This window comes from Salvia splendens, chromosome 11 (assembly GCF_004379255.2).
Source record: "Salvia splendens isolate huo1 chromosome 11, SspV2, whole genome shotgun sequence".
Lineage (NCBI taxonomy): Eukaryota > Viridiplantae > Streptophyta > Magnoliopsida > Lamiales > Lamiaceae > Salvia > Salvia splendens.
In genome coordinates, this window is record NC_056042.1 from 7,543,937 (window position 1) to 7,616,025 (window position 72,089).

Here is a 72,089-nt window from a genome sequence, read left to right on the forward strand (position 1 = left end):
ATAAATTGGAGAAGTACGTATTTTATGTATACATAAAATGAACGCTAAAATTAAACGTTGTTTGTAATGTGTACGTACTATACCCTAGCCCCTATGCGTATTAACCCTTAGGGAAAAACAAGAAACGTGTACCAAAGATCAAAAGTATTTGCCGATAACTAATCCCAAGACAAACGAGACCTACTAGTTGTTCTATCTTAATTGGCACAACATAGACATTGGACATAAGATTTTATGCATTATACAGACAATATAATCCATTACGCATATTCAGTTAGTGCATTATTTGTACGACCATTATTCAGCATACAATGTGCATTGGAGACTTACGTGATGAATTTATAGGTCAAACACGAACTACTCTAACACGTTGTTAGTAATGTGTACGTACTATACACTAGCCCCGGGCTTATTAAACCCTTAGGGAAAACAAGTAAGGTGCGACAAATATCAAAACAAGGACACAAAAATAAATGCATTACATAGGTATTATGCATTGCTGGTCAAGAAGTATGCATTATATAGGCAGAAATATTCATTATACGTGATCAATTTGTGCATTACATGCATCGTTTTAACCTACTGCTGTAGCTATACCGCGAGCAAAACCTGGAAGAAGTCGTCAAATTCGTCGCTGATTAATTACTCTATCCTGAACATTGCTGTTCTTAAAAAATCACATCGAGCAATCAAATAATCACAGCAAGCGATCATATAATACCATGAAAACGAACTACACGAAATACTTGGTGATTAACTATCTCATAATCAGCCTGCTGCAACTAGAACCCTGACATCCGAACCAAAAAATAAAAAAACCAAATCAGATTTACCTTCTTCCATTATTATTGCTCGAAATCGATTGCTACGACACCAATTAGACAAGCTTGAAAGACCACGTATTGATACACGCCAAAATTGAGAAATGTGAAACTTGAAACCTTGCTGCTAGAAATCAAAATACAAAAAAAGTGCGCCTGACTTCAAGCCCTGCTTCTTCACCGTGAGATATGAAAAAAAGAACGTGAATATCTTCAAGGAGGGAATCATGGATTTTCCATAACCGCAACATAATATTTTACCAAATTTGCCCTTTTTAGATATTAAATTGATTATAATTAAATGTGATCTGCGAATTTTAGCATCCATCGGATTGATGTAATTGACGGTATAGATTAAGAAGGAAAAAGGAGGAAATATAGAAAAAGGAAATGAATACATCCCTATATATATATATATATATATATATATATATTTTAAATAAAGCCCAATCCAGCTCAGATATATAATAAATCGTACTAATAGGAAATAAAATTTGTGTAATATTATTATATAAATTTTCATTAATTTGTGGAAAAAAATGAACTAGTTATTTAACTATCGTGTATGGTTTTATCGATTCCAAATAAGAAAAGGTAAAATAATAAGATTATGTTATGCTTTATCAACCCCAAACTCCCAAGTAAGAAATGTTACCAGAATAAGATAGTTAACAGTATGATGATGTGCAACACTACTGGGCCCGCAACTGCTTTTGGTGGGCCCATTAACTCAGTTTTCTACGATGGTGGGCCCACGGACCGGTCAAGGGAAAGATAAAAGCTGTTTTGGATCCGAAGCTGACATCACATCTCTCGCAACACTTAATTAGTAATATTAAATTGGATGGCATTTTTTTTTTCTATATTATTGGTCATAATGTAGCATTAAGTACTTTAGTTTGAACAATAGCATGTATAGTGGTGGAGAGCTACGAAAAATTCAGACAAAATGAAACTAAATTCAGAACGTTATATTAATCAAATTCAGACAAAATGAAACCAAATTTAGAACCCTACAAATAATATACCTTGAAATTCCAGCATTTAATTTAAAATCATGTACTCATACTTAGCCATTCAATTTACTAGGATAACACAGTTTATGTAACCCTATTATATTAATCCGCAATTATTCCATAGATATTTAATCAAGTCATATCTGGCAAACTCCAAGTGAAAGATTTCAGACACTTTTGTATAAGAGCTAAAAACAGCATATTACCAGAAAAAGGTAAGAAAAATATCATGTTCCCAATTAACTCATGGAGTACACAAACGTAAATAATTAAATAAAACACAAAATTCCTTTCAGATTCAACCTAACGTAGGAGCTTCCATAGCGGTGAGCAGAGTCCGTCCGTCCGTCCGTGCCACTGGCAAGGATATCCTTGTCTGCCGCTGCGCTCTTGCCGCTGGCACGGACGTGCACGTCCGTGACAGCGAGCAGGGCGACGTGCCACATTTCTATTGGCCGTTGACATTTTCTTTTTCTTTTTCTTTTTTTAAAAAAAATCGAAAATAATACCAAAAATAAAAAAAAAATATTTTCGGATTCCAAAAAATATACAGATTTTATTACCATTTTTTTGAATTTTTTAAAAAAAATTTAATCCTAAAATCATCTATAAATACACACATTCATCATCCATTTGGGCGAAATTCGGCCAAGTGGGTTTTTTTAATTTTATGAATTTAATTATGTAATTTTTAATTTTTAGGATTTAAATTATCTAATTTTTTAAATTTTAAGACTTTAATTATGAAAATTTTAATTTTTAGGATTTTAATTATGTAACTTTTAATTTTTTAGTAATTAGTAATAGTATTTTGGGTATTTTTAATGCATTTTAATATTGTGGAAATGTTTTTATTTAAATTGAATAATGAAATGGTGGAACTCTTGTGCTCGTCCTTGTGGAAGAGCACGGATGTGAGTGTTATGCTTTTGCCTAAGAGCAGGGAGTAAAAGTGGGTCCGGGCCCACATCCGTGCTCATTGGCAAGAGCAGGATACGGATGCTCTAATACTTTGCCTCAGAAAAAGAATTAGGTATATAATTATTGCAATATTTTATTTCCTATTAGTACGATTTGTTCCCATTTTTAATTATTACAAATTCGAGTAATATTTTTAAAATGTGATCAACATTCTCTATTAATCCGTCAAAAAATTGCTTAATTCCTTTTCTTTTGATCTCTTCCTAAAGCTGAAAGACTTATTTTGTTGTCGCATTGATCATTTCCTCAAAATCTCATTTTAATCACTTTTCTTTCACCTCCTTCAATCCTTTTCTTAATTCTTGTCAGTGCCGGCTCTGGGCATAGGCAACCAAGGCCCAGGCCAGGGGCCCAGGATGGACTGGGGCCCAAAATTTTTTCCAGCCCTGCCTCTCGTACTCACCTAGAGCCCAAAATTGAATTTAACTAGTTGGCCCAAATGTTCCAAGGTCAGCTCAATATAGAATTAACCACCAATATTTAACTAAAATAAGCCTTTTGTTTGAATTATAACATCCGGCCCACTTGTCCAATATTCCCAATAAATTCTCCTTTGCCCAATTCCTCACTATCGGTATGACGGTATCTCTATCTCAACATCCAAACTCTTACTCTCAAAAATTGAAAATCCCTTCTCTCCTCGATTCCGAAGGTGAGCTCGACGGAATAGGGACGCCTCAGTAGGGACTCCTTTGCCCAGTTCCAAGGTTTGGACTTGATGTTGCCAACCAGCAGGGACACCTCAGCAGGTGTCAAACTCTTATTAACTTTTTACTCGAATTTTTAGCAAATTCTCTTCTAGATTTCTGGACTTTGCATATCTAATTTCCAATACATAATTTAGGTGTTGGAATGTTGCCAAAGAAACATTTGTCTGGAGCTCAAAAAAGAAAAAAAAGAAAACAAGATGAATTGTTTGTTGAATCGCAGAGAGGTGCTTTAGACAAGTTCTTTTCAGTTTCTAGCAATGTTAATGTTAATGAAGATCAAGGGCAGAAATCTGGTCATGAACAGGAACACGATCATAATTTAGCTGCAGAAGTTGAGGTAAATGAAGATGCTACAGCTCCAGGGGAACAAAGTTTAATAGCAGAAGTTGAGATCAATGAGGAAAACAGTAATGAGGAAAATTTGCATACGGAAAATCCAAATGGTACGGCTTCAGGGGAACCTTCTTTACATACTGAAAATTCAGATGGCCTTTTATCTATCTTTGATCCTAGTACATGGGAGAATCTTGACAATGTCAAAAGGGATTTGTTAATTGAAAAGGGACCGGTGAGAGAATTGAATCTGGAATTCCCTAAAGATGCTATTGGTAGACATTTTTCATATGCTTTCTACTCTAGGAAGTTACCTAACAATGAGGTTGTCGATAGAAAGTGGTTGCTTTACTCTAAGAATGTGGACAAGGTATATTGTTTTTGCTGCAAGTTGTTCAAATCAAATTATAGCAAGTCTTTATTGGCATCTGATGGACTGAGGGATTGGAAGCGTCTTAGTCAGAGGCTGAAAGAACATGAGAGCAGTGTTGAGCATCTAAAAAGTATGAGTACATGGAATGAACTTAGGTATAGAGACGAAGGCTTTAGTCGTAGCATTAAGATTGCAACAGAAATTGTAGAAGAGATGGATGTGGAGCCAATATTTCCGACAAAACGAAAAGGTAAAAGAAAGAAACATTTTGATGAACAGAATGATCAAAATGAAGAGACACTAGCAGCTATAGAGTCATTCAGAATTAATTATTTTCTTACCATGATTGATATGGCGATTGCTTCATTGACTAGTCGATTCGAGCAGATGAAGACATTTGAAAACCTGTTTGGTTTCTTATTAAACTCAGAAAACCTGAAGTCTTTGGATGATAATGATCTACGGAAGTGTTGTACTACTTTTGCAGAAGCTTTTTCTCATGATAACTCTTTTGATGTTGATCTCAATGACTTTATCAGTGAATTACAAGTGCTGCAAGTAATTTTACCAGATGATTTGATGTCAGCACCTGAGATTTTTCAGTTCATTACTGTTGAAGATTGTTATCCAAATGTTTCTATTGCATATCGAATTTTATTGACCATACCTGTGACTGTAGCCTCAGCTGAAAGGAGTTTCTCAAAGCTGAAATTGCTCAAAAATTATTTGAGGTCAACTATGTCGCAAGATAGATTGAATGGCTTAGCTACATGTTCTATTGAGAACGGTATATTGGAGAATGTTGATCTCAACATCGTCCTTGCTGATTTTGCTTCAAGAAATGCTCGACGGAGTTTTTTGTTATGAGACATTGAGTATTAATGTAATCAAAAATATTGAGAGTTTTTTGTTATAAGACATTGATAATTAGATGTAATCATAAATTTTATAATTCAGTATGGGGCCTTGACATCCAGCTTGGCCAAGGGCCCTTCAAAACACAGAGCCGGCCCTGATTCTTGTTAAAAACACATATTAACTGTAAATACAAGCATGGCTGCAAACAGATTTGCAACGATGCTACACAGACACACCAACAAAATCACACTGATTCTCATTTACGCAGTGCTGGAATGGATTCTGATCTTCCTCCTCCTCCTCAACTCCCTCTTCTCCTACTTCATCATCAAATTCGCCGACTTTTTCGGCCTGAACCCTCCGTGCTTCTGGTGCGCGAGAATCGATCCCGCAAAAGGGGGCAAAAACATGGGAAAATTCGAAGAAAGGACGCCATGCAAAAATGTATCCGCCATTTGGACCATGAAAAACAAAGTTTCCAGACATGGTATAGACGCGAGAAGCTCTCGCGCGTTTTAAAGTGAAACACGCATGAAGCTCTTGCGTGTTTTAACTAAACACGCGAGACGCTCTCGCGTGTTTGGGTTGACACGCGACACGCTCTCGCGTGTTTCAGCTAGACACACACGCGACACGCTCTCGCGTGTTTCAGCTAGACACAACTTCTGGTCCAAACGGCAGAGACCTCACTTTCCACTCGCGAATTCACTTCCAGCTCGCTCAATCTCTCACTCTCAGCGACGGCCAACGTTTCTAGCCGGCGAAAATCGAAGTGAATCCGTGATTTTGTTGCTCTAATTCCTATTTTAAGTGGTGTTAGGTAATTATTGACTATTAATTTCAATTATCATTGCTATATGTTAGTTAGGTATAGATTTAGGGTTTATGGCATTGAACTTGGTATTGAATTTTCGATTTTAATGTTGTTCAATATTTATCTAAGTATGTTGAATTTGTAGTATATGATGTTATGTCGCACTTATTTTGCAGGTTTAATGGTGTTTGTGAGTTTATATTGGGATGGGAAAATTATTCAGCTCCCAGGTTTGGGTGTTGCTTATGATCCCCCTCGTGCAAATTCATTTATTATATTGAATGAAAAGATATCATATTATCAGCTTGTATCAATGATATGTGAAAAAATTGGAATTGAGTTGGATGCACATACGATTGATTTAACATGGAGGCATCCTGTGGTTTTTAGTGGGTGGTGAATTATATAGCTACACCAGTGGATGCTAATTTGTTGGAGTATATGTTTGGCGAAAATCCACGTCAAATTGAACTTTTTATTGAATATACTCCTGTTACCACTGCGTTGCAATTTGAACCACCTATCACTCATCATGATGTTGGAACGTCTAGGAATGTTGGAACGTCTAGGAGAGATGGTTATCCTAGTTTTGATGTCGGGACATCTAGGAGGGATGATGAATATCATAGCTTTGAATTCAACACATCTGGGAGAGAGGTTGATGAACCACTAGATGTACCAAATTTGACATGTGATGGTTATTATGGTTCTGATAATGGTGATGGTGCAGATGGTTCTGATAATTGTGATGGTGCAGATAATGTTGGTGGTGCAGATGACTCTGATTGTGATGGTTCCGATAATGTTGGGGGCTCTGTTTATCATATAGGAGCCAGTCCACCTACAATAACAAAAGTTATCAATTAAATATGTTGTCATTAAATACACAAATGAGAGGAAACAACAAACTTACATTAAGGCACATGGAGTGTTGTTTGTATGTATACGTGCCGCTACAAAATCCGGTCTCAAAGTGGGCATTCTCTCCCACACCCAAAGCTGTAGGAGCACCGTCGGACCTCCAATGTCTGACCTTTTGCCCATAGACGCCTCACACAGATTATGGTATAATGTAGCAAGTGCAGCACTCGCCCAACTAATCATAGAGGCAGCCTCTACATCTCGAAGTTGGGTCAACCACATGAGAGGTATCTTACACCCTGAGCCGTCGGGTAAGATCAACCCTCCCAATAGCACAAGCACAATCATACGTGCCCGTTGAATGTAGGCTTCGTCTTCGAGACCATCTCCTAACGGTTCAATCGCCATCCTATGTATTAGCGCGGATGCCAAGATACCGTTTTCCTTCATCTCGCTTTGAAGGGGATAGAAGCCCAAGAGCTCTTCACATAAACCCCTCCACCCAGATTCACAAAACCCATTTCCGGTGAAGGGTACTCCATCAACACGTAATGCCCATAATACTTGTACGTCTTGTAATGTAATGGTAGTTTCCCCTACGGGAAGATGGAATGTATGTGTCTCTGGCCTCCAGCGCTCAACCAAAGCTGTGATCAACGCATGATCTACATCCAGAGCCTTACCACAGAAAAGTACTCCACCTAAACCAAATCTACAGACATAATCAATCACGCGTCTGTGATGATTATCGATTTCCCAGAAATGTCCTTCAAAGCGCCGAATATTGAAAGAGGCTGTTTCCTGGCCTGCCCACGCCTTGCGCGATATATGACTGTGCTGATAATGCAAAACAGAAGGATCTTCTGGTCCATATCGGGACATCCTAATATAATCAAAATTTAACCATGTTCAATAATTCAAAACCAAATTCAATAATTCAAAACCTAAATATCAACCACATTCAACAAATCAACACCAAATTCAACAAATTAACACCATATTCAACCATATTCAATATTTCAACAATAATTCAACCAAATTCAATAATTCATAACCAAATCAATAATTCAAAACCAAAGTCAATAATTCAACAAAATATCAATCACATTCACCAAATTAAGATCAAATGCAACAAAATAACACCAAATTCAACATAAAATAAACATATTGAATAATTCAACACCAAATTCAACTAAATTGAACCAAAATACTTTCTAACCCATAAACCCTAACTATTATACCCACCTAAAAAATACCAATAAAATTCGAAAATAAGGGTTCAAACTTACCTAACAACACTTCAAATTGGAATGGGAGAGCTAAATATGGGATTAGCCCGCTGCTTTCACCGATTTTCGCTGGTTTCGCCGCTGCTCTTCGCGTGTTTGGGGTCTGTTCTGCCTTCTGGACGTATTTTGAACCAAGGGAGACACGCGAGAGCGTGTTGCGTGTTTGCTTTAAACACGCGAGAGCGTGTCGCGTGTTTTCTTTAAACACGCGAGAAGAAGACGCGTTTTTCCTTTAATACACGCGAGAGGAATATGCGTGTTTCACTTTAAAACACGCGAGAGCTTATCGCGTCTATACCATGGCTGGAAAGTTTTATTTTCAGGGTCCATATGGCGGATACATTTTGTCATGAACTCCTTTCTTGGAATTTTGCCGCAAAAACATTCACAGGGATCCTCTCTGCGAATCCCACTGCAAGGAGGTTTCGAGACTGTGTTACTGCTCCAACCACCGGAAGTTGGTGGATTCCGAGGGTATGTGTAAGGATTGTTTTTCCTCGTCGAAGAATTTTGCTCTGTCTCCATGGATGAAAGGGTTTGGAGTAAGTTTGAAGTGTTGTTGTTGTGGGGTATGTGTAGATGATGATGGTGGGGAACATTCTTCTTATATTCTGCTCAAGACTTCATCTTGGGATGCTTTGGAATGTGCCCAGAAAGAGAATTTGATTGTTGATTGTGATCAAGTTGAGGAAGGATTTGATGATTTTGCGGAGAAGATTCTTGATTCTTCTGCTGATTTTGGTGGCGTTGGAATGGTTGAGATTGATGGCAATTCGGTGGAAGCAGGGGAAGATGAAGTTGAGAGAGGAAGGGAAACTGTTTTGGAAGAGAAGTCGGTTTTGATCATGAAGGATAAGTCTGTGCAGGTGTGTGTTGAAGAAGATGAAGTTCCGCCTCAGCATTTGGAGTTTTTCCTAGATTACAGTGGTCACACTTTGGTTCCGATTGAGTTGGTCGATTTGATGATGGATGAGCATCTTGGCGAGGGGAATGATAGGATTGAAGATGATGGTGAAGGCAATGAGAGAGAGCCATTGGTTTTGGGGAGAGAGGAGAAAAGGGCAGGTGCATTTCTTGATGTTGATATCAATGAGGAACCTACATACGCGATGCTTGAGGTCATGGAAATGGAAGAAGATGAAAACTCTCTTGTGTTTCATGCGAAAGGCCCTCATTTTGAGACCACGTTTCCACTGGCACGGTGGCCTTCTGTGGAGGCAAACGGAGATCTAGAAATGGCTGGAGCATCGGTGGAGGAACAATCAGATGATCGTGCAGGTATATTGCAATTTCTTTGTTTTGTTTCTGAGATTGCTTTGCTGAGAATTGTGTGATGTCTTGAATGTTTGAATGTGCAATTGAAACAATGCTGTTTTGTTTAGATAATAATGTAGCATGTGAGGAGGTTACTCCGGGAAACAATGAAAATGAAGCAGATGTCTCAATTGGAACTGAAATTCCTGATTTAGATGTAGCAGATGAGATTATACAATTTCAAGATTCTGCTCGTTCGTATGAGTGCAGTCACAAAGATCCATCAACGAGTTGTGCTGATCTTTATGCACCATATGATGATCATGGTAATTTTGGAGTTCTTGCTTGTATGAGTTATATGTTAGTTGCTTGGATTTTTAATTTTTGTTTTTGAATTGAGCTCGAAAATTTTGTTCTATTAGGTCCTAGTGAAGTTGAGGAGCAGATGGTGGAGCTAGAATCGTTATCGTATGAGGATAAGGAGCATGTGAAGGCGAACGAGCCTTCGTTTCAGTCTGAAGTGAATGAGACTGGGGAGGAAGAGGATAAGTTTCCTGATACGCCGACGTCTGTGGATAGCCACAACCAGTTACACAAGAAGTTGTCACAACTCGAGAAGAGGGATTTGGGGACTGAAGAGTCATTGGATGGGAGTGTGACGAGTGAGTTGGAAGGTGGTGATGGAGTTGTCACTGTTGAGCGGTTACAGGCAGCACTGAGATCACAATGCAAGGCGTTGCAAGCATTGTACATGGAGTTGGAAGAGGAGCGTAGTGCCTCTGCTGTGGCGGCCAATCAGACAATGGCAATGATAAACAGGCTGCAGGAAGAGAAGGCTGCGATGCAGATGGAGGCTCTGCAGTATCAGAGGATGATGGAGGAGCAGTCGGAATATGATCAAGAAGCTCTGCAGCTCATGAATGAGCTAATGGTGAAGAGAGAGAGGGAGAAGCAGGAGGTGGAGAAGGAGTTGGAAGGGTATAGGAAGAAGCTATTCGAGTATGAGACTAGGGAGAAGGTGAGGACGTTGAGAAAGAGCAAAGACGGGAGCACAAGGAGTGGATTCTCATCGGCTTCTTGTAGCAATGCTGACGATAGCGATGGATTGTCCATTGATCTGAATCAAGATGCCAAGGAAGAAGAGGGGTTTTACAGCCATCAAGAAAAATACAAAAACCAGAGCACGCCTGTCGATGCAGTCGTCAACTTGGAGCAATCGTTAGCCGATTTTGAGGAAGAGAGGATGTCCCTACTCGAGCAGCTCGAGGTTCTAGAAGAGAAGCTCTTGACATTGGACGATGATGATGACGACAAGGAGAAAAATTCCAAGGAAGAAAATGGTCATCATCATCTTAATGGTGAAACAAATGGACATGCAAATGGCTTTGCTAAAGAAACAACGAAAGGGAAGCATCATCATCAACACTGGCGAATCGCGGGCCACAAGGGCAAATCACTGCTCCCCCTCTTCGATGCAATCTGTGATGAAAACGGAGATGCAATGCTGAATGGAAATGGAGTGCACGATTCTTCTCACGATGAATCAGAGTTCGAGAGACAGCAAGCTCTCGAGGAAGATAGGTTGTTTCTCAAGCACTGCGTTAGCTCTCTGAAGAAAGGTGACAAGGGCATGGATCTCCTTCATGAAATCCTGCAGCATCTGCGTGATCTCCGCAACGTGGAGGTTCGAACCAGAGGATGGACGACGGTACTATAAATGAAACAAGTCATCATCAATTATCCATCCATATCCACAAAATATCCTTGGTATAACTTTAAATCTTACATATTTTCCATTGTCTTGCAGTATGCTACAAAACTGTAAAGATCATATTTTTCTTACACCATTTTCCTCACTGTCTAAGGTAATCCAAAGCTACAAACGTTTGATGCAAAAGAAACAGCTAATGAGGAGAGGGAATTGAAGACTCTTGTTTTGTGGTAAAATTTGCAGACAAGAATTAGAAATCTGCTGGAGTTTTGGTCCTTTGTTTCCTTACTATTGTGTCATGGTAGACCCAATATTTTTAGTGGGAAAAAGGGGGTGATGAATGTATTTGTGTGTAGTCTAGTGATCACAAATAGCTGTTGTCACTTTGGTTATGTTTTTGTGAGTTAACATTTCATTAGGCATTTAGGAGTAGGCTTAGTTCCATTTTTCATGTTTGGAGAGAGAGGGGAAAAAGGGGTAAGCAACTTCCTATTTCCAAGTCTCATTATATTTGCATGATTCAAATTAATCAGAGTTTGTTTATTTATTTGGAAGGTCTAGTAGTAAACTACCTGTACCCATCTGTAATTATATAAAAATGAGTGTGTTTGTCTACTGTTATTTTTAGTTTAGTTTAAGCTTTCTATTGTCTGCAAGTTGAGCAGGACAGTGTTTTTTAATTACTACTAAAATCAAATTAATATTGGTAGCAAATGGATGCCTTTGCCAAAAAATTGTGCTTTAAGCACAAACTTTGCTTTTTAGTGGGACCATGCTTTGAAAACACACACGAGAGCCGCTTAAGGTCATGATTACATGCAACTTAATCCTTCCTAATCACCATGGTAATGACACACTTACTATTATTTAATCCATAATCTTGGTTGGCATTGTTATAATAATTCACATAATTTAGAGCATATTATAAAAATTTATACCAAGTTATGAACAAAATTCAGTCAAATAACCAAGCAATGAAATTTAACATTTTCCCATGTACTATCATTTTAATTTTTAGCAAATAGTATACTCTCAATTGATATAATCCTACATCCTTAATTAATTAACTGTAATTTTCAAGCTAGCTATGTACTACTCCCCGTTCTTGAAAATTTGTCACATTTCATTTTCTGCATTCATTTTTAAAAATAATAATAAATAGTTAAAATGAAGAGAGAATAATGTAGATAAGAAGAGTTTTCTCTATATGATTCTTTCTCTTACTTTACTTTATCTCTACTTCAACTAGTTATTAGTATCATTTATTTAAAACGATCGCAGAAAAAGAAATGTGACAAATTTTCAGGGACGGAGGGAGTAATAAATAAGTACTAATTAATTATTAATGCTAAATTACTGTGTAGTACTATTTGCTTAAATCGCACTTCCCCTGCTACGCAACATAGGAGATTAATTTAAATAGAGATGTACTTAAATAACTAGAGCATGTTTTGCTCATGATTATCAAATATTCTCTAAATCTGTAGCTGACATTAATCATGAACACAACTTACGATAGATACTGTTTATTCCATTATTCTTCTATTGCAAAACAAATTAATGTAAGATTCTTACGCCGCTGCTTGCATCAAAGTTGGATCCTTATAATAGTCTACGAATAAAAGTCCCGTTTTTTTATTTTGATCCAACTACGAATAGGAGTCTCAGTTCATAATTATTATAAATAGTAAAGAGACCTCACATTCCACTCACACATCATTTAAAACTAATATATACAAGTGAGACCTCTATTCCACTAACTTTCTTCCACCCACTTTTTTAACATTTCTTAAAACCCGTGAGGAAACAAATGAGACTCCTATTCGCGGACGGATGAATAATAGTATTTTTATTCTGTAGTCCACAGTCTATCCATCTTTACAAGTGTATTCTTATTATAAAAAGTTATGAAGAGGACTGGTTGTAAACTACTCCTTCCGTTTGCGAATAGGAGTCTTATTTTTTTCATTTTCATCCGTCCGTGAATAAGATTCTCAGTTTACTTTTTTACTATAAATGGTAATATGATCTCACATTTCACTAACTAATTTTACTCACATTTCATTTAAAATTAATATATACAAGTAAGACTTATATTCCACTTATTTTTTTCCACTCACTTGCTTATTTTACTTAACATATTCTAAAACGCGTGCCGCCAAGAAATGAGACTCCTAATGGCGGACGAAGGTAGTAACATTAAAGAATTACATGTTTTCTCCCATTTAGAGTTTTACTACTTTTTTTCTCCATATAACAAATCCCATTTATGAAAATATCTCAATTTAAACTTTGCCATTTATATTTACCTAGCAAATTCTATTAAATAACTCAAGAATAAGCGATTTTAAAAATATCTCAAAAATTTGTGATTATCTTCAACGCTAATCATGTTAGAGGGAAAAAACGAATACGAAGTTATGTACATATAAGTCTCGTTTTGAATGATGGAATAAAATTACCCACATAATACGAATAAATAATTGAAACAAAACAATCAAGATGAGTATCTGTATCGACAAGAGGGAGAGAAGGAGATCAAAAGTAAGATTGCGTGAATATTATGGAACATGATTTAGTAGGAATCTTAACTATGAAATTGTAGGTTCGGATAAGATTTGTACATATACCACACTTAGAGTTGTCAACCAGCCCGACCCACGCCCGACCCACCAGTGAAACAAAGCGGACCTGGGCTGGGCTCATTAGTTGAGATGGGCTCCAATTGGGCCATTTTGTAAACCCAGGGCAGGCCCAAGACCGGCCTAGGCCTAGGAACAGCCCGGGACAAGCAAAGGCCCATCAGAGGCCCGCCTTCTATAAATATAAATAGGTGATTAATCACTAATAATAGCATATTTCTCTATTTTTGCATATATCTTATGCACGAGACATGTTAATTTTGTCTATATCATTCCAATTTTTTGGATATCTCCGAATGGACACAAACATTAATAGTTTAATATCAACATAAGTTTCCAACTAAATCATGAATGCAACATTAATCAATCTTGACTACATCTAATTTTTTTTCTTATATTTTTTTTTATCCAAGATGTAAAAAAGATACTCCCTGCGTCCGCCATTAGGAGTCTCATTCTTTGGCGGCACGGATTTTAAGAAATGTTAAGAAAAGTGAGTGGAAAATAGTTAGTGGAATAGGGGTCTCACTTGTATATATTAATTTTAAATGAAATGTGAGAGAAATGAGTTAGTGGAATGTGAGACCCTATTACCATTTATGGTAAAAGTGAACCGGGTCTCCTATTCGCGGAGGACTAAAATGAAAAAACGGGACTCCTATTCGCAGACGGAAGGAGTAGTTCTGAAGTTAAACTCTATGAATATTATTGTATTCAAACCTTAATATTTGATAAATAATTATATAGTAAGTCTTTAAATTTGTTAGTTAGTTCATATACTTGTAGTTTTAAAAATACAACATCAACTCATATGTCATCATCTACTAACAATACTAACAATATTGATTATTCTTTTAGTTATACACTTACTTTTAAATACTTGCTCTGTCCCCAAAGAATATGCACTTTGGGTTCGGCACGGGTTTTAATGTAAAATTAGTAAAGTAAGAGAGAGGTAGGGAGAAAAAGTAATTAAAGTATTGTTAATGGAGAATGGTCCCATCTCAATAGACATAAAAGACTTTCCAAAATTAAAAGTGCATATTCTTGTGGGACGGAGGGAGTAGAATAAAGAACATGAAAAATATTATTAATACAAGTTTAAACACATTATTTAAATTTAGATTTAGTTAATGAGATATAAATACAAATTATATATTTTATTTTCGCATATAATACATTTAGCATATCTTTAAAATACATAAATAAAAAATTTGTACAAAGCCCGGCCCGGGGTCACATGGCAAGTGGTCCTGGGCCGGACCGCGCTTAGCAAAATTAGAAAAAGCCTGGCCCAGCCCAGCCCACCTCAGACATGGGGTTGGGCCGGGTCGGCCCACTTGACAACTCTAAGTCCATCGCGGCCCGGTCCACTTGACAACTCTAAGTCCATACTGAAATCCAGGGAATCGTATAACAAAAATAACGAAAAAGAGAAAGTAAAAGACAAAGATGAAAAAAAAAATTATTATGCATAAAAACAATGAAGTGCAACCCAGTTGGTAAGATGCTTCTTCTCCCTCCAATGAGTTAAAAGGCTTAAATCATTATAGGAATAAATGAAAACCATGCATTATTGTGTCTCCTAAAAAAAAGAAAGAACAAAAAAATCATCTGGTGAAAATACTTACATTGTTCAAATAAGTAGGTTTACTTGATTTGATGCCTTGCATATTAGAGCTATATGATTAAAAGAATTTATTTCTATACAAATTGCTTAAAAGATGAGCTCAAGAAACTATTTGTAGTAATACATAATTTAAGCCATAGTAAATGAGGATGAATTGTATTTATAAGAATTAAGAACTTATACTTATCTTTTGAGAATTGGGTTTTAGTCGAGTCTAGATTTGGGGCTTAAAAGTGGGTAGAGTTGTTAATTAAATTGCAGAGGCCCAACCATATATATTGCAATTTTTCCATCTTGCAGGCCCACGACACCATGTTTGTCCTAAAAGTCTCATGTTTTAAATTAGAAGTTATAACGAAAGGAAGGTGTAAAACATGGAATGGGATAGAGATGGACATGGAGAGGGAACATTGGCTTAGCAAAGTCATTCTTTCATACAGAATTAAATTTGCTTAAATGAGCTACAATGTATAGTTTCTTGCAGCATGCGGTAGTACTAGTACTTAGTCTTCCTTCCATGAATTGTCCACTCCATATATTTTTCCATATTCATTATTATTATTATTATTATTATTATTATTATTATTATTATTATTATTATTATTATTATTATTATTATTATTATTATTATTATTATTATTATTATTATTATTATTATTATTATTATTCATGTTGTTTTCATGGTTGAATAACGTTAAATTAAAGGCCAATTGATAGTATTATTGTTGGTTGATAGAAGAATTAACTAGGGTAAATGAATATATATTGCACAATCGGATAACTTTGCGAAAAGTAGAGAGTATGTTTAAAACAACGGCCAGAAAGAAACACCTCACTTGTAGTGGGACAGAGGGAGTATCTACTTTTGGTAAACCCTCAAAGTTATGATTTCGGTCAAAGCCACAAGACATGTCCATTTTGAGCAAAAAATCCTTTCGATTTTGATCTTGGGATGATACCAATAAAATTGAGATAGTCCATATATATTACTTGCAACTGTACTCTTTTTGTGGCGTGCGTGGCATGTGGTTTGCACCCTAATAATATTAATTCTATAAATTTCTGTTAAATTACGTACAAATAAACAATTATTATAAGAGTTATACACATATAATAGTGTGTCTCTTGCAACGATGAGAGTCTATTAATTACTACTAGTATTTAGTACTAGTATTTAATTCATTCTCATAATATGATAAATGTACATGAAGTTTCAATATAAAATTTATAATGATTTTACATAGTTTAAATAATACTCCTAATTAGTCTACTGTCCATACCAGTAATAAATTTTTTAATCATACGAAAAGAACAAATCAATTTGCATTTTTTTATTAAATTTAAATAAAAAGGAGAAATCAATTTACATATTTATATATTTTAATAGAGTTTAATTTAGACTTTGGTACAAATTAGATAATTCAGTTTATTCAGTTTTTGGGTAAGAAAAACGGATGAACTATGATCACATTTTAATATTCTTTTATGTCATTTTTTTTGTTTAATCATATGTGCACTAAATCCGATTTTAGTAGAATCTAAATAATCCTGCTCGACCAGATTTTCAGTTTTTCATAATATCTATAACACATAAATATTTGAATGGCTAGCAATTTACGCATGATGACACCATGTGATTGACTATGTATTATGACATTACAATAACATCATTACTATTATTATTTCGATGGGTCCACAACATCTAGGTCTGCTCAGAGTTGCACAATATGTTTCCTTAAAAAAGCAACATTAGAAAAAGTCTTCCTTTTTCCGTTATGTGTAATTTAAAGAAAACTGATGGAGGGGGGTCGGGGGGGGGGGGGTTGGTTTTATTAGTATAGATTGTTAAGAACGAAACTACTAAAAATGACTTTTCGTTCATAAAGTATTGCATATATGGTTTATAAATTATATTCGATCCGTTTTATAAGAATATGCACTCTTTCTTTTTTAGTCTGTCCCACAAGAATATGTATTTTTTAATTTTAAAAACTCGTTTCTCTCTAATGGGATCCATTCCCCACTAATACTTTAATTATTTTTTTCTCTATTTCTCTCTTACTTTATTAATTTTGTATTAAAACCTATATTAGGGCCGTATAAGTCAAGAAATATTCATGAGAGAGCCCTTGAAAGTTGAAACTTGTGCTTTGATTTATTCCAACAGTTGAATTTTCTGCGCGTTTTGATTAAATATATCTGTGTGCTTTATACTTTTTAACTTTATTTAGTGTGGATATAAGTTATCAACTTTGTTCATTATAGTTTCCACTTTCTATTTATTATTTCAGTTCACATTATTTGCAAGTAATTGATTATATATCATCATACATAGATGTTTCTAAAAATCCTTTGATTTCTCAATCAATAAATCATTATACCAAATACAGAAATTGAAGAAAACTCAAGTGTTTCCATCTCTATGTAAAATAACTGTTCATGGAGTCGGTACTTTTCATCAATTAATAGAAAATTTCTGCATTAAACAATATACACATTGTTCAGAAATTATACCATTTCATTGCTTTAGCTCAGAGAGAGAAAATACATTCATTGAAATATCTACTTATTTTTTAAGGAAAATGAACATTTTCCACTTTCTAATAATTTTTAAAGAGATATATTCAAATCGTTAGAGGTATGACATAATACAAGGGAGTTTTTCCCTGTTCAAGTCTCCTCCATTATTTAAACATGGCTACTGGTGACATTAAATGAAAATTTAATTTGACATTGATAATTAAATGCTCCATTAAAGAGAAGAGATTGACTCAACTAGCGATGTAGACTATTGAAAGTGAAACTGACATGAGTTTTTTTATAAAGATCCTAATATTTTTAATATATAAATAAACCATGAAATTATACTATCAAATTATAAAAATTATTCCAAAAACTTCAAAATTATGGAGCACAAAGTTAAAACAAATTATTCAACAAATAGTTTAGTCTGTAATGAAACGAATCTAAAATCTGAATACTTAATATTTGGACCTTCAAATTGATCATCAAATCAGAGTTGACCGTCTTCAAATTCTTCACCATCTATTAATTAAAGAACTACTTATGTTTTGTCAAATTTTGATTCGCCCCACAAGTTTAAAAACACTAATAAAAACTATAAAGCTGAATTTGGCTGCAATCATCTCATGGCGATTTTTTTTGATGAGGTTGTTTTCGTATGACAATCAAGAAATTATTTGTAGACGACACCACCATTCCGTTAAACAAAATCGTCTATTTATGAAGAAAACAACGTCGTTTTATTGAATAACATCATCAATATTTTACACGTAGCGACCGGATTTTTTTATTGTGGGATAACTCATAACTGCGTGCAAATCCAAAGCGTATGGTTTGACAATTTAGAACTTTATAACAAAAAACAAAGTCTTATGAATGAGACAGAAGTGGATTTGGCCAAAACGCATTTAGTCCGTACGGGTTGGGCGCCATAAATGAGTTCTATTTTAAAACGCATAAATTCTCAAATCTCAACCGCGTCTCACTATTTCTTCATGAAGATGAGATGAATAAATCCAAAAGCTTCTTCGAAAACCTCCTGAAGCCCTTCACATCCGGCTCCAATAGAGGTAATATATTTATATTTGCGTCGATTTCGGCTGAGGTTGATGAACTCTGTTGAAGATGTTTTTATTTTTTGAAATGTGATAAAAGATCAAGACGAAGATGACTTGGGGAGAATTGCAGCGCGAGAGCAGAGAAACCTTCCTTTGAAGCCCTTGCTGTAGCAACTAAGAATTTCCACCCCTCTCATAAGCTTGGAGAAGGGGGTTTTGGCTCAGTTTATCATGTACACAATAACAAATGCTGCTATTAAAATCAATTAAGTAGTTTACTTTTGGGATGTTTCAGTATTCAATTTTTGACTATCTTAGAGCATGTATACTGAATTGATCTGGAAGAAACTGTGATTTTGATTGAGGAATATTTAGTGGTTGAGTGAATGTTTGATTTTTTTTAGGGTTGATTGATTTTGAGTAGGGGAAATTGAGTGATGGGAGAGAAGTAGCGGTGAAGAGGTTGTCACAGAGGTCTTCTCAGGGGAATAAGGAGTTTTTGAATGAGGCTAGGCTGTTGTCGTGTGTGCAGCACAAGAATGTCGTGAATTTGTTGGGATATTCAATTCATGATGCAGAAAAGCTGCTTGTTTACGAATACGTTGCGAATCAGAGCCTCGATAAGTTTCTTTTCAGTAAGTTTTTCTCTTGTTTTTCTGCACTCCCTGTTTTATGTGATTGATATTTGGCCTAGTGTTGAAAAATTAACTAGATGATTGAGATGTAAGTTGTGATTATATAGTAGTTTGAGTTTATTGGTGATGGATATGATTTCAGTTGGAATCTTCAGTATTCAATTCCTACTTGAAGTTGAAAGCAATTGTTTATGGTTACATCTTTATTGTAACTTTTGAGTATGATTTCTTTAATGCTTCAGCTTAATATTGCCAAATCAACTATATAGTGACCACCACGGGTTCTTTAGTTCTGAAGTACCTGCAATATTAGGTTTTTGAGAAGACTGATTAGGACTTATGCAACTTGGGAAGGTAAAAACGTCAATGTTACTAAATTTGCATATAAAAAATGTAGATTATAGAACACTTGTGCAGTATTGAGAGAATTTCTAGTCATATGGGTTGGTTAGTTGTCACCTGTTGTCAAAGGCTAATCTCCATTAGTTTCACAATTTTTGGCTCTCTGTTGTATGACTGAAAGTCAGTATGAGGATAACTTCCCAAATTTGGTTTCCCCGGAGAATTTCAATGTGATAATCATTTTAAACTCTAGTTTTAATGATTTGTGGCATTTAGCTAGGCAAGAAAGTGAAATTAACATTGCATTTTGGTTGCTCTTCTTATGTAGGGCCTGACAAAAAAGAGTTGCTGGACTGGAATCGCAGGCATGATGTGATGGTAGGTGTTGCGAAGGGCCTGCTCTATCTTCACGAACAAACTCATTGTACCATCATTCACAGGGACATCAAAGGCAGCAATATCCTACTAGATGAGAAATGGGCTCCCAAGATTGCTGACTTTGGCATGGCACGTCTTTTCCCAGAAGATCAAACACATGTCCATACCGTGTAGCTGGTACCAAGTATGGTCTTTCTTAAGATTGTTTTGTTGCTACATTGCTATTCAAGTGTAGTTAATGAACAAATATGGATGCATTTATTCAATTGCAGTGGTTACATTGCACCAGAGTGTCTCTTGCACGGCAACGTCTCTAAAAAAGCAGACGTTTTCAGTTTCGGGGTTGTGGTTCTCGAGCTTATCAGCGGGCAGAAAAACTCCAGTTTTACTCGGGATCCTGATTCGGAGAGCCTGCTTGAATGGGTTAGAACTTAAAGTTTGGGTTTTGCAGTAACATCACAAAAAGGATTTAAATGGGGCGGGTACCAAAGCGTGCCTCCTTACACGATCAGACAACCTCTCAAAATTATTTATTGCATCAAAGTATGTGGTAGATTTTCTGTATTATTGACGATCAGACAATTGCTGTCTGCAGGCGTATAAGCTTAACAGAAAGCAAAGGAGCTTTGAGATCATGGATCCAGTACTGATGTCATCGGCAGATATGGAACAGATACCAACAATCGTTCAAATCGGGTTGCTCTGTGGGTCCAGGTCTGATCCCAAGCACGGCCAGATATGGACGTGTGGCGGTGATGCTGCTGTCACGAAAGCTGAGGCATAATTGAAGAACCAGGCAGAACCGGGAGTGCTGGGTCCAGCTTCAGGCCATAGAAACCGTACGGGAACCACCTCATCAGCCACCGGGAAAGTCCTATGGTTCGAATTCAGGATCCACGAATTTGCTTAGCGCCTCATCAAGTGCGACTTCATCGAGGCCTAGCAAATACCAGTTGCAGCGGCATGGAACGTCCCTGTCAAAGTTAGACCAGTAAACATTCTTTGTACATAAATTAGTTTGCATTAGTTCTTTGAGCGGACAAACTAACCAATTTAGATGATTTGAACAATACGGTTCTATTGCTACGAAGGAGAAAACGTCTAGGCAAAATTAACGCGAGATTTGGTCCATATACTCCGGTTCTAGTTGTACATAATATCTACGGCGTAAAGATTGGCTAGAGAGAATGATGACGAAGATCAAACTCAAATTTGAGAAGAAATGGGTTTAGAAGCCAAGAAAAGAACACGCACTAAATTGCACCGAAGCCAAGCTGGATATAGGAAACCAATAGGACCTAGATGTGCTTCAACATTTATGTCAGATACTTTAACTAACCGATTCAATATTTATTAACTTGACACGGCGTAGCTTTGCTTGCTGCATTTGCCTTTATGTTCAGATTGATTAGCAGACATACTTAATGTGTCCACACATAGTTCTGCCAAATTTCCGCTCTCGTGACTCCCTTGTTCAGTCTTGGTTTGTCTAGAACTCAGCGCATATGCTCTAGCCTGGGAGGGAAGTCTTGGGCGGTGAGGTTGTTGTTGTCGCAGAGGTTGATCACGATTTATCCTTGGTTCCGCTGATGGTGCCCTCGACTGATGACGAATCCCTGGTTGTTCTTCCTTGAACCCATCCCCGCGTTCTTGCTCGGACACTCTCTAGAGAAGTGGCCATTTCCTCACAGTTAAAGCACTTGATAGTGTTCTGCATTCTACACTCTCCAAAATGGTACCTGGAGCACACATTGCATTGTGGTGGTTTGGGTCGGAAGTCACCCCTCTGGTTAGAGAAATTTTGTCTGCCCCCATACTGTGGTCGGTTTTGGGTGGGCTGGTACCTCTTGTTCTCATAGTGGGTCATATTCCCATCACACTTCCTCTTCTCCCGGGAATGATGTAGTGGAGGTAAAGCTAATGTAGTGTTCTCCGTCACTCTCTCCCTGGGCATAGCTGCCTCAACATCTAGTGCAAGGGCCAACGCTTCTGCATGTGTAAGTCTCCCACGACTAGCTAATGCCATCTTTATCTCATGCCTTAGACTCTCACGGAACTTTTTGGCCAGTTTCTCATCGGTGTCAACTTGTTCAGGTGCATACTGGGTCATATCGCAAAGTGCGTAATCATATTCGGTTACCGACATGCACCATTGGGGTTAAGTTGTAAAACTCAGCCGCCTTTGCTTTTCGGAAGCTCTTTGGTAAGTACTTATTATATATATTGCCTCCTTGAAATTCTCCCCAGTTATTCTACCCACTTGATCTCGTGGCGTTGTCTTCATTTTGGTATCCCAATAGAAGTCAGCTGACCCAATGGTAGGTCGCACAAGCCATTCGTTCCGCATCGTTGCACATCAAAATCGTGAAAATGCGCTCCAATGCGTGTATCCAACTCTCAGCCCTTTTTCGGCTCTCCCATTCCATCGAAGACAGGTGGTTTTTGTTTTAGGAACAACTTCACAATTTCTCAGTCCACTGGAGGTGGTGGAGGTGGTGGTGATGGTGCTTGCGCGCGTTTCTCCTTTCGATTGTTTCCCATTTTAGTTGATTCAATTTCGCCACTTGCTGGACGATTTCCTCTCGTCTACGACCTTCGTTCGTATATCATAATCTATCAGGGTGCTCGTATTTTCATTCCAATACTAGCGTACAACGATGATCTTATGCTACGATCTTAAATACACTGACTCACAACTTCCTGTTGTTATCTGTATATCCCTTGACCAAACCACTCGCATAAATTCTGAGCCGCAAAACGTGATCATTTGATGTGCACGGCTTCTCTCAGCTTTTTGTTTCTCAAGACCTAATGTCTGGTATGGCATAACGTTCGATTCTTTGGCTGCTTGCTACAACTAAGCATAGATGCGAAAATATTCGACTCCTCGTGCTGTTGGTGTATCATTTTGTATGTGTCTCTTGAAACGTATTCCTCATATGTGTTTGCAGAGATCGAGCCGTTGTCTTTCTTGAGAGTCTTGTATCAAGAATTTAGAAATCTATTTAACAGTCTTACTTGGATCAGAACGGGTTTCAACATGAGGAACACTATTGAAATTTCCCTTGATTAGAATGGCTCCGAAAATGACTCAAGAGGAACAAGAATGAGTCACTACTTTCATTAAAAGGAAATAGTGATGCATCACTTGCAAATTGCAGGTCAATCAAAGGTTTTAAATGCACGAAAAGAATACCATTGTCAAGGAGCTTCATAGAAAGAAATTTATGATAATGCAAGTAAGTACTGTCAATTAAACTCATCCATTCTAGCTACAAAGGTAGCACTCCATCATTTCCCGAAGATAATATAAGCGTTCTCGAAAACTCTAGATGCTAAGTCAAGATTCTCGGTGTTGTTACATCAATTAACTGACCTTGAAGGTCACATCTTCATATTGTTTTTGGCACGCCCTAGCGGTCATTCTCATCAAAACATAATAACCCTCCTGGCCTTAACATGTCATAAGTGTTGTCATATTTGTAACGTGTAGTCGCATTAACATGTTATGCACGATTGCATTCACTTTATTTGATTGCAGGCACAAATTCTCGTCGTTGTAAAGATACATCACCTAACATTTCTTCTTGTCTTGATCTCGTTAGAAACTTCCTTTCGTTTTGTTCTTATCATCCAGGGAAGACAATAGACAATTTCAATAATCCGTCTAGTTCGAAGTATATGTTTTCGTTTGTCCCATCACTCAGGAAAGTGATATTGTAGTCATCAATTTACAACTATGTTCAAGCACGTTCAACCTAGCATACTTCTTAGGCACTCTATGTTTTCCAGACATAGTGCATAGTCTCATACTTCAACACATATTCGATCGTTGCTTAATTCAAGCTTCATATGGGTTCTACGTTTGCAACGAAGTTCAAAATTCCACATTTCACTTTCACAATGATTCTATACAATACCCCGTACTTCATCAATCATGAATTATCACACAAAACGTCATTTATATATTGCGCAGTCAAACATGTTTATCCACATAAACCATTTGACATTCCATGACATTTCATCCGGCGTATATCAATATTTAAAATAATAACTCAATCAATCCGTCGCCCATGGAATCACTTTTCATAAATCATACAATTCATGTCCATCTATATCACAATCACATAATTGCAACTACACACGCGTCATACTTTGCGTTTCAGAGTTCCAAGATCATAAAATTTCAACAAAGTATGCATTAGAATTTTCGTCGTTCAAGTAATCAACATATATGTTCTTCAAATTAAATTCGCAATTCAAACATGTAGTAACAAGTCTCCCCCTCAAGCATGCGATTCATATTCACACTTCAATATCCATAACAATCAACACCTTCAATCACATACTCCCATAATGTCTCACATCTCGTATGACCACAACATTTTTCAAAAGCCATAGCATTTACTTAAAATCTCCAATAGGCCCAAAATTGCCATTTTCACAAGGAACCATTTTTCCTTCGAATTTCAAAAAATTTCAGTAACTCATTTAAAAAGTCGCCAAAATATTCTTACCTATTCTTTCGTGGTTGGGCGTGACGAGTTGTGGTGTTGAGCCTTCGATGTTTAACACTTTAGCCAATTCATATAAGGATAGATTACAACTCAAAGAGACTCTTGGGTCCAGAGCGGAAAGAACTGAGGCTCTGATACCAAACTGTCACGACCGCCCTTTTAGGGTTAATAAATACGGGCGATCGTGATTAAAAGTATTAAATGAACAGACGAAAAGAATTAGGGTTTCAATCACAAGTTGGACCAACAATTAATATCCCAATAAATAACCAAGAATATCCATTATCCTAATAATTAAAGTTGTCGGCCAAGATATAACATAATTAAACGAAACGACACAGCGGAAACGACCAAGAGAAAGAGTGACGCCATGTGTGAAGACACAACGGCACTCAAGGTTCAAAGACAATAATAATCTCTTAAATTCACTTGCTCAACACCACCACATCCTCGTCGCCGCTCAACCTGCACATAGGGAAAACACATGCAGGGCTGAGTACTATGAAATATACTCAGTGGGCTCATGCCGAAAACATTTTCAATCAAAATATCATTTATCATGCCATACATAAGTAACCATCGGGGTTTAGCTTTAGAAAGGCCCGAGGCACTCAAAATCATTTCCCATTGTAAAAGTCGACTGATCAGTCATTTTCCCATAGACGTTTACCATATCTGCCAATACATGACTTGGAATGTGGCCACAAACCAAGCCACTAGACCGGCCAGCCCGTACGCTAGCACACGATCTACCATAGGTGTACACTAGTCCAAGTAGGGTTTGCGGCCCTACGAGGACCCGAATTCGATTTATATAACAATGGCGCATAGCCATATCAGATAGGCACGTTAAAACACAAATCACGGCATGATAAAAAGTTTCATTTCCATCGATAAAATATTTAGGACGTTGTCCTTATTTAAAAGAAAACCCACCTCTAGTGCTTAGTTTGAAATTACGTTCTTTCCTTTGCGATCACGATTTCCTTGCGATGATTCACCTTTAACAAATTATATAATAGATAAATCAACACATTGCTTCAAACAAATAACCAAAAATGCATGCATCCTAAGCAAAGTCTTTTATCTCGGTTTTCGATTGTTCGACGGCCGCTTACGCTCCCAATTTCCACCGTTGGCTCCTCGTATTTTCTTAATGATTTTGAAATAAAATCCCCAAAATTATAAAAGTGTGTAATTAAATTATCGCAAGCATTTTCCCGTTGAACTATATTTATTTCGGGCTTAGGAAATAATTATTCATTCGTTGAAATATTCCGAAATTAATTAAATAATTCCCCACATTTAATTTAATTATCAATTCAAGGATTTATTTAAAAAGTTCGCCCCAATTAATTATCGGCCCAAAACTTAATTATCACCTTATTTCTCCAATTACAAAATAAGCCCAACAATTAAAAGGAGCCCATCAATTTAATTAATCCACCCTTCTAATTAATGAGGCCCAATTTTATTCAATGAAGGCCCAAATCATTTTTAAAAAAAACAAAAGCCCAAAACCTCACCTTCCTTCTCCACGCCTTCTTTCTTTCTCTCTCCCTATCTCTCTTCTTCTCTCACTCTTGACCAAATCGGAAGGAACCCCCCTCCCAATCCGTTCGTCGCCTGCTCCGATTCACTCCACGCCGTCGGCCGCTGCTCACCGGGGAGACAAATTGCGGCCGCCACAGTGTCGTCGGAGCGGGGGAAATCCGGCCGTCGATCCGTCGGACAGCCGCTGCTCCGTCGGCGCCAAATCCGTCTGCCATCGCTGCTGCTGCCATCGCTGCCGGGAGATGCCGCCGCCGCTGCCGGGAGGTGTCGCCGGGTCAGGCTGCTGCTGCCGCCGCTCCGTCAGTGGTCGTGCAGCCCCGAAACCACCCCGAAACAGTCCCGATTCCCTCCGAACATCCCCAAAACATCCCGGAACCAACCCGTTCAGCCCCGCAAGCCCCGATTTACTCCGAAAGGTAAGTTCTTATTCCAGAAAAAAAAACGTTTCTTTCGTTCTTAGTTTGTTTACTTCGGTTATCCGATCAAAGATGGATTTCAGATTTCATGATATGTACAAAAAAATTAAGCATTTGCCGAGGGAAGTTGATGCTGGGTATGTGATATATGGAGGCAACATGCGATAATTTATGTTCAAAATTTGGGTAGGAAAAATACCTTTGTGAATTGAATTTGGGTTGTGAAGTTCACAAAGTTGAAAGGCAGGTTCTTGAAGCTGGAGAATTTCGATTACTGCCGATAGTAACAATTTGACGTTAGATTCTGAAGCCGGAGAAAAATTTAGACACAAAGATAGAACATTGTTTACCTTGGATAGAAGTTGGAGAATTTGGATTTGATTGCAGAGACGATAATGAGAAAGAATGGGTTTGTGAAATATTTAATTTAGAGGGAGGGTGGTTAAAAGATATGGGAGAGATTTTAGGGGAGAGAGATGGCGTTTCTAACGTGGGTTAAGAGAGAGATTCGAATTTTTCTTTTTTTTTCTTTTTTTATTTTTGAATTAATTTGCATTTTATCTGGTATTTGTTTGCAGATTACGGAGGAAGGATATCCTTTCACGGAGGAGGAATATCTGCGTAGAATCTTAAATTAATAATCGAATTAAAGATATTTCATTTTAATTAGTTTAGTTTAAATCACAGCCCATTGTATTTTATTTTAAATTGTGCAGTCCATAATTTATTTATCACGGACTGGACCTTTATATTATTTATTTAATTTATCGGATCCAACACGGAATTGAGTCCAATAAATATTCCCCACGGACAGGAAATATTTAAATTCACATAATCATTTATTTCACAAATCTCTAGTCAACAACAATTAATTCACCGACAAACAGTTCGCGACTTCGCAAAATTAATATCATTAAAAACCAGTAATTTAGGGTTCACAAAAAAAGTTTAGAAAAACGGGGCGTTACAACTTGCATAATTAAATGGAAGCACGATAGCACAAATGAGAAATTGGAGACAAAGAGAGAGAATTGGGAGATTGAAGAGAGAAACTCTTATGGAAGAATTCGAATTTGAAAAAAAAATTGAATATTCGGAAAACCGGCGGTTTTGGCGGAAAACCGCCGGAACAGCCGGTTTCCGGGCAAAACCGCCGGTTTTCACGGTTAACCGCCAAAAAACCGCCGAAACCGGCCGGTTTTGCAACTGAAAAGCTGCCGCCGTCGGCCCCATCCCCGATGCCTTGATATACGCACCCGAACCGGCGGTTCCGCCGTTTAACCGCCGGTTCCGAACCGTCCCGAACCGCCGGTTCCGAACCGTCCCGAACCGCCGGTTCGGTGACGGTTCCGGTTCGGAATATCTTGAACCTGAACCGGACCGCGACCCGAATTGCGACGGTTCCGATTCGGGAAAATTGCCACGGTTCCGGTTCGACGGTTAACCGCCGGAACCGGAACCGGTGGGCATCTCTATCTATGGCGGTGATTTTTGAAATTCATGATCCTAAAAAAAAGTCACAGTAACTAATATCTTGAAGTAGCATATATATAACGTCAGGCAGTGCACGTAAGTCTTTGTGTACAGCTTGAGACAGCATATTTAAGTAGTGAAATTTCAGTTTGTCTTACTTATACATATATATTCCGAACTCCATAAAAGTCAGACGCGCGGCAATATACGACTATACATTAATTTTATACTTTAATTGACTAAATCTCTAACTTATTTGGCTTATGTTCATTCTGAATAATAAGAAAAATCAAGGAACGAATTGAATAGAAAACGAGAATTTATACAAATTGCTTCTGCACAATACAATACTAAGTTTTTTTTTTATTTTATTGAAACAATGTTTTATTTATTTAATTATTTTCAATTCCGATACAACTATTTTGCCGGATCCATTGCCCCATTCAGAAGTGGACGCAAAAAAAATTGATAGAGATTATGCCTTTTAAAGTTTATTCGGGAATATATTTTTAAGCTATTCAAACTATTGAGGTTTTTCATAACAATTTACATAAATTTAAAGACTACAAAAAAATGAAATAAGAGGTTTGGTAGAGGACGCTTAAGTCCCTCATCCATCCTACAAGTATCCTGTCTATGGTCCCATTTGTGTACAATTTACGGTGTTTCACTCCTAAATTAATTGTTTTAGCAATATTTATTACTACATCATAACTTACAAAATGGAAAATTTAAAAAATTATACACTCTACTTTTCAATTGTCAACTCTAATTATTTTTTATCTAACAATAATGATAATAGATTCTAAATAAAATAACCATATCAATTCCTTAATTAATGCAGCAAATCATTATTAATAATAAATTTAACTAAATCATAGTACAAAATTAAAATTAGAAAAACGAAAATGGCATCTAAAAATGGTGTATAGAGTGGGAGGAAAAAAATGCACCATTAAATATGATGGGGTGTTAATGTAGTCACTGCTCATTTCTAAATTCTAATCCAACGAAGATAATGCATGCAAAATACTATAAATATGTATCTATATATTCTGTTCGTTATTGAGCAAATGGTTTTGATAATGACATGCTACGTAAATTGACTTTCTAAATTATTAGCTGTACGCATATATGTGGCCTCACAGAATCTTCCTACTATAGTTACCCAAACCAAACCTCAGTACCCCATAATTGACCAAATCATGCGAGTTGACATTCTTCACATAATTAATTTAATCGCAATTGAAACTTACAAATTTCCTAAAAACAAACGAGGTACAAAATCCAAGTTGAGTAATAGTACTTGAATTTCAAAGCACAGTTACACAATTACCCCTTTTAGCTAAGTAACAAATTTGTAATCAAATTAGTCTACTACACGCGCTTATAGCAGTCATTAGAGACCCCAACAACAACATCCCTTGCTACGTCCAACAATTTTTTTGCTCTATAAATAACTTATTCTCTTCACTCATCTTCTCTCTAATTCAATCACTACATTGTACAAGTAATTAGTTCATCACATCAAATACTTCAAAAATGATTGGTAGGTTTGTTATTCCTTTAATCTCCCTAGTGGTGGTGCTGAGCAGCATCTCTTGCTCTGCCCAGCTCTCAGCCAGCTTCTACGATGCTTCATGTCCTAATGCACCCACCATCATCCGCAACTCCATCCGCCGCGCCATTTCCGCGGAGCGGCGGATGGCGGCGTCCCTCATCCGCCTCCATTTCCACGACTGCTTCGTTCAGGGCTGCGACGCCTCCATCCTGCTAGACGAGACCACCGCCATCCAGAGCGAGAAGACGGCCGGGCCCAACGATAACTCTGTTAGAGGATACAATGTCATCGAGGCTGCTAAGCGCGACGTCGAGCTCGCCTGCCCCGGCGTTGTCTCTTGCGCTGACGTGCTCACCTTAGCCGCACGCGACGCCTCTGCTGCTGTTGGTGGTCCGTCATGGAGTGTCAGACTTGGAAGACGGGACTCCACCACCGCAAACCGGGACGTGGCTAACACCGATCTCCCGAGCCCGTTTTCCGACCTCCAAGGCCTCATTGACGCTTTCGACAAGAAGGGTCTTAATGCAAGAGACATGGTTGCCCTTTCTGGTAATTATATATATAACCATTAATGGTCCTTTTTTTGGTAATTGATAAAAACTAGTCATTTTTTTATTTTTTAGTAACCTTCTCTCTATTGAGGCGAGACTGACTAACAATACTCCAAAAACTTTTTTAATATGTTTCTCACTTATTTTACCAATTTTTGCATTCAAAGTTGTCCACGGTCAAGACTATTAATTACGTATTTGATTATTTAGTAATGGATTATTTGATTTATGCAGGAGCACACACGTTAGGTCAATCCCAATGTTTCCTGTTCCGTGAGAGAATATACAGCAACGGTACGGACATTGATGCCGGCTTTGCCAGCACCAGGAGACGGGGCTGCCCACAGAGCGGTGGCAACAGCAACTTGGCGCCGCTGGACTTGGTGACGCCGAATTCATTCGACAACAACTACTTTAGGAATTTGGTGCAGAGGAAGGGACTATTGCAGTCGGATCAAGTCCTCTTCACCGGATCGACCGCTAGCATCGTGTCGCAGTACAGTGGAAATCCGGCAACTTTTGCTGCCGATTTTGCGGCTGCAATGATAAAGATGTCGGAGATTGAGCCAATCCTTGGACAGAATGGAATCATTAGAAAGGTTTGCAGCGCCATCAACTGAGACTTCAAAGTTCAAACTCTCTTTCTTCTCATTTCTTTTTCGTTTCATAGTTAGCATGTGCCAGCAAATTGAGATGCATGCTGTCACCTTTTTTTTTCATGTCTTCATTCATCATTCTGTTATAGTTATACCATACCCACTCAGTGTCTCACTGTTCATTTTACTACCATGTGATTTGATTTATACCAGCAATCAATGAATTGTTCATTTTCGTTCATTTTAATTTCCTAAATTCTCATGAACTGACAATTACGACTACTGTCACTACAAAAAAACTTATCTTTTAGGGACACAAAAATTGAGACGCATTTACTAGCGTTTGAAATTTTTTTAAAATAACCATAATTTATAATGCAAACAAAAAACATCCCCAAGTGTATGGTAAATTATCTTAATCTTTTGCTTTTTAGGACGCTTTTATTAGTGTCTCCTAATTTTGGCTGAGACGCTAACAATAATGACACTTTATAAAGTGTTGGTGGTATAATTAGACACACAAATTAACGTCTTTAACGGTATTACAAATCGTCCTTTAGATGGAATTAAAAGGGTTACTTAACTAAACCATTCCAGTGTGTATATATGCTTAAGCATTAATAATCACTATTGAGGCGTGGTCCGAATCCTCTCCCACCGTACGTGTTCGACTACTAATGTTACTATTTTAATAAAATATACTAGTATTACTTTAAAATAACAAATTAATGTTATAATCCTATAATAAGTAGTAATATGGGGAAACCACTACTTAAATACATAATTAGAGAGTACGAATTTAATTAATTATAAGAGTGATTTAGTTCACTACACGAAGGAGTGAACCAAAATAACATTACAGTGAACTAAATCTTTGACGGAGTAAATACTTCACTATAAAGATATTTTGGTTCACTCCTTGTTTTTAAAATCATATGGTGAACTAAAACGCCCATGTAGTTAATTAGATCGTTTTGAACTAATGGCTGAGATTTGTTATTTAGTTATACACTTAATAGTAGTTATACTTTGATCATCTCTCCCTATAATAAATCTTAATTTGCATTTGCTATTAAGATGGAATAAAAAAACATATCCTTATTTGGGAATAATTGTTAATGCCAATATTAATTTTCTAAATGTTAAAAAGATTAAATCATAAACCCTAACTAATTGTTATACAAATTAAAATAATTATGTAAAACACGTTTAAAAAATGTGATTTTCATCCATTCTAAATTAAGGTGGACCTCGTGCGCGCGATGCGCAATTCCTAATCGCCACAAAAACTAATTAATCAATTCTAATTAATGCTTAAGTACTTAACAATCCTAATTAGTATCCTAACGAACTAAATAGTGAATGCAAGACTATGGGCGCCTCGTGTTTTTCTTATACCACTTATATGAATGTTTTTGACAATTTATGTAAGTTATTATCCCGTGTGCAAGTCGCTCTCTTCAATTCAATTCATTTATATTTCACACATACATCAAATTGACCATATCATATTAACAATTAAAATCCAAGAAGACCAGATCGTAATATAATATAATACTTTAATTAAAAACTTAAAGACCTAATCCATCGTGGAAGAATAAGTGAAGTCAAAGTTCAAATTTTAACAAATGCAGATATAGTCACGCAGTAGCTACCATTTCATTTTTTTATCGTTTCTTAGTTGGATCTATAATAATTCACTATTCATTTTCTTATAGTATATTTATAAATTCTCTTTTAATTTATATTAATTTATTTCTTATTTCTTATATATAGTAATTAAATTCAAAGATAAAGGCAAATTTTAAACTAATATCCTAACAAGTTCATGTGCTAATATATATTAATATAACTATAACATTTTGATAATAGAAATAGCAAAAAAGGAAAAAAAATGCAACAAAAAAAATGAAAGAGAACGGAATAAATAAAGATAAAAAATACAAATAAAATAATACTATCAGCTAATAAAAATTAAATATGAAATTTTAAACTTTTCAAAAATGCAAACAAATGAAAAGAAAAGAAAAGAAAAGCAAAACAAAAAAATGGTTGTAAAACCAACCAAACCAAAAGCTAGTGTCTAAATGAACTAAATTGATTAGTTGAACTTTAATAAGAGCAGATGAATTTATATGAGCTTGTTAGGCCTTAATCACTGATTATAAGTAAAAACTCACACTAATCCATTTTAGCTTATTAATCTTAAACTTGGCCCAATTCATTCAGCCTCCAAAAACCCACACTAATCAAATATGGCTAAAATTAACAAGAGCCCAAACCCAACTTCGTCTCTCTCTCTCTCTCTCATCGATCTTTCACAAAATCAACACCAGAAGCCCCCTTCTCCGGCGACAGTCGTTGCCGCTGCCGCCTTTACTGCTCATCTCCTCCTTCCACCCTTCACATCTAAATCGCTCTCTCACCAATTCACACAACCCCCAAATCTGCCCTCGTTTTTTTCATATTTTAATTGAAATGAAATAAACTCGCCTTGTGCGTTGCTCTTCTTCATATAGAGGTGATTGCATTTTACCATAGAGCTTACATTCAATGCTATCTTTTCCTTTTGTGCTATTTTTTATCTGGTTTCTAATAGTGCGATTCATCTAAGAATGTTTGTCAATATATTAAAATACTCACGAAGTGAAGGGCTATATCTATCCATACTATAGTCAGTCTGGCCAAGTGGGTTTTCTATATTTTTCCTTTGAATTCTGGTAGAGCGGATTCTTTCACCTATAACTGAAGTGACAAATGTCTCCGATTCTCAGAACTTTTTTTTCCTAATAAAATTTTAAATTAGGTGTTACTAAGAAATGGTCTCCTGCATCTTTAAGGAGCTTTTATCTCCGTTGTTGGTGCATATCTTTGGAGTGGTGTTTTTGGTTTCTTTGCTTGGAGTATTTAATCGTGATTATCTGTTCTTGAGTATTTGGTCTGTGAGTAGACTCCATACCTTATTCTCTGTTAGATAGCTCCTATAGTAAGTATGAAATTGGGAGCTAAGGAAAGGCATCCAGATTGATATGAACTGTGTTCTTTTACTTCTAAAGTGTGATCTAACTGTGAGGTCTCTCTATCCTGTCAATCGGTTCCCAAAAAACCCATTTTATGTTATTCTTTTCAACATATTTCCAACCTATAGTCACAGGCAATCTTCTTTGTTTGCAGTTGTTGCTGCAATATTCCCCTGTGGTCCCAAAGTAATTTGGTGAGTTTTGTTTTCAGTAAAAGTAGATATGCGACACAGTGGTGCAAAGGATACTCAAGTTCGTGAAAGCAGCTACCAAAAAGTTCATCCCCAACCAATGGAAGAGGCAACAAATCAGAGCCCTGAAGCTATGGAAGCATTAGTGTCTAGGATATTTACAAACATCTCCTCCCTGAAGTCGGCTTACATTCAACTACAAGCTGCCCACACTCCTTATTATCCGGATAAAATTCAAGCTGCTGACAAGCTTGTAATATCAGAGCTAAAGAATCTTTCTGAACTCAAGCATTTCTACAGGGAGCACAACCCCAAGCCTGTCTGTGTCTCTCCACAAGACTCCCGATTAGCTGCCGAGATTCAAGAACAGCAGAGCCTGTTGAAGACATATGAGGTCATGGTGAAAAATTTTCAGTCTGAAATTCAGAATAAAGATTCTGAGATTGTTCAATTGGAGCAGCAGATTCAGGATTCCAGTCAGAAACGAGTAAAACTTGAGAAGAACCTGAAGCTTAGGGGCTTGTCAACGAAAGAATCAGAAGGGAGTCACGGTGAAATGGGACAGTTTTCAGTGGATTTATCTCCTGAACTTTTCATCTCAGCTGTAGAAGCTGCTTCCAGGGCCATTCATGACTTCTCCAAGCCCTTAATCAACATGATGAAAGCAGCTGGGTGGGATCTTGATGCCGCAGCAATTCCATTGAACCAAACATTGTGTATGCAAAAAGGGCTCACAAAAAATATGCTTTTGAGTCTCATATATGCCAGATAATGTTCATTGGGTTCCAGGATGAGTGTTTTGGTATGAAACCAGATAACCAGGCTGAGACGAAAGAAAGTTTATATCAGGAGTATCTTAGTTTGAGAGAAATGGATCCACTTGATGCTGTGGGACAGAATCCAGATTCAATGTTTGGAAAGTTTTGCCAGAGGAAATACCTTGATGTTGTCCATCAAAGATGGAAGCATCATTTTTTGGTAACTTAGACCAACGGAACTACATAGTGGGTGGAGGGCATCCAAGGACGGCCTTGTACCAGGCTTTTCTGAAATTAGCTAAAATGATCTGGCTTTTGCACCGGTTGGTGCATTCATTTGATCCTCCAGTTAAGATTTTTCAAGTAAAGAGGGCAATGAGTTTTCAGAGGTTTATATGGATAGTGTTGTGAAAGATTTTGTTGTAGAGGATGGCGATGAGAAGCCCAAGGTCGGTGTGATGGTAATGCCAGGATTCTGGATAGGTGGTAGCATCATCCAGTCTCAAGTCTACCTAACAGGTATAAAAGTTGCAGAATGACACCTCCTGCCTTTCATTGCTGCTTGAAAAAAAAAACTCATCTGAACGTAGCCCTGCCAGATGCGTGTCTCAGATACGTAGAAGAAGCGGTTATCTTCTGTTTCACTCGATGAAAAATGCAGGTCCCATTGGGGAAATGGTTGCAATATAGAATGTGATGTGCTCTTTAAAAATGAACTTGGAGAAATTGTCCACTGCTTTTTAATAGTGTGTTCCTTGTTGATGGATGTATTTGGCCATCTCCCACTTGTTCGAATAGCTTGTTTCATTCTCATTTTACTGCTAATATCTTTGTAGTCGTAGCTGATTTATAACTTGACTCAAGCCACATCAATCATCAATATGGGTGTGTTGAAAAAAATGTATGAAAAATATTAGAAGTAGTTTGAGTCTTGAAAAAACAAAAAAACTTCATATGCCAAAAAGCTGGGGTCAGATTATACTCACCTGGGCTCAATAACTTTAGGCCTGAATAACAAATTATCTGGCTTACAATAGAATGGTTTTGGGCTTAGTATATACCAAATTTCTATCAAAATAATCGTTTTGACATAATTAAATCATATATTCACATGTAAGTGACTCTTTAGGGAAGAATATATGTACTGGAATTTTTAAAGGGTGCACTATCGTATCATTATTCAGAAAAAGAAAAGAAAAAAGCAGCTATTATCTTTGTTTTATTTGAAGCCTTGAAAGTTGAAATTTCCATGTTGGATTGAATCAACTTATCTGGTTAGATTTTAATCATAAGATAAGATTGTCGGTATCGTTTAAAAAATGGAAGTGGTTATAAGATGAACTTTTCTGTCTGTTTAATTCAAATTAAAACTATGCATGGAGCCCAAATCTTTAATTATTTTACTGCGTAAATGTATGCTGAGCGTCATAATATGCAATTATGCATGTTTCTATGCGAAAAGGAGCCAGGGAATAAACGCCAATCATTTAATAATTAAAACACACTAACATAATAACAATGAATTTAGAGCTGTCAGTCTCTAAGGAATTTCTTTAATATAAAAAATTACTCACATCAATTATTGACTATACATCATACTATATACCAAAAATGCAAAACTCTAACTGAATCAGAATCAAACGTGGCAAAACTAGTAAACTACAAGAATATAAAAATATATAGTGGGGAAAACAAAATATAATCTTTTAATTTGTTTTCCATAAATTATCTCTCAAAAGTATTTTTTATTAGCATGAAACACGTTCTGGTAGCCAATAGCGACCTTAATCAAGTATCAATTCGCTAAGCTATAATATTTTTAGGTGTATTGGCGGCTAAGCTATAATATTAATATCATAAAATTTTCTAAAATTTCTTTTTTTACACAAATTTTAAACTTGACATATAATATCACGAATTGTTGCATTTGGATATGATTATCATGTGATTACAAAGTCTCTAAAATGCAGATATGATTATCTATCTCATTTTAATGTAGTCGTATTTTGTTGCTGGTGATAAAATACTACAGTTATATAAGTTCGTGATATTATATAGTACCAAGTTTTAAGTCCGTGTTAAAAAATAATTTTTGAAAAGATTCGTGATAGATGCGTCAATATTGATGGAATTTTAACACTGGACCATTTCTTCTATATAAGTATATGCGAAACACCATCTTCAAAATCAACATTATATACTCTTGAAATCTTTAAACATGAAGATATTTTTCAAACTTATATCTATCATACATTTAATACTATTGATCAATAGTATTGCATGCGAAGCAAAACTATCCACCAAGTTCTACGACAGAAGATGTCCGGACGCCGCTGCCATAATCCGCAAATCCATCGAGAAAGCGGTCTCCCGCAAAGCCGCGCATGGCGGCGTCCCTCATCCGCCTCCACTTCCACGACTGCTTCGTTCAGGGATGCGATGCTTCCATCTTGCTCGATGAGACCGTTACTATCCAGAGCGAGAAGGGGGCCATCCCCAACGCTAACTCCGTTAGAGGATACGACGTGATTGAGGCCGTGAAGCGTGAGATCGAGCGCGCCTGCCCCGGCGTTGTCTCGTGCGCCGACATACCACCCTAGCCGCACGGCACGCCTCTGTCGCCGTAAGTATACAGCCCATCCATAAAAAATAGTTTTGTTTTTTTTTTATTTTGGTTTGTCTACAAAAATTAGTCTCTCTATCTAGTTGTAGTACTATTATTATTATTAATTTTTTTTTTATGAGGTTGATCTTATTTTCCACTAAAACACTTAAGTCACTTTTTCTTTCTATCTACTTCGTATTATACCAAATTTGCATGAAAACTTATGTCATTTGTGTTGTTCACAATCAAGATTATTTCTTATGGACGGAGATAGTAATTAAGTTAGACGCACAAGATTCCTCAGCTCAAAATGACATCGAGAGAGAGTTGTGCAGGTTGGCCCGTGGTGGAATGTGCGGTTGGGAAGAAGGGACTAGACTACGGCCAACAAGTCACAAGCAGAGACTGATCTTCCAAGCCCTTTCGTTGATCTCAACGAGCTCATTCTTGCATTCGCCATTAAAGGTCTTAACGCTAGAGACATGGTTTCACTATCTGGCGAGACTAATTAATTAATGTAATACTTACCTATCCAAAAAAAATAGTCTCATCATTCCAATTATGTTCATTCACCAAAATTAGCCTAATCGGCCCAATTTATTATTACTATTTTTTTTATATCTTTCTCTCGTCCTTTATGCAGGGGCCCACACGATAGGGCAAGCTCAGTGCTTCTTATTCCGCGAAAGAATATACAGCAATGGCTCAGACGTGGATGTTGGATTTGCTACCACGAGAAGGCGGCGCTGCCCCGAAACGGTGGCGACGGCAACTTGGCGGCGCTGGATGTGGAGACGCCAGATTTGTTGGACAACAAGTACTTCAAGAACTTGGTTGAACGGAAGGGACTTCTGCAGTCGGACCAAGTGCTTTTCAGTTGCCGCCATCGTGTCGGAATATACAAAGAAACCGCGAGTGTTTGCAGCTGATTTAGCGAAAGCAATGAAGAAGATGGGAGAGATTGAGATCCTCCTAGGAAAGAATGGTATCATAAGGAGGAGGTGCAGCGCCATCAACTACTAGTTCATTTCTCATTCAAATCAATAATCTCAAAATTGTAATTTTTTTTAATGTTTTTAATCCTTGATTTCTAAACATGATTGTTGCTTTAATTTGAGTTGTACGTAAGATAATTGGTTCACGACCTATTTCTGTTATTGGGCTTCACTTAATTTTCAACGTTCCCTTCTTTGTTTATTGGGCCCATACTTGGTCGATTTCAATAGAGTAGCGTATTTACAAAGCCCATTTCAATTTAAAGTTGGAAAGGATTGGTCTTAATTATTTAAGTATGTAATTTCATCTCAATTATGTTAAAGTTGAAAAGGGAAGTACTGGAAGCCAAGGCCCGACTTTTCCTACTTTTATACTTTTGCTCAATTGATTTTTTTTAAAGCTCAAGTTCTTTGTACGTTTGAGAGACTCAATTTAAGACGATAGAAAGATGAAGCCGAAGAAACGAGACATGTAATATTTGATAGAAATAATGTTAAAGCAACATAATGCATACATAATGATACATAAATGCAACTGATCTGGCATAAAAAGAGTGCACCCAACTACTGTATTCTGGAAGCACACTATACTACTAATTATGCACAATCGTAAATACCACAATGACATCTCCAAGCACTTTAACATTAATGCACTAGCTCTCTAATAGAACTGAGTACATAATGCTTTACATAGTTAATACAGATAATGCTTAATTATGTAATACAATAATGCTTTAGTCATTAATAACAACATAATGGCATACAATGTGGTATAAATAATGCACATGCTAAGTTCAATTAAATTGCATATAGATAATAAGTCTTCAAAATACATTGGCCTACACAGCACACACACAGCTCGCACCCACCTCTAAAATACCATATACTGCCGGTATGCTATTATTCTTCTCTAGATTGACACTACCATATAAATAGAGTAAACTCATGGTGCCTAGGACAAATAAGATGAATACAAAACCTACCATACTGCAGAGATAAAGAAAAAATGTAATTGAATACATTGTGGAGGTATCGTCTGGCCTACCCAAAATGAACAAATAATGAATACAAACCTACCTATAATGCACTGTCTGCCAAAAAAAATGCACACGGAATTCTTACATAATGCATTCTGCAGCACACTACCTATACTCTACATAATGCACAATTCAAAACCCTCAATGAATCTCCAAACATATACATAATGCACTAATCCGAACAAACAATAAATGTATATACTCTTGAGCATTGCACATTAAAATACCCCTAAAATGCTAGTTTTACAGCAAGTAATGAAACTAGACATCTAAATAAGGCTATTCATATTCATAAAATGTGAAAGCACATACAAGATTATTTCGAACCAATTGACCTCAAAACAATTACCTAAAATGGTCCAGTAAGACATTTTTACACTGTATAGTGAGCATCAAAGAAACATGCAAGTAGCAATCCTCAACAAAAATAATACTGAAAAGCACAACCAACGAGTGCAATTTACCTGCTTCCTGTGATGCTTGCGAGCGCGGACGACCTCTTTTTGGCATATTTGATCTGGAATAAACCGAAAGAAATAAGATACCTGAATCGAGACGTGGTAAACCAACACAACATGTCGAGCAATCATAATCAGAGACAACCCTAGACGATTACCTAGGTAATTCCGATATCCTAAAGCCTAGGCATTCGCTCAGTTGAATGTTTTCCCTTTACATACCTGCGAGATTTGTTGAATATGGCGTGCAAACACGTCAACGCCGGTCGATTTTGTGGCCGCTGTAACCGCGGTGGAGTGGAATCGACGCAAATCGGTGGCGGAGGCTGTGGAAATCGAAATTTGGCGGATGTAATTAGGGTTTAGAGAGGGGAAGGAGTGGGGGAGTCGAGGAGTCGCCTGGAGTAAATAGGAGAAAACTGAAGAGTGGAAGATTGCAAATGGCGTGACATTCGCAATTCCCAAAAAAATGGCGGTTCCAATTTATCAAGTTTACTATATTACCCCCGTAATGCACAACGAAAGGAGCTATAATGCAACGCGGAAATAATTAATAAGGATTAACGTGGTCCGTTGATTGGAAGGATCTAACGGTTATTATTAAGAAGAGAAAAGGATCTTAGAGTGGAAAAGGAGAATAATGCTCCCCTATATATATATATATATATATATAATATATATATCAAAGAAATGCTAATTATATTATATAGATAACCTTATAGGGAGATGATTATAGTATAACTAATATTGAATGTATAACTAGAAAACAAATCTCAGCCATTAGATCAAAATGATCTAGTTCACTATACGAGCGATTTAGTTCATTATAAGAGTGATTTAGTTCACTATAGGAAGGAGTGAACCAAAACACCATTATAGTGAAGTATTTACTTCGTGAAGGATTTAGTTCATTGTAAAGGCGTTTTGGTTCACTCCTTCCTATAGTGAACTAAATCGCTCTTATAGTAAACTAAATTCATGTTCTGTAGTTAAGCATTTTCCCTAGATCACTATTCAAAGTAATTTATATTTATATCTCATTTACATTAAATCTAAACTTAAATAATATTTAAGTTCATTTACTAACTTTTTATTGACATCATTTTTCTTTTTTTATTTATCTAGAAGTAAGCGTGTACCTAAAAGAAGAGTCATTATGTTATTTTTGTTAGTGTAAATGGCGTATGAGTTGATGTATTTTTAAAACTAACAGTATATGATAGCGAGCCCACTGGCTAGCCGATCCATGGCGCTCGCCGGTTCGCTCGCCGAACCATTGCAGCCGGCGAGTGCCAAATCGGCGAGCGCACGCCGATTCCCGAGCGCTGGCCGATGCGCTCGCCGATCGGCTGGCCCCCATTGCAGGCTCCCGATCGGCAAGCGGAAATTTTTTTTATTTAATTTTCGAAACACTATATATACGCGATTTGCACGTCATTTTCATTTGCACCACTTGTTTTAATGAGTATTCTCTCTATCTTAATTTCTGTACAAGAGCAACAACGCGAAATGGAGCACAACAACGAGCCTACTCCAGGGACCAGCGGGTCTCAAACTCCCACGGTACCCATGGGAGGTGGATGGGGTCCGATGGCCGGGTACTACAACATGTACCCTTGGCAGCAGATGATGCCCGGGATGGCATCCGGGGGTGGTATGCTGGAATGGCAGGGGATGCCGGGCAGGCAGGGGGTACCGGGGATGCAACCCGGGATGCAGATGATGCCGGGGTACCCGGGGATGCAGGGGACGCCGGGGGGGGGAACGTCTATCGCCCCAGTTTTGATTTTGTTACTGCTTCTTCGTACACATCGACCCCAGCGGAGACGCAGTTCACTGGCATTGAGACCTTCTCCTTAGAGGAGTTGGGAATATATCTCGGGGATGCGGCCACTCCCGTTCAAACGGGGGGAGTAGGGCGGGGTCGGGGCGCGCCCAAGAAGAAGAAGGAGAAAAGGGTGGTCGGCGAGTCATCGCAGACGGCTGGTGACAACAGCCCGGCACGGAGGAAGTGGACGGACGCGGACGACGCAGAGAACGTCGCGCTGTCCAAGGCGTGGGTGAGTGTTTGCGATGATCCCCTTGCCTCAAACAATCAGAGGATCGTCAACTTGTGGGCTAAAATAGCAGCAGCCTACAAAGCATTTTGCCCGAAGGGGAGGCCACGCAGCGGGGAGGAGTGCCGGAAGGGGTGGGACCGAATCCGGACTGGGGTCTCCCGATTTTCTGGCTTGTACAGCAACGCCCTCCGAATGCAGACCAGTGGCCAAACTAACGAGGACTACAGGAGGATAGCGGAGAAAGCCTTTCCCTAGCCCGGACTTTACAAGGAGTTCACCTACTGGAACTGCTATGAGGTGCTGATGGACTCCGAGAAGTTTTGGGCAGGTGTAGATGCTGGCTGGCCGAAGAAGCAGCGCCTAAATTATACCGGTACTTACAGCGGCGGCAGCAGCGGCGGTTCCCACGACCTCCCTGACGATGTACAGGAAACCCTGTCCCCTCCCGCGTTTGCTCGCCGCACTCGCCCGGTTGGTCAAAGGCGGGCGCAACGGGCTCGCCAGACCTCCCAGGAGGTCCAATCGGCATCCTCCCTGTTGGCGGGTCGACATCCGAGCTCCTCTTCTTCGCGCGTCAAGAAGCGCGAACTCAGATGTACAAGATCTTAGCTGAATGGAGGGATGCAACTGACCCCGAGGAGAAGAGTTTTCTTCACGCAATGCTCGTGAGTATGCGGGCCGATTTGAATCCCGCCGCGGCACAGGTGGGGGGCTCAGACGCGGGCTCAGATGCCGCAGAATTGGGGGTCCCGGATAGCGGTGACAACGGCGACGGCTACGACGAGGAGTGAGGCGGGGGCTCGTGTGTGGAGGAGGAGTTTTTTTTAGATTTCTGTAAATTTTTTTTATTAATGTACTTTTTAAATTTAATATTATTATTGAGTTTTCCCGTATCTGTGTCGTAAATTTAATTCCGTATTTTGTGTGATTGTTAATTATTTGTTTTTTATAATTTTGTTTATTGGGGCTAGGCTATGGCTGAGCTATTGCTTGTCTAGTTGCTTATCCTGATGATGTGGCAGGAGGAGTTTTAGTGTTGATGATATGGCAGGAGGAGTTTGTGGCTAGGCTATGGCTGGGCTATGGTGGGGCTATTCTTATTGTGGATGCTCTAAAACTAATAAATTTTTTTTAAAAATGTAATTTTTTCATTAAATATTGAGGTTTGAATACCAAGATATGAGTTATATTTTAAAAGATAAACTTCAAAATCATCTTTTTTACAACTTGGATAAAAATATTTAATGTTGATATTGAATGTTGCATTCATGATTTGGTTGGCAAATTGTGTGGATATTAGACTATAAGTAGTGAGTCCTTCGAGAACATCCAATAAAATTGGAACAATATGAAGAAAATTAATTAGTGATTAATTAGCTAATTATATTAAAAAATCTAATTATGGAATGGGGGCCCCTAATGGCCCGAGTCTGGGCTAGGGCCGAGTCTAAACCTTGGTCGGGCCTGGGCCTAGGCTAGGCTAGGCTTCAGATGGGCTTGGGCCCGCCCTAGTTTACAAGATGGCCCAATTGGAGCCCATTTCAACCACACAGCCCAGACCCAATTGACAACTCTAGCCATAAACACCCAACTATTTTCTCCCAGCAAACATAAACAAGCAAGTAAAATAATGAGATAAGCAAAACATACCACATTCACCAATCCCCACTTCTTTTTGGATACCAAAACCTTCAGCCGCTTCCAATTTCGTCCAAAGTATGTATCATAACGACAATGAACAGTCTGGGCATCGACTTTTAATCCATGTGCCAATTCTCTATAGTGATTGTTTTTTCTCAAAGTTCCAATTTAACTTCAAATTCTGGAAAATAAACTGTTGCGAATATCTGATCGTCTTCACAAAGATGGGCCACCTAGGGTATATCTCATCCGCCAAGTAGTAGCCCATATCATGCCGGTTGCCGTTGGCGACAAAACTAATGGCCGGACTGACGCCCTGGCACTGCTCGTTGAAAAGGGGCGATGAGTTGAGGACGTTGAGGTCGTTGTTCGACCCGGCTATCCCAAAATACGCATGTCAAATCCACAGCCGGTAGTCAGCTACGGCCTCGAGGATCATTGTGGGATTCTTTCCCTTGTAGCCGGTCATGTAGAACCCCTTCCAGGCAGCGGGACAAGTCTTCCACTCCCAATGCAAACAATCTATGCTGCTTAACATACCCGGGAACCCATGCTTCTCCCCGTGCATCTGCATCAGATCCTGGCAGTCTTCGGGGGTACGGCTTCGAAGGTACTAATCACGGAAAATTTCAATCACGCCCTAACAGAAATACTTCATACATTCATGGGCAGTCGCCTCACCGATGTGGAGGTACTCGTCCCACATGTCTGCCGCGCCTCCGTAGGCCAACTGCCTGATTGCCGCAGTGCACTTTTGAATAGGTGTGTGGCCGGGTATGCCAGCCGCATCGTGCCTGAAGCGGAAATACAGATATCGATGCTCCAAGGCATTAACAATACACATAAACAGGGCTCTGCTCATCCTAAAATGGCGCCTGAAAAGGTTGGCGTTGAACCGCGGCTCCTGTGCGAAGTAGTCTTCGTATAGGCGCTGATGTGCAGCTACGTGATCACATTCAATCACTGTTCGGCAGTGGCCAACTGGTCGTGGTCAAGGTACTGCCGGCTGCAAGGCCCTCTTCATCAGCCGATCAATCTCACGGTTCGTATAGGCCTCTAACGCTTCGTTCATTCGACGTTCGTACTCCTCAGCATCCCCAACACTACCACCACTACTACCACCAACGTTGCTCATTTCCCGTTGTTGATCTTGTACAGAAATTAAGATAGAGAGAGTACTCGTTAAAACAAGTGGTGCGAATGAAAATGACGTGCAAAGCGCGTATACATAGTGTTTTAAAAATTTTTAAAAAAAATCTCTCGCCGATCGCTCGCCGGTCCGGAGCCTGCAATGGCTGCGAGCGGACCGGCGAGCGCATCGCCCAGCGCTCGCGGATCGGCGTGCGCTTGCCGATTTTTCGCCGAAATGGCGCTCGCCGGTTACAATGGTTCGGCGAGTAAACCGGCGAGTGCCTGAGTTCGGCTAGCCGGTCCGCTCGCCGCCATTGTGGATGCTCTTGGAGATGCTCTAATGTGTTCTATAGTTTCCTTCTCTTTCTATCTTCGGCAGTAGCCGGTTCGCTCGCCGCCATTGTGGATACTCTTGGAGATGCTCTAATGTGTTCTATAGTTTCCTTCTCTTTCTTGTAAAAAGTGCATATGTCGTCACTCATCATCAATAACTCTCACGCCCAGCCTAAGCAGTTACTGCCTTTTAAATTCCTCTAGTAAATATCTTCATTTGTATTCTTTCATCTAACATTCCTTTATTATGGTGTCCACTATAGGGCGGCGCGCCGGCAGCCCCCATTCCGATACCGCTCCGCCGGCCTATAGTGGAGGGAGCGTCCGCCCCGGGGTGGATGATTTTTGTTGGGGCGGACGGCACTCCGGCGAGTTATGTGCGAGGACGCGCCGGTCCCCGATCGCCGCGCCTATAGGCGCGCTGACCGCTCGGATAATTTTTTTTTTAATTTTCAACATTTTTAGAGGGAGAGGGAGATTGGAGAAGGAAGAAGGAAGAAGGAAGAAGGAAGAAGGAAGAAGGAGAGAAATAAGTAGCCGGTACAAAATTTTCGATTTTTTTAAAATCAAATGAAAAGTGGATACAAAATTTTGGGGCTATTGGAAGTGTCCACCTTATAGCTGCGGGCAGTTTTTTTTGTGGCCGCGGACAAATAAATTGGGGCTGTGGACAAAAAAGAGGGCGTAGCTATTGGGGCTGTCCGCTTATAGTGAACACTCTTAGCTACTACTCCCAGCGTTTTATAGTAGTGAAGTCATTTTACCATTTTGGTACGTTCCATAGTAGTTCAATCATTTCCCTTTCTAGTAAAAGTCAACATATTTCTTTTCACTTACTTTACTCTATCTTATTTTATCCTTTCTTCATCTTTCTACCTTTTTTCATTTCATGCTTTATTCTTTCTTTACTTAACTAATTTAACACAATTTACGTTAATCTTCATGCCGAAAAGAAATATCTTCACTACTATGGAACGGAGGGAGTATTATTCTGGTAAATTTAGACTTTTACATGACAAAATCGAGATGTAAAGGTTAAGTTTGACTGTATTCATCAAAGTTTGAGTAGTATTATTTTTATCCATAATTTTGTCATCATAGGTTCTAACTGAAATCGAACTATGACTTGGTGCGTCGTATGATTACTAGTTAATTATTTGAGAAAAAATTGTTCCTATAAAAATGCTTAAAATTGAGATATATTTGATCATTAACCTTTTATTTATTAAAAAAAATTTAATCTTTTTTTGGAGGAATGACAGCTTGAAGTTCGAGCAAAATTCGCAAAATTCTAGAAATCATCCTGGAAATAAGAATTTTTTTATCAAGTGTTTCGTACCACTTTATTCTTGTTATACAACTTTCTATATCAACAAAGAGTAAAGTTTGTTTGAATAAAATAGATGATTGCCAATACCAATGAAGCATCATTTAATGAAGTGCATTTTCAAGCACAAAATATCTTTACAACACCCAAAAGTATACATCAAGTGAGCTCAAAAAGCAACTCCCCTTGGGACATTATACCACAGCAGCAAACTTCCACTCATTTCAAATATACCAAAATCAACTATGGCCGAGTAAATGGCATTCAACATATATGCACCTTTTTATGGGAAGTCTGTGCTACCAAAAGGGTTGGTAGTTTGGGGATGAGTAGGCGCGGACGCAGCAGGGAATGCTCCAAACCCAGTATCACCGAAAGGATTCTGTGAGCTCATCATTGAATGGGTGGGCTGCTGCTGCGGCAGTTGAAATGGCATGAACTGGTTGACTTGATGTTGTGTCATGCCAGCCACTGGAGGAACTGTTGGAATCGCAACATTGTTATAAACAGCGAACGGGTCACTGACTTCGAAGGGATTGGGGGCAGGTGCTCCATATACTGGCTGTTGGGATGCTCTATATGATCCTTCATCATACAGACTCTCGAGAGTAAGCATATCCAGTCCCCCACCCTACACATGTCCATAAAGCAAACATCATTTCGGCAAAATAATACAGCAGCATCTTTCAGCGTGGCAGTATACATGGCAGATTAGATTATTATACCAACCCCTGACATGCTTCAGATCCCCCACCGTATGATAAGCATATAAGATAGGAAGCCCTAACTTAACCCAAAACCATGGTCAAAGGTAAAGGGTTGACTCCCTATTATATGCTATTCCACACTTTCGTGTGAAACCGATGTGGGATCGTATCACCGTAATACTCTCTTACAAAGTGAAGCTGGTGCCATTGGCTCCCACCCTCCCAAAAAAAAAGAGACCCAACACAAGACCAGCAAGTAAAAGCATCATAATGGTTATCTCGTTGTTTCATTCTACATGCATTTCATCATCACCTTAAAGGGCACAAAGACAATTGACCCTATTAGGTGCAGCCAAACTTCTTGTTAAGAGATTCTCAAACATGCAGACTTCAGCCATACCAGAAAATACTAACAATCCATTTAGTCAGGCACAAGGATGAACATAGGAGGAAGCAAAGGGTGAGGCATCCAATTTTGTTAACTACATAATAACACATGGCATACCAATTGTCTCTCCTGAACCGATGATAAGTTGGTGCTTGGAGCAGTAACCAGAGCAAGTTCCCACCCAGAAGGGTCAAAACTTGTGGATTGAGAAGCATCAGAGTCAAAAGGTGTAGTGCCTGCAATACGCACAACATGATATCATCTTTGCTCTTCAAAGATGATCAAAAGATTTATAATGCAACTGAGTGGACATGAAAGCTTACCAGAAGGAATTAAGGCTAGAGCCAAAGCATTGCTTTCCTCAATCGCAGCAGCATCTTGCGTATCTGCATTCAAACCCTAAATAGATCGAACAGGAAAATGCACAGGTAAGAATTACACACCCCCCATTTACTGTTTCAGATACAAGATATCAAGTACTTCTGTTCCTGACCAGCAGATCATCAGTGTCCACTTTAGTTGGAAGAGATGGAGGAATTGATGCCTCAGGGGATGATCTAGAAACTTCATTAGTTGGTTCAGGTGCAGGTTCCTCATGTGGAATTTTTGTCTCTTCAGAAGGTGAAGGAACATCCTCTTCCTTGTAAGTCAGCATCAACCTTTCTGGGTATTCCTGAAATAGTAAAAGCATTCTAAATGAGAATCTACCTTGGCAAACAAGAAAATCAATATGCCCAAAAGCAAGAAAAATGCTACTCCCTCCGTCCCATAGTAGATGTCACACTTTCCTTTTTAGTTTGTCCCACAAAAGATGTCACATTTCCTCTTTTGGAAAAAGTTCCTTCTCACATCAATTATAAAATTATATTTCCTCTCACCACTTAACACACAAAATAACATCTCCTAAAATCCCGTGCCATCTCCCAAGTGTGACATCTACTATGGGACGGAGGGAGTACCAAATAATGATTGCATCAAGTAAAAGTTAACTAACCAAGGCCACATTTGGAACAGAAACCATTGTTGGCGCTTCACGTATATACTCTTCCATGGTCACCAAAAAGGACTGTGGAGGCTGTTGAAACCAAGATCCAAAGAAAGATGCAGCAAACAATTTTATGAAGTGAACAAAACAGTGAAGAACAAAACCAGCAAATTCTCTACTGACAGCTTACCTCTCTCAGCACAGGGAATTGGAAATTCCTAGCAAGTTCAAGCCCTTTGCAGATTTCGTAGAAATCGGAAAGACTATTGGCCTGTAATATGAGCATGACACGATGACACAACAAACAAGCTCCAAACCCCCGATAATTTAAAATTACTGAGACTCTCGATACATTACCAATCAAAAAAGAATAACTCATACATCAATTTTGCAGAGTAAAAGTTTACCTGCTGGCCAGCTCTTTTGTAAATATCAAGGGCTTTAATGGCTTCATGTCTTGGCATCTCAAAAAACTAAATACAAAAGGCATAAATTTTTTCATTAAGAAATAATAAAACCCATTAACTGATAAAATGGTACGCTTGGAAGAGTATTTCAATGACCTTGTCAACAAGGTTGATTATTCCATCATTTATGGCACAATAAATTTTAAAGCTTTCCTTGAGCACCTGAAAGCCACAAATATTATCAAGAAAAGAACAAAAACCTCTTAATCATATGCAGTGTATCAACTCAACAACAGCACCAAGGAATGAGAAATTGAGAATGTGTGTGTGAGAGAGAGGGGAGAGAGAGTACCAGAGCCAGGGCATACTGAATTACATAATTGTTCACAGCTGCTCCCTCAGGCTGCAAATTAATAAAGATTAGTAGAGATATTTCCATGACTGCTAAAAATCAGATCTGAAAACATTTAAACGAATGAAAAGAATAGAAAATTGGTTAATAACAGAAGAATGATAGAAACAGATAGTCGAAGAATACCCGACATCCAATAAGACGGTACAGAAGCTGCTGCAAAGAAGGCAACTGATCCAAAAGTTCTTCACTAACCAAGTCCCTGGTTTTACTGTAGCCCTGGACAAATTATCAGAATAAGAACACACCTACCAACATTAGAACCCACATACCATGAACCAGTATAAACAAAGGTCCACAACAAGACATAGAAATGCACTTTTACACATGCCGAGCTCTACAACAATATCTTTAATGTAAATTCTTCTTTAACTAGTTGCTAGGTTTTTTGAACATATACCAAGGATTCTAATGATATGTGACAAATATATGCTGTTATCCAACACACATTTTGTTACATATCTTTTTCCTGATTAGTTAGAAAATGGGAAAAAATGTCACTATACTCTGTTTTATGTTTAAATATTTACTACGTGTTTGCACTTCAAAATGGTTGTTCAGAAGCACATTGAGGGAGTTTTTGTTATTAGTTAAACGTGGCTCATAATTTTTTATTTCAAGTTGAGGCAATTTTGGCAGAAATAGAAATTTGAAAAGGAAGGACAAAATCGGCATATTGAAGAAGGAGCACATTCGAGGGAATATATACACCCACTAACTGAGATGGAGAAGATAAATCAATAATTTCTATCATGACCATACCTTATCTTCACCTTGTGCCGGTCGAGGAAGGCGCTCGGCTTCAATGTCGTACTTAAGTATCCTAAAGCATTCTAATCTTTCTTCCAAGAAGAGGGCATATGTTCGCACCCAAGCAGAGCAATCCCAAGCTGGAGGACGAGAGTGACACATTATTTCATTTCAGAAAAGATCATCACTAACTTGTTCTACTCTCTTCTTAACTCGATCAAAAGAATTACTGTCTAGACTGTACGAGACAGTAAGAGCATTTCACAATACTAGACAGCATATAGAAAGAGTAGTCACTTGCCAATGGGGCTAGAATCATCCTTAAAGTTGGACAATTGAAGGACACGGCCCCTCTGATGAAAATTCAAGAGTTCTTCCTTGAATGTTGGGTCACCTTCTCTCAGTGTTCTATGAATAACAATTAGTGTTTTCAATGCAACCTGTGATAAATAGAAGCTGAAGTACGTAAAAAGAGATACAAATTACATATGTTAAATCTACAATTACACTCCATTATCAACGAGCGGAAGAAAAGATATAAAAAAGCATCATTTAAAAAACAAAAGGCAAACAAAGTAAATAGCATAGAAAAGGAAAAAACATACAAGACCTTTAAAATATCATCATATTTAGTGTTTCTAGAAACAGAGTGGTGAATCTGGTGATCAAACTGATTTTGTTATCAGTCAGCAATTAAAATTCTGGAATTTCTTGTGATTCATTTGCTGTTCAATCAGCCAAATAAAAACTTCTATATTGTGATTTTACTATTAGGTAAGATATATAATTGTGTTTGAAAAATAGGTCACGTACCATCCCTCATTGGCAAGATCATATCAAGCAGAGGATATGCTTCCCTCTTCTAAGTTCTAATTAGTTTGTTACTAAGTATTTGACATCCCAAGAGCAAAGAACAGACTGCATGACCAATAATGCAACTGGTACACAACATTTAAAACTGCATCCCTATTTAATAAATATTCCACCAAATTATCAATCTCTACCAGCCAGAGTATCAAATTATCAGTAAAAAGCAGCACATTAAGAAAATAGCTTCTCATGGGGTACATGAAATTTCAGGTAGTATATAGCTACAATAGGATGATAGCAGAAAGAGCGGAGGGGAATTAATGCTACCAGAATAGGCTGAAAATACAGCAGCACAACTGCTAAGGGAAGCAAAGATCACAAAATAGGTTTCAAATTGTAAATTCATAGATGGAATGAAGAAAAAGGATCCAAAAAAATTTCAGTAAATAACTTGTGTTCGTAAAACAGGAAACTAAGTTCCAAATAAACAAAAAAACAAGATTCAGTTTCTTGATATATAACGTAACAAGAGTGTAACAAATTATGTGTGCCAGAAAATTCTTGCAAGGTATAGTTACTACTTCCACTATATAGATTTGAGATTTCCCATGTTTTCTATCTCAGTACATTTTTGCTCATTTAAAGATTCAAAAGAATATGTGAAATGACCTTTTCACCATAGCTGAATCTAGTAACAATTCCGAATTTCCATAAAAGAAACTGCAACTAAACGTATAATAGAGCCGATGATCCAAACCAAACCTAATTTACAGACTAGTAAAACTGCCATAGACATATAGAACTCCTAATGCAATTATCACTATGAGGTAATTTTCTTCAAGGTCAAATAGTACATTTTCCCTGAGTTCTAAACCACATTATGAGTGTCTATACAAGCAAGCCAAAAAGGCAGATACTCTCAAATATGTTGGGGTGGTCAGAAAAAGAGGATGTCACGTAATTCTCTTGACATTTAACTCAAATTCATGTCTCATTTGAAGCAGCAATAGTCAGGATCCATACCGTCCAGTTATGTGTCTTTGCCAATCTTCTTGCAAGTGCATGTATGCAGTACGCAACATCAGCATGAGGTCGAATTGCTGAAGTCGCAACCAAAATTTCTGAAAAAAACATCCAATCACTAAAACCGTAGTTGCTAGAGAACTCATTCTTCACTAAATCTGAAGGAGTCGGTTCCCTCTCAAAAAATTAAACAGATAATGCCAGTCAACATTGTACTTCAGTATCATATAATACAATACAGAAATGAAATTTTCACTAAATCCTGAAATCCCAAACCCTTGCTTTAGGTAAAATCAATCCCAATTAAAAATGTCCACAGAATTTCACTCTAACCCAAAATGAAAACCCCTGAACAATTATAAACAAAAATCCCTCAAACAGTTGATACACTCCATCAAGTATCAACAACAACAACGCAAATTCGGCCAATCATCCTCTCTAAATACAGAAAACTCAACAACCTTAACAACAAAAATTAATGGATCTAACGACACGAGTAACTGAAACACTCACTTCTTAGGTGTCTCTCCTTGGGAGGGCACTCCACATGATTCGTAGCCTTCACGATCGCCACATCAACATCCTTTTTCCAGCCACCAAAAATAGAAAATTAGAGACGAATGGAAAAATAATACTATCAATTTGATAAATCATCAAAACCACATGATTTCTCCTTCACCATCGCTCTATTTCCAGTAATAGATAGACACACACAGAATAGAACGAATCAAAACCGAAAATCCGATCACCACAATTTCACGCAATATCCTCGATCCTTACTATTTTTGGTACAAAATCCCGTCGCCAAAGCACCACCATCAATCAAATTAGTAAGAAAAATAGAGATTACAGACCTTGAAGTCGGAGTTGACATGGGCAAGACCGACTTTGGTCTGGTCTTTAAGAGCGCCATAGGCTTTTCTCCATGACTGAAGTGTCCCCATTCCCCTTCAGATTGCCCCGAATTTCGCCTTCTTCTCTTTACTTGTAGTGTTGTTAATGTTAAAATCCAGACAAGCGGATTCGCGCCTCTCTCTCTCCGTTGCTGTTAAATGAGAGAGAAAACAAATGGGTTGCGAATCGATGTTGAGCGGTTCCGCCGTGTTTTACTTTTCTTGGAACTTTTTTTTTTCTTTTTGGGTTGCGTGGGCCCATCATGATGTGTCATCATCTTTAAAACTATTTTCTTCGCCTATGTTTTAAACTAGCTATCATTATTATTTTTTTCTGAGTACCTGGCCACCATATTATTGCTTAAATTATTCAAAACTGCAATTTAAATGTGCAATAATTTTGTCTATATTGTGGAAATCTTGATGATTCAATTACTCGCGGAAAATAGCATGACAATATATTCATAAATATGCATGTGCCTTTGTGTTAATTGCTTTTAAATTTTATTCGCCTACATTGCTAAAATGTGCAATACTTTTGTCTATATTGTGGAAATTCTTGATGATCGCGGCAAATCGCATGACAATATATTTCATAAATATGTATGTGACTGTCTTAATTGCTTCTAAACACAATTCTTCTACATTTATTGTATCAAATAAAAATTTTAAAAATTTTATTTTCACTATTTTATTGAAAAATAAATAAACGTGGTTATACACCTAGATTGCTAGAGCCGTGGAAAAATGAATAAACTTCTTACTGACAATATTATATATTTATGTTGTACTCCTTTTATTGGTGAATAATAATCCTTTTTATTTTATTATAATTAATATATAAACCTCACATTCCACTAACTCATTATATTCACACATAAGTGTGACTCATATTCTACTAACTTTTATCCACTCATTTTTTTCTAACATTTCTTAAAACTGGTAACGAAAAGAAATGGAATTCTTATTCGCATATAAAGAGAATAGTAATTATAAAATTACCTAAATAAAAGATTTCAGAGATACACAAGTTAATGTGAGTGTTTGATTTTGAAAATATTTAAGACTATTTTTTAAATATAAACTCTATTGATTTATTGATAACTTAACTAAGTTATTAACAACCAATTTAATTATAAAATAAATTATTATATATGTTGACTTTGTTGCAATAAAAAAATTAAGTTTGATATAGTAAAAATATACTCCCTCCGTCCCCGAATAAGAGTCTCTAATTTCCTTTTTGGGCCGTCCCCCATTAAGAGTCAATCTTCATTTTTACCATAAATGGTAGTAGGTCCCACATTCCACTAACTCACTCCACTCACATTTTATTATAAAATCAATATAAAAAGTGGGTCCCACATTCCACTAACTTTTTCAACCAACTTTTCTTTACATTTCTTAAAACTCGTGTCAGGTCAAACAACGACTCCTATTAGGGGACGAAGGGAGTATAATATTGGAAAAATATCTATATTTTGTAACAAAATTCTGATTAATATACAAAAATTATTAATATGTTGACTTAGAATAGAACTGTCTAGCCTCTAGGGAAACAAGACTTATAAATATATGGGTGTTGTTAAGTTTGAGAAATTTAGCTACTTTTGAGATTTGAATTCAAAAAAAAAAAAGTTATAGTGCAAAAATACTAAAAATTAAAATAAAATATTTGTCTATTTTTAACCCTAGTTACATTTAAACTACGAAATCGATCAAATACCATTGGTATTTTATGAAATCTTTGATGACATGTTGCACTGATCGGATCTAATATTGTCTTCAATTTATACTACAATACTATACTATATAGAAATACTTTAAGGAAATACATACAAAAAAGCACAGTTGACAAGATATAGCCTTCTAGTTGTTCCCGTAAAAGTGGTTTACGTTGTGATACAAAAAGTGCGAAGCATAAGTTTGACTTCGATTTTAATGTTTTTTTCGGTGATTTTGGAATATCTGACACATCAGAAACTCTTTTGCTGGCACATACTACATTTTATAAATATGTCTGCTATCCTACTCCGGAGTATCTACTACCCTAAACCATTCTTAAATCTAATTCCAAAGTAAACGTCACTACTTGTACATGTTCACACAATCGTTGGTACTCCACAACATATCTTACTTACCACTCTCTTATACTATGCATCACAAGTCTCGATCGCATATGCCTTATATGTACCTCATTCCCCACTAATTATTCACATTTATCTCACTCTACATTTTACTTCTCTATAGTCACAATGTTCAAATATTTTTAACAATGTTTTAGTTTTGTTTTTTTCTATAATTTTTTAGATGTAAGATGTTTTCTTTTTAATGAAGTTTATTTTTTATTGAGTTTTCTCCATTTCTTGTTGTATTCTATATCATTTTATTTCATACTAAATTAAAAGTGAAAAATATAAAATAGTGAGGATGTGGAAAAGATATGGGCTCTGAGATAGGCTCTGGATAGACTCTCATTGAAGGGAGATAAGCTCTGAGATGGGCCTGCTGACCTGGCAGAAAAAAATGGAGATAGGCTCTAAGATAGGCTCCGAAGATAGGTCACCATTGTGGATGCTCTAACACATCTATAGACCTTTGTAATACACTTGGTTGCATTAAAGCATGCACAACAACGCTCTCTACAGAGAGCATACTCTTCACTATTCATGGGTCTGATCCCACTTTTCTTCATATATTATTCTTTACTTTTAGCTAAGGCACGACACCACAACCATGCTCTTTCCCGAGTAATGCTCTTTACTATTCATAATCCCACTATTCTATTAGTCAATTTAAAAATTACAGTTACTAAAAACATTTCATTAATAATAAAACTTCATTAATAAACTCAAAATTGGCATTACAAATTCCTAAAAAAATTAAAACTTATGTAATTTAAATTCTAGAATTAAAAAGCACATTAAAAATTACATAATTTCAAATCATAGTTAAAAAATATAAAGTTACTCTTCTGGTGACGGAGGCGGTGGACAGTGGCGGACACACACACATGAGGAGAGGGGCTTAAGTCCCTTCCAAACCTTTTTTTTAAATATATTTCTACTTCAAAAATATTTAAATTTTCTTTGAAAGTAACTTCAGCCCTCACCAAGTTAATGTGTTAGATGTCTAAATTGTTGGAATTTAACTGGAAGGAGGGGCTGAAATTGAAAATTGCAGCAAAAAAATGTATATAACAATGGCCGTCGCGCTGTTGGGGTTGGGAAGAAGATGGAAATAACAAAAAAGTTGTTTAATGAATATAAAAATAATAATAGTAATAAAATCTGGAAAGACAATCCCTTATCCATATTGAAACGTGTTCCACTTTTCATAACAGTATAAGTATAACACTTAAATTTGAAATCGTTTCCACAAATTATACTTGACTAACGATTTTATGGCTCTTCTTTACCACTTTAATTGGTGAGTCCATTTTTCTCTTTTTCATTTGTCATAGTTACTGTATTACATTCGTAAGGTTAATTTACATAGTATTTTATGGTTTATTGAACTATTTAAAAGTTTTTTTGTGTGGTTTTCATAATTTTAATTTCTTATAGAAAGTAAACTTACATTCTAATATTCTTATAGAAAATAACTACATTTCTAGGAGTAAAGTTTACATTTTTAATTAATTTAATAATTTTTTCTTATATAGAAATGGAATATTTTTTTTGAAAAAATGCGAAAGGGTAATTATTCATCTTCTATCTTTTCTAAGTGCTAGAATTGTTGAATTAGTGGAAATCAGTATGCAAGAAGTTGAATTGAATTTGAATTTAGTATTTATGTTGACACTCTATGTATTAAATATTTATACAATTTTATTATTGTTATTGGGATTTTTAATATATTATAATTAATATATATAATATATTAATATAGTATATATTAATATTTGATAATGAAAAATTTTAGTAAAGCCCCTGCTAAATGTTATTTCTGCGTCCACCACTGGCGGTGGAGGCATATTCAAACGAGACATGAGGAGTGCAATTGTTTGTTGATGTGTCGCTCGTTCTGATGGCGACATACGAGAAGGGTCAGCCGTTGTAACGACGTGCAACATTCCAAATAAAATAGTTGTGGATGAATCGGGGGATGTTTGGTTTGGCCCGTCTAGTCCCCTTCCTCTCGCTTGGCCCATTGAAAAAATATTTGAGAGATAGTTTGGTTTGACGTGAAAAATTGGGTGATTGAATTAGGGTATTATAGATGACTTGGATGAATTTGAGATTAGAAAAATGAAACAAAAAATAATTAAAAAAAATGAAAAAGGGTCATAAACAGTTCTATTTTGAAAAGTGGAAATTTTTTTTGAATTTTTTTCAGATTTTTTGTGAGTTAAAATAAATTAAAAAAATGTATTAAATCGACCCCACTCACGAGGGGGTGTCACGCCCAGCCCACGCCGCGCTACGTGGGCTGGCCCCATGGTACTTCGCAGAGAGCACGCGCTCTCTTGCAAGAGCACGTTCGTGCTGTCGGCATGAGCACAACGGCGAGCTCCTGCTTGGTTGTACCGACGGCACGAGCTGCTCTACCGCAAGAGCTGTCGTTGTGCATGTTCTTAGTTCTTCTACAAAATTTTGTTTATTAGGTCTTTGTGTAAATGTACTCCATTTGTCCCATAAAAATATGTGCATTTGAAATGAAACGTGCATTAATGTACAATTGGTAAAGTAAGAAGAAAGAGAAAAAGATAGTTTAAGTAGTGTTAGAGGATAGTGAAACTCACATTATTATTATTAGTGTTTAATGAGTTGTAATGGAGAGTCATAGTGATATAAGTTGTAAATAAATTAATGTATATGAATAATAAGTTTGAGACAATTTTTCATAAATTGAAATGCCCATATTTTTATGGGATAGATGAAAATGGAATGTGTACATATTTTTGTTGGACGGAGGGAGTATTTTATTTCATTAGGTCCTTTTATAATTTTTGTTTCATTAGATTCTCATGCATTTTGATTTAAGACCATGTTTGGTTTACGGGAAAGTAAAGTTGGCAAAGAAAATGATTCCCAAGAATATGATTCCGAATAACTTTACTTTCCTATGTTTGGAAAATATCAAGATCTTAAATTTCATATTTAATTTAATTACCATACTAACAACATAGTTATTATTATTTTTATTTAAAAAAAGAATAATAATATAAAGTATTTAATAAATTATTAATTACAAATGATAATAATTATATTATTATATTTTTTATTATGATGATAGTTTATATGAATTATCCATCATAATATAAACTAATATAATTATAATTATAGTTATATGTAGTATTATAATCATAAATTATTATAATAATATTATTATTATTATTATAATATTTATGAATATTATACTTGAATAAATTTTATAATTTAAAATTTCACTACGACTTTATTGATAAATTATAAATTTATACAATAATAATAATAATTTATATATATGATTATATTATATAATTATATTTAATTATTTAGTAAATTATTAATTATTATTATGATAACAATTATATATAAATATTATAATAATATAGCTATAATTATGTTAATTTTAATTGTAGTTATTTAATATACAGAAATTAAGTGTAATTTATACATTTTAAAATATTTTTAAACTATTTTAATAATAATAATAATAACTATATTATTGTGTTAAATATGTAAGAATCCCAAAACTAGGAAAAATAATACCTAAGAAAAGTTTGGATTCATAATCATGGAAAGTTGTACTAACTTTCCTTGTTCTCGGGATTCTGATTACTATCCCAGTTTGGTTAAAAACCGAAATAAACACATGAATTTAAAAATTAGGGAATCAAATTACTTTCCCGGACAGAATCCTGACAACCAAACATGGTCTTAGATGTTTTTATTATTGATTTTGGTGTATCATTATTTAACGGACTTCATAGTTTAATCAACTTTTCTTGTGTTATTTATTTTCCCTTTTTTCTTATTTATTTTAAAATTAATTATGTTTTAATATTGACTCAAATAGTATTGAAAAAAAATATTATAGTTTATAATTGGCAGTATCAATGGATTTTATATTTTTTTCAATAATATTTTAGTCAATATTGCAATAAATTAATTTTAGAATCTTAGAAAATAAAAATTTAATTAGCATAAGAAATAGTATTAATTAAACGTAGAATTTCGATAAACAAAGATACAACTAAATTAAAAATAAAAATATATAAAAATTTTAAAATCAAAATGTATTAGTATAAGGACCTAATAACATAAAAAATCAATATAACAATTAAATTTGTTAGTATAATAATATCATGAAAATTTGGTTTGTTGACTCGTTAGACTGAGGAATTTTAAGTTCAATATATATTTGTAATTTTAACCGTGTTTGATGGTATTTAGATCCAACTTTTGATTTTAGATTACAAACTGTACTTATCGTATGTGGATCAAAATGTAGAAAAATTAGTAATAAAGAGGTTTCACGAAATTTGAAATACACGCTATTTACTTTTGAATTGGGTGTAAATATTATAAATATTGTATAGTTTTTAAGATACCGGTGTTTACCCAGTGTTATGCACAACCTAAATATTTTTCAAAAACAATAACAAGGAGGAAGAATAAAAAATTAAATATAACAGCAAAATGTAAAAAAAAAGAGAGAGTAAAGATTACAATATTAGTATGAGTAAAAGAAACATAAAAACTCAAAATCATTCAAATAACAAAACACAAAAAATGAAGTTAATAAATTTGGAAAAACTTCTTCATACAGTAGTATTGTTTGTGCCATCAACTTCATTATAACAAACTAAAATCTTCAATGAATCACCACTTGTGACTCTTGATACAACTATATATAGTTTATGACAAAAAAACAAGTTTCTTTCTCTTCCTCCTAGTTTACCAATTACGTTGTGTCATTCCTCCAATGTTTATTTTTGTGGGATGCATAAAGTGTAAAGGAATGTCGATTAAGTGAATGTAAAATAAGATATTTGATAGGGGAATGTCACAAAATGAAAAAATAGACATATAATAGTGGACCTTACTTAATTAGCTAAAGTTGAGAAATTGAAAATTGTCATGAGCATTAACTTTTATAGCTAATTCATTTATTTTATGTGTTATTCATATTTTGTTTTATGATTAATGTTAAGAAGTTATGGTAAAAATAAGATCTTTGAAGTTTTTTAACTTTTGATCAATTGAGTTTAGATTGTGTTTTGATTAAAAAAATACTGAAAAAATTGTGAATTATTTTCTTTGATATCCTAGCGAAAAATGTAGCACTATTTCATTCTCATACCCAAGCTTGTAATGAAGGTTTAAATATTATTTTTCATTTGATCAAGCCAAATATGATTTGAATAAAAAAAAGTAGCAAAACAAAATACTACTCCATCCGTCCCATAATAATTGTCACTTTTTTCCATTTCGGTTCGTCCCACATTAATTGTCACACTTCATTTTTATCATAAATGGTAAGTATGTCTCACGTTCCACTCACCCACTTCACTCACATTTTATTATAAAACCATTATAAAAAGTAGGTCTCACATTTCACTAATTTTCCAGTGAACTTTTCTTTACATTTCTTAAAACCCGTGTTCACAATAAGAGTGACAATTATTGTGGGGCGAAGGGAGTAAACTATTTAAATATAACTATTATGGGTAGTGAATTTGCAAACTTTATACATTGTAGTCTGTCAACACATTAACTATAAGAAATCATAATCCCAGTAATTAGAATCATACTAATAAAATTATTTATCTTACAAACAAACGGGCCTAAACGTATCAATTACTTTTGTTTTAATTTATCTATTCAGTATTATGTTTATATCTCATGAATCCATTCATGATTCTTTTTGTCCATGAGATCGAGACTTCTACTTCATTAATCCATATCACACTCATTTCTGGAAAAAAATTGAAGAAAGTCACGCCCTCTAAGAGCATCTCCAATAGAGATAGCCCAGCCATAGCCTAGCCATAAACTCCACCTGCCACATCATCAGCATTAAAAACTCCTCCTGTCACATCATCAGGACAAGCAACTGGACAAGCAATAGGCCAACCATAGCCTAGCAACAATAAACAAAATTATAAAAAACAAATAATTAACAATCACACAAAATACGGAATTAAATTTACGACATAGATACGGGAAAATTCAATAATTTCATTTAAATTAAAAAAAGTACATTAAAAAAAATTACATAATTAAAAAAACCCCTCTTCCACACACGAATTACAAAATTACATAATTAAAAATTACAATCATGCAAATGCGGAATTAAATTTACGACACAGATACGAGAAAATGCAATAATTTTATTTAAATTAAAAAAAGTAAATTATAAAAAAAATTACATAATTAAAAAAAAACCGGCTTGCCGATTCCGAGCCTACAATGGCGACTAGCGGATCGGCTAGCGCCCGCGAATCGGCTAGCCTAAATTGTCGCAATGGAGGCTAGCGGACCGGCTAGCGCCCGCGATCGGCTAGCCTATCCGCTAGCCTCCATTGGAGATGCTCTAAGAAGATGGACATCTACGTCGTCGTTTCGGTCTTCGGCGAAATCAACAGCTCCCAGCAGGAGCACACGCCACAACCACCCAAAAATGATGGCGGCCCAATCCGATGTGGAATTTCCCATGGAGTTCAAGGTGGGTTCGATGGCCATGTAGTTTAACTAATAGCATCTGCAACGCGTCTCGCGGGCATCTCGGTCTCGTCTCGGAGAGACGAGACGGCCGCGAGACAACGTTGCAGCCTTCCGTCCCGGTCTCATCTCGCCGAGCGTCTCGTCCTGGAGGGACGGCTCGCGCGACAGCTTGCAACGCGCCAGCGCCACGTGGCGCGCTGGCGCTAGGCGTGATGCCCACTCGCCGGCCCGCGAGTGGGCGTCGTCACGCTGATGCAATAAATCATTTTTTAAAAAAAAATTGATTTTAATAAAAAAAATTAAAAAAACGGTAATATTACCGTTGAACGGTAAATTTTTTTCTTTCTTTTTAACTCTATAAATACTCTTCTTTCATCCCCATTATACACACAAACACACATCTATTATTCTCAAATCATCTCCATTTTCTCTCCAATTTTCATCTCACCTCTCCAATTTTCATCACAAAATGTTCGGCAACGGAAACTCTGGCGGCTCCGGCGGCTTTTACATAAACGCGTTTGGCGACTGGGGGCATGTACAATGTCTTGGGTGGTTCCGGTTCCGGTTCGTCGACGCCGGGCACCCAAGGCTCGTCGACGCCAGCGGCGTACCAACCACCCCATTTTGATGTGGATGCATACGGTCGTCCCTCCGCCCCGAGGTATTCGCAAGGATTATCCCAAATTAGGGAGGATTATCCGGATGAACCCAATCCGGAAGGAGGAGGAGGCGGTGGAAGCTTCAGGGGTCGCGCATTCGACACCGTGGAGGAAGAGGAGGAGGTGGCCGAGGAGGAGGAGAATATAGGCCGACATCCATACAGCCGGGCGGACACGATGACTCTGTGCAACGCTTAGGTCAGCGTCTCGTACGATCCCATCGTCGGGAATTAACAAACCCGCAAGTGTTTTTGGGAAAAGGTCACCGCCGCCTATAACGAGAACAAGTCGGCTCGGTCCCGCCGCCGTACCCTGAAGATGCTCCGCAGTCATTTTGACCGAGTTGACAGATATGTCAAAAAATTTTGCGGCATCTGCAAGAATGAAGCAGCTCAATACCAAAGCGGAGCCAGTGGAGCTGACATTATGAAAGCGGCTTTGCGATTCTTCTTTGACGACAACGACAAAGAATTCAAACACGTCGATGTTTGGGAGGCTGTCAAAGACATTGAAAGGTGGGCCGGCGGTGTCCAGTCCAGCCAGGGCTCGAGCTCGAAGCGCACGAAGCACATGGCGGGTGGCCAATACTCGTCTAGTGAGGGCGGGTCAGGCAGCGCCTCACAAGAGGTTGAGGGCACGACCACTGATGCAGAAGGCTCCTCCCGTGGGCGCCGTCGGCCGCAATGGACCAAGGCGGCTAGAGGGAGGAGGGGCCGAGGCGAATCAAGCCAGGCGGTCTCGGGCTCGAACACCCTATTGTCCATGTACTTGACCGCCACGATGGCGGACACTTCCCGCATAACGCCTCCAAAATATCAAGCTCATCTTGCCGGAATTGAGTATATGGCAAGACAAATTGGTATTCCGCCTCCAGGTAGCTTGAGTGCACCGCCACCGCCTTCGGGGGATGATTCACCGGCGGAGTAATTTTTTTAATTTCTATAAAATTATATTTTAAATTAAGTCTTTTTTTATTTATTTTGCCACGAATTTAATTATGTATTTTTTTAGGATTTTAAGTTGTAATTTTATTTTATTTAATGAAGTGTGTTTTTATTATTGAATTTGTTGGAAATAAAATAAAAAATGAAATTAAATGAATAGTTAAGGGATGAGATGGTTAAGAGACAGATAAGAGATGGAGGGTTGCATTTGCTGTCTCTTAGTTAAGAGATGGAGTGAAAAGTACAGTAGGGCCCATGAATAGTTAAAAGATGAGACGGTTAAGAGAGGGATAAGAGAGAGCGTTGCGGATGACCGCCCTTATCTTTATGTTATTCTAAGTCCATTGATTTAATTGAACTTCTAAATCGATGTTTCAATATGGTCAAAATCTGCAACTTAATTTGATAAATCAAACTATAAAGAATAAGTTCTCTCCCACAAAATTTACTTTCAATTAACAGATGAGAGAGAGAATAAGTTCTCTCCCACAAAATTTACTTTCAATTAACAGATGGGAGAGAGGGTGAGGAAGATGATGACATGTAATTTTCTTTTTTAATATTTTAAATTTAACTAATCAAATTGATGTAGTTTTGATTGGCACATCAGTTTTGATTTTACATTTTGGGGAAATATTAGAAAAGTTTAAAGTTCATGCATTTGTTCAAAAAATAACGTTTAGAAAAAAAAATCAAAAATATTCATAGTTCATGTATACATGCAAATAACTCTATTTTAAACTAAAAACGCCATTCTTCTTCTTCCATCTCATAAATTGTTGTCTATAAAACTCATACACCATTTATTAGTTCAATTGATAGTTACTCCTTTATCGCTTCTAGCATAAAAATTACTAAGGCCATCCGCAACGCTGTCTCATATTCGTCTCTTTACCGTCTCATCTCTTAACTATTCATGGGCCCCACTGTACTTTTCAATCCATCTCTTAACTAAGAGACAACACCTGCATCCCTCCATTTCTTAACAATCTCATCCCTTAACTATTCATTCAATTTCATTTTTTTTATTTCCAACAAATTCAATTAATAAAAACACACTTCATTAAATAAAATAAAATTACAATTTAAAATCCTAAAAAAATAAAAAAACACATAATTAAAAAAACACATAATTAAAATCTAAAATAAAAAATAAAAAAGATATAATTTAAAATACTAGAAATTAAAAATTACACACTTAAAAACTACTCCGGCGGCGAATCATCCCCGAAGGCGGTGGCGGTGCACTCAAGCCACCTGTAGGCGGAATACCAATTTGTCTTGTCATATACTCAATTCCGGCAAGATCGGCTTGATATTGGGATGCGTCATGCGGGAAGTGTCAGCCATCGTGGCGGTCAAGTACATGGACAACAGGGTGTTCGAGCCCGAGACCGAGCCCGCCTGGCTTGATTCGTCTCGGTCCCTCTTCCCTCTAGCCGCCTTCGCCGCCTTGGTCCCTTGCGGCCGAGGGCGCCCACTGGAGGAGCCCCTTGCATCGGTGGCCGTGCCCTCAACCTCTTGTGAGGCGTTGCCTGACCCGCCCTCACTAGACGAGTATTGGCCAACCGCCGTGTGCTTCGTGCGTTTCGAGCTCAAGCTCGTGCTGGACTGGACACCGCCAGCCCACCTTTAAACGTCTTTGACCGCCTCCCAAACATCGACATGTTTGAATTCTTTGTTGTTGTCGTCAAAAAAGACTCGTATAGCCGCTCTCAGAATGTCGGCTCCACTGGCTCCGCTTTGGTAATTCGCCGCTTCATTCTTGTAGATCCCGCAAAATTTTTTGACATCTCTGTCGACTTGGTCAAAATGACTGCGGAGCATCTTCATGGTGCGGCGACGGGACCCCTTTGGGTTGTTCTCGTTGTAGGCGTCAGTGACCTTTTTCCAAAAACATTTGCGGGTTTGTTGATTCCCGACGATGGGATCGTACGAGACGCTGACCCAAGGGTTGAACAGAGCCATCGTGTCCTTGCGACTGTATGGATGACAGCCTACATCCTCCTCCTCCTCGGCCGCCTCCTCCTCTTCCTCCACGGCGTCGAATGCGCTCACCGGAGCTTCCACAGCCTCGTCCTTCTTCTGGATTGGGTTCATCCGGAAAATCCTCCATAATTTGGGATAATCCCTGCGATTGCCCATACCTCGGGGCGGAGGGACGAGAGTATGCATCCACATCAAAATAGGGTGGTTGGTACGTCGCCGGCGTCGACGAGCCTTGAGTGCCCGGCGTCGACGAACCGGAAGCACCCAAGACATTGTACATGCCCCCCAGTCGCCAAACGTGTTCAAGTCATAGCCGCCGGAGCCGCCAGTGTTTCCGTTGCCGGACATTTTGAGATGAAAATTGGAAAGGTGAGATGAAAATTGGTGAGAAAAGAGAGACGAATTGAGTGTATAATGAGAATGAAAGAGCAGTATTTATAGAATAATAAAGAAAAAAAATTAAAATATTACCGTTGAATGGTACTATTACCGTTTTTTAATTTTTATTTATTTATTTTTATTAAAATCGAATTTTTAAAAAAATATTTGTTGCGTCAGCATGACGACGCCCACTCTCGGGCCGGCGAGTGGGCGTCACGCCTAGCGCCAGCGCTCGCCACGTGGCGCTGGCGCGTGGTGAGACGTCTCGCCAACCCACCCTCCGGGCCGAGACGCCCGCCGAGACGAGACCGAAATGGATGGCTGCATCGCCGTCTCGATGCCGTCTTGTCTCTCCGAGACGAGACTGAGACGGGGGCAAGACGCGTTGCGGATGCCCTAATAGTTCAGGTATTTTGGGTATCTGATGGAATTTTGGGTGCGGTGCCTAACTTTTGATTTTTTCTTGGATCGGGTACCCAATTTACACCCATATTGTCATCACCCTAGCTATGCACTCAAATCAAGCAACAATGACGTAGTCGACTCATCTTCATGACCAGATGCAAGAATTCTCCCATATTATTATTATTTAGAATTTTTTGAACCTAGAAGCATATAACGAATTCGGTAAAAAATTGTTTGTTCGATTTCTTTTATTTGCACTTGATGTTTTCAAATTCAGAGTATTGCCATCTGAAGGTATTTAGAATTATTTCACATGGTATAAACTATTGATGAATGATAAGGATATTATACATGTATCAAAGGAGAGTGGTGTGATGCTCACATAAATATAAGCATGTAGCATGTAGCATATCATTTCTTGTAAACTGTTATGTTAAATTCAAATCTTAGAAATTAATTTAAAACAAATGTTCACCACCCACAGACTTGGCTCCACCAACATTGGTAACAGTTCTTGTGTACTTCTGTGGCGTTGATCCAAGTTTGATCGAGAACGACGGGTGGTTTAGCTGTGCCTCATGAATGCTCGATTCCCTCTTGCAATCCACTCTGTGATGCACAACGGCGCCGCCCACTTGTGCGTTGCTGAAATTCAATTCGCACAAGTAGGGGATGTAGTCATCTGGTCGGAGGTCGTAGATAAGTCCGGGATCATTGGCCTTGGTGGGGTTGACATGCCCTGCCCCCGTGGCAAACACGTCCGTGGGGAGAAGCCTCTGGTCGTTGATTGGCTTCCCCCTGCGGTTCACCTGGTCCGCGGTGGTCATGATGGCCGACTTTATGGCCACCAGGGACCAGTCTGGGTGCGCGCTTTTCAGCAGCGCCACCACGCCGCTGAGATGCGGGAACGACATTGAGGTCCCTAAGATCATGTTGAAGCTGGTCGATGGAGGTGTTCCAGGATGTTGTTGCTGGGACCGGTGATGTCGGGTTTCAGGATTCCGGGGCTTGAAATGCTGGGGCCTCTAGATGAGAAATATGTCATCACCAGTGCTTTGGTTGTTTTTCCAATTTGGGTTCCTTTGTATATGATTTTGGCTTTGGGGTGTTTGGTGGATTTAAGATATGATTTCAATTCGATTGCGTCTGCATAGCTGATGTGTGATGCGGGGAGAACATGGGGTTCCGAGGTGTAGGAAAGAAATCAAGGGAATAATATACAATTAATACATGATTGATATGGTATGATAGCTTTCCATGGATAGGTGTACACATTGAATGTAAATTAGGTTTTCCTTATATTGGTATAATGTAGCCCTATATAGAGGGTATGTTTTTGTATATTATGAATGAATAAGATTGACAGAAATTACCGATTTCTTCATGGCACCAGAGCAGTTTTTTCGATCCTAGGCTCAGAATTGTTTTCATCATAGCCAATTACCAATTCTCGACCTTTTTTCGACCAAAATCAAACCCAGAAATCAGTCCCTACAGCCAACAATATGCCAGACAAAGAGGATGAGATCAACCAAACACAGAAACCACAGACGAGACAAAAAAGCTTGAGGAACAGCAAAGGCATTACAGTAGCCTTCAAACTAAATGGGAGAAACTACCCATTATGGTCCAGATTGATGAAAGTGAAGATAGGAGGCCGGGAGCCTATTCTTATATCCGAAACGAACCGCCGAGCCCAGGGAGCAAGGGCTTCGAGGAATGGGAAGAGAACGATCTCATAGTATTCTCTTGGATCGTGGACAACATCGAAGACGACATTATCTCCGATTTCGCGCATCACCAAACATCAAGGGCGTTGTGGGATAGCCTAGCCGTGACATATGAAAACAAGGCAGATAAGTATTTGATTTATGATTTGGAAGACAAAGTTATCTCAATTAGACAAGGAGACATGGATTTAGAAACTTATTACCGACGAATCCACGGATTATGCATCAACATTGACCGCTGCCAGAAACAGCCCGTAATATGCTGTGACAAGGGGATCGACCAATACAGAGTGCACTCAAACGAGAAACGATTGATCAAGTTCTTGACATGATTAAATCAAGAATACGATCCAATACGTCGAGAGATACTGAAAGAAGAGCCTTACCCATCAGTAGAAGCGGCCTACGGGTGGGTGAAGACGGAGGCGGCTCAACGCCGGATCATGCCACCAACATCCGCCACACCCACCGCAGATACCGACGGCGACAAAGCCGACTCATCATTTGGGGAAATGGATTGGCTGCACAGAGCAACCGACCACCACGCCGGAACGGACCACCCCACCGCACGGACTGGAGCGGACCACCACAACGCCCCGCAGCCACCCCAGCCACCGGACGCCCAGGAAACAACCGCCCCGATACCTCAAAACTATGGTGCTCCCACTGTGGGAAACAAAAACATACGTGGGACACTTGCTTTAAACGATTGGGGTACCTCGAGTGGTGGGAGGAGCGGCAAAGGGCGAGGACAACGCCGGGGCAGGCGAAATTCGCCGCCGGTGCGAATGATGAAGGACCGAACTGACAGACGGAGGTCGGACACCAGAGGGATACAATAATCGGTGGGAACTGCAACGAGGGACATTCCGGTGGCGGCGGCGTACGAGGCACCGGCAATCTCGCCGAGCGAACGGGGGACGGAGCGACTGGAGCAGCGGCGCGAGAAATGGAGGTAAAGGGTTTGGTGTTAAACCAAACCCTAGCTTTTTTCATATATCTGAATTCAACCCCCTGAAGTTTGTGAAATTAGAAAAACGACCCCATCATTTGCAACATCGACCCCCAGATCTGCTGAAATACCATATTGACCCCATAAACTCCCAGAAATCTAAAAAACGATCCCATCTTTTGCAACATCGACCCCCAGATCCACTGAAATGCCATATCGACCCCATAAACTCCCAGAAATCTCGAATTGACCCCAATATATGTGATTTTGTGTCAGTAAACCCCTTTGCACCGTTACAGAATATTTCCGCTGCATTTCACGTTGAAAATATGGCCAATAAACACAAGAAGGGGTGGATTTTCGATTGTGGGGCGACAGATACGATGACCCCTGAAAAAAGTGATTTTATTGATTTAAGTTGTGAAGTTGATAAATCATATATTCGAACTGCCAATGGGGAATTGATTACGGTTGTGGGATCTGGAACTATTGAAATATCGCCCACTCTGCGTCTTACTAACTGCTTATATGTTCCTACCTTGTCACAAAGGCTAATGTCTATCAGTCATGTTACCAAGGAGTTGAACTGCACTCTTCTAATGCACCCTGATTTTTGCATCTTGCAGGATATTCAGACGAGGAGGATTCTTGGGCGTGGCACTGAGAAGCAAGGACTCTATTATGTGGATGAGATAGCTCAACATGGTAGTGCGATGATGGTTCACGGGTCCACAAAACAAGAAACTTGGATTTGGCACCGAAGACTAGGGCACCCCTCCCCTGGTTATTTTAAACTCCTTTATCCGAACTTTTCTATTCCTGCTGATTTTTCGTGTGAAACTTGTGTTCTGACCAAAAGCCATAGACAATCTTTTAAAACTTCAAACACTCGAATGAATTCCATGTTTTCTTTAGTACATTCTGATGTGTGGGGTCCGGCTCCAATTATGGGTGGAAATGGATTCCGATATTTTATGATATTTATTGATGATTACACTAGGATGACGTGGGTTTATTTCTTGAAACACAAGTCTGATGTCTTTGATAGATTTGTCTCCTTTTATAAACATATCCAAACACAGTATCATACAAACATTAAAATTCTTCGATCCGATAATGGGAGAGAATTTGTAAATCAGGCCATGACCCAATTCTTCAAGGAAAAGGGTGTCGTCCACCAAACTTCTTGTCCTTACACACCCGAACAAAATGGGGTAGCCGAAAGAAAAAACAGGACTATCCTAGAAATGACTAGAGCCTTGATGATTGAATCTAAAGTCCCAAAATCTTTTTTGCCCGAAGCAGTTGCCACCTCAGTCTTCCTTTTGAATCGCCTTCCGACCAAGATCCTTCACATGAAAAACCCCATCGACACCTTGACCAAAAATGCCAAAATTCCCGAATACCTAAACCTTTCCCCAAAAGTCTTTGGCTGTACTGTTTATGTCCACATCCCTAAGCACAAACGAACCAAATTCTCCCCATGCGCAACCAAATGTGTCTTTATAGGATATGGACTAAAGCAAAAAGGCTACCGATGTTTCGATCCCCACACCAAAAAGGTCACCACCACCATGAACTGTAATTTCCTTGAAACTGAATTCTTTTACCAGACCCACCTTAGTAGTTAGGGGGAGAGTGATCCAGGTAGTACTATGGACTACCTAAGTTGGGTTGTGCCATCGTCAAGCTCTTCGATTGAGGATCCAACAGAACCAAGTGGTGTCACTACCGCCGAGCAGGTCTCGCCAAAAGAGTCATCTCAGTCGCCAACCCAAAATACTCCTCCGACGATATCCGAGGTAATTCCCGATTCAGACTCTACTCCTGTTCCTATTACCAATGACCAAATTGAAACAGAGCTAATGGAAGTAAACGGCATTGATGGAGATACCGAACGGTATCTTCTTCCCCCTCGGAGTACAAGGGGAGTCCCACCGAAAAGATACTCGCCAGAAAAGATAGAAAAGAAGAGTCGATATGGGGTGGCGAACTTCGTGCAGGGAAACTTGACGAAAATGGCAAGAGCTTTTGCAGCTGCATTATATGACGAAGAAGAAACTTCACAATCAGCTGAAGAAGCAATGAAGCACAAACACTGGAGAGAAGCAATGTTAACAGAAATGAAGGCCTTAATGAAGAATAACACATGGGTTAAAGACAGGCTCCCTAAAGGGGCCAAGACTGTTGGATGTCGATGGGTATTCACAATCAAGAGAAGGCCAGATGGGACAATAGAAAGATACAAGGCTCGACTCGTGGCGAAAGGGTATACACAGACATATGGAGTAGATTATGCTGAAACATTCTCCCCAGTGGCCAAGATCAATACTGTGAGAGTACTTTTTTCCGTTGCCGCAAACAAGGATTGTCCTCTCCATCAATTTGTCGTAACCAATGGCTTCCTTCACGGAGAGCTACCAAAACCTGTTTTTATGGAACCTCCTCCCAGGTTCTCAGCAGAATTTCAAGGTGGTGAAGTGTGCAAGTTGAAGAAGACACTTTATGGATTAAAACAATCTCCACGAGCGTGGTTTGGAAGGTTTACTGAGGTAATGAAGAAATATGGGTATACACAAAGTAACTCAGATCACACTCTGTTTTTGAATAAGAGAGGTGGCAAGATCACGTGCCTTATCCTATATGTGGATGACATGATCATTACAGGAGATGATGAAGAGGAAATCGGCGAGTTGAGAAAGAACTTGTTCAAAGAATTTGAGATGAAAGACTTAGGACTTCTCAAGTACTTTCTGGGAATAGAGGTACTCCGATCAAAAAGAGGGATCTTCATAAGTCAGAGGAAATACATACTGGACCTATTGGCTGAAGTCGGAATGATAGATTGCAAGCCAGCAGATACGCCAATAGTGCAGAATCATGGACTACAGTTGAAGGAAAAAGGAACACAGACCGACAGGGGGAGATATCAGAGGTTGGTTGGGAAACTGATTTACCTATCACACACTAGGCCAGACATCGCCTATGCCGTGGAAGTAGTAAGCCAGTTCATGCACGCACCTCAAGAAGAGCATTGGGAGGCAGCTTTGCGGATAGTTCGATACTTGAAAGGGACAGCTGGACACGGACTCATGTTTGAAAAACATGGTCACATGGAGGTTCATGGTTTTACTGATGCTGATTGGGCCGGCAACCCGAACGACAGGAAGTCAACCGCTGGTTACTTTACCTTTGTAGGAGGTAATCTTGTGACATGGAGAAGTAAGAAGCAGAAAGTGGTGGCATTATCTAGTGCAGAGGCAGAATTCCGAGGAATCAAAAGTGGGTTGACAGAGATATTGTGGCTAAGGAAGCTCATGACAGAATTGAATCTTCGCCCAATCCAACCGTGCAGATTGTTCTGTGATAACAAGGCAGCAATTAGCATATCCGAAAATCCGGTTCAGCATGATCGAACCAAGCATGTGGAAGTAGAAAGGCACTTCATCAAAGAAAACATTGAAGCTAAAGTGGTGGAGATGCCTTATGTAAAGTCTGAAGACCAACTAGCCGATATCCTGACAAAGGCGGTGAACTCGAAGTC

General features: G+C 38.0%; 4 protein-coding genes and 4 pseudogenes across 4 annotated transcripts; 5 read left to right on the top strand and 3 right to left on the bottom strand.

The window, feature by feature from the left end:
• Nucleotides 1–6,575: 6,575 nt before the first annotated feature.
• Nucleotides 6,576–8,425, bottom strand: LOC121754371 (serine/threonine-protein phosphatase 7 long form homolog). Its single transcript, XM_042149745.1, has 3 exons — nt 8,057–8,425; nt 6,820–7,650; nt 6,576–6,747 (listed from the first exon to the last, which is right to left on the bottom strand). The coding sequence occupies exons 2-3, from the start codon at nt 7,647–7,649 to the stop codon at nt 6,576–6,578; spliced, it is 1,002 nt and encodes a 333-aa protein (XP_042005679.1). The 5' UTR covers nt 7,650; nt 8,057–8,425.
• LOC121754372 (myosin-binding protein 2-like) lies at nt 8,356–11,636 on the top strand. The gene is made up of 6 exons (XM_042149746.1): nt 8,356–8,366; nt 8,448–8,530; nt 8,636–9,334; nt 9,439–9,636; nt 9,733–11,077; nt 11,176–11,636. Exons 1-5 carry the CDS (start codon nt 8,356–8,358, stop codon nt 11,025–11,027), a joined length of 2,286 nt encoding a protein of 761 aa, XP_042005680.1. The 3' UTR covers nt 11,028–11,077; nt 11,176–11,636.
• A 7,085-nt stretch (nt 11,637–18,721) lies between these two features.
• On the top strand, nt 18,722–21,013 carry LOC121754373 (annotated as a pseudogene).
• Nucleotides 21,014–29,705: 8,692 nt separating this feature from the next.
• Nucleotides 29,706–31,093, top strand: LOC121754891 (lignin-forming anionic peroxidase-like). Its single transcript, XM_042150181.1, has 2 exons — nt 29,706–30,299; nt 30,536–31,093. The coding sequence occupies exons 1-2, from the start codon at nt 29,732–29,734 to the stop codon at nt 30,919–30,921; spliced, it is 954 nt and encodes a 317-aa protein (XP_042006115.1). The 5' UTR covers nt 29,706–29,731; the 3' UTR covers nt 30,922–31,093.
• A 2,085-nt stretch (nt 31,094–33,178) lies between these two features.
• Nucleotides 33,179–35,661, top strand: LOC121756560 (annotated as a pseudogene).
• Nucleotides 35,662–37,084: 1,423 nt separating this feature from the next.
• LOC121754374 lies at nt 37,085–38,494 on the top strand (annotated as a pseudogene).
• An 8,052-nt stretch (nt 38,495–46,546) lies between these two features.
• LOC121754113 (putative clathrin assembly protein At2g01600) lies at nt 46,547–53,021 on the bottom strand. Its single transcript, XM_042149461.1, has 15 exons — nt 52,790–53,021; nt 52,449–52,518; nt 51,936–52,033; nt 50,404–50,542; nt 50,115–50,242; nt 49,479–49,571; nt 49,293–49,343; nt 49,097–49,162; nt 48,941–49,006; nt 48,724–48,804; nt 48,543–48,623; nt 48,042–48,221; nt 47,872–47,947; nt 47,666–47,784; nt 46,547–47,084 (listed from the first exon to the last, which is right to left on the bottom strand). Exons 1-15 carry the CDS (start codon nt 52,877–52,879, stop codon nt 46,737–46,739), a joined length of 1,686 nt encoding a protein of 561 aa, XP_042005395.1. The 5' UTR covers nt 52,880–53,021; the 3' UTR covers nt 46,547–46,736.
• A 13,300-nt stretch (nt 53,022–66,321) lies between these two features.
• Nucleotides 66,322–72,089, bottom strand: part of LOC121754375 — a 6,682-nt pseudogene continuing 914 nt past the window's right edge.

Coding starts and splice junctions, on each gene's coding strand:
- LOC121754113 (XM_042149461.1), bottom strand. CDS start 52,879: ATGGGGACACTTCAGTCATGGAGAAAAGCCTATGGCGCTCTTAAAGAC. Junction 52,519..52,789: donor ATGTCAACTCCGACTTCAAG/GTCTGTAATCTC, acceptor GGCTGGAAAAAG/GATGTTGATGTGGCGATCGT. Junction 48,624..48,723: donor AATTCCCTGTGCTGAGAGAG/GTAAGCTGTCAG, acceptor TGGTTTCAACAG/CCTCCACAGTCCTTTTTGGT.
- LOC121754371 (XM_042149745.1), bottom strand. CDS start 7,649: ATGTCCCGATATGGACCAGAAGATCCTTCTGTTTTGCATTATCAGCAC. Junction 6,748..6,819: donor AACACTCCATGTGCCTTAAT/GTAAGTTTGTTG, acceptor TTGTTATTGTAG/GTGGACTGGCTCCTATATGA.
- LOC121754372 (XM_042149746.1), top strand. Junction 9,335..9,438: donor ACAATCAGATGATCGTGCAG/GTATATTGCAAT, acceptor TGTTTTGTTTAG/ATAATAATGTAGCATGTGAG. Junction 9,637..9,732: donor TGCACCATATGATGATCATG/GTAATTTTGGAG, acceptor TTGTTCTATTAG/GTCCTAGTGAAGTTGAGGAG.
- LOC121754891 (XM_042150181.1), top strand. CDS start 29,732: ATGATTGGTAGGTTTGTTATTCCTTTAATCTCCCTAGTGGTGGTGCTG. Junction 30,300..30,535: donor AGACATGGTTGCCCTTTCTG/GTAATTATATAT, acceptor TGATTTATGCAG/GAGCACACACGTTAGGTCAA.